The sequence below is a fragment of the Arachis hypogaea genome, chromosome 19 (assembly GCF_003086295.3).
Source record: "Arachis hypogaea cultivar Tifrunner chromosome 19, arahy.Tifrunner.gnm2.J5K5, whole genome shotgun sequence".
Lineage (NCBI taxonomy): Eukaryota > Viridiplantae > Streptophyta > Magnoliopsida > Fabales > Fabaceae > Arachis > Arachis hypogaea.
Genome location: NC_092054.1, coordinates 110,620,820 through 110,692,908, shown reverse-complemented (window position 1 = coordinate 110,692,908; position 72,089 = coordinate 110,620,820). Strand labels below are relative to the sequence as shown.

The following is a 72,089-nucleotide window of genomic DNA, read 5'->3' as shown; positions in this document are numbered from 1 at the left end:
GGGCTACCATTCTTCCATTTCCACGTTTAAGCTTCAGTTTAACCTTAACTGAAGCTTAAACGTGCTTCTACAAATGGCCTCACTGGAAGTGTCTGGCGTTTAAGTTGCAGTTTAAGCTTAAACTACAACTTAAACGCCACTCTTCAAAAGGGGTTTCTGGGCCAAAAATATTGTGATTTAAGTTAGTCTTTGAGCACAAGTATTAACTTAAACTTACTTTGGTATGAAACCCAATTGAATATCATGGTTTATGGGATTGGGCCTGAAGGATTGATGAGTTTGAAATCTCAATTTATTGAGTCATGTGTCATTATTTGATTATCACTAAGTTGGCTCAATAAATGTTACAGGATCTGGATCAACAACCTCATCAAGATTATGGATCATAAACCCAAGGCAAAAGGAAAGCAAGGAGAGGCCTCAAAGCCCAAGAAGCACAACTGAAGCTCAATATAGAAAGTGTATAAATAGGATAGAAGTTAAGTTAGAGAGGATTTTTACTTTCACTTTCAGCTAGTTTCCTTTTCTTTGTAATTGAATTCAGAGCTATGATTCACTAAACCCCCTTTCATTGGGTTAGGGAGCTCTATTGTAATTCAATGAATCAATAATAGTTTATCTTCTTCTTCAATCTTTTCTCTTGAATTTTGTTAGAAAGCTTCTCGATCTAATTCCATTGAGTAGTTGTCTTGGGAAAGAGACTACTCATACTTGGAATCCTTCGGAGCCTTGGGAAAGGAATGGAGGATTCATGCTAGAGAAGCTTTCTCACAGTGGATTGGATTGGGGTTTGGATGGATATTGTGACATGTAATCCTACCAAATTGTGGTTCATGAAATTGTGTGGTATAATCAGTGATCAAGCATCATCTCTTCTTATGAACATTTAAACCAAGGGATTGGGAATTTGTTTGTTTTTAGAGAGCATTGGTGAGCCAAGGAATTGGGATCCAATCATATAAGATTGCCAAGCAAAAGTCAATGAATGCATTGGTTGAGGAAGAGATTTACATGTTTTGATTCGGAGATTTCAATATCTCCTAAACCCAATGAATTCCCCATTTCTGATTTCCACTTTCTCTTTACATTCTGCAATTCAATTCTTGCAATCATCCCCATTCCCTTTTAATTTCAGCAATTTACATTCTGCTCTTTAATTCATGCAATTTAAGATTCAGCCATTTAATTTTCTTGTCATTTACTTTTCCCGCCAATTTTACATTCCGCAATTATCATCTCAATTCTTGATTCCGCTCAACTAGAACACACTTCTAATCCGAATTGCTCACTCAACCAATCCTTGTGGGATTCGACCTCACTCTATTGTGAGTTTTTACTTGACGACGATAACCGGTGCACTTGCCGGAAGGAATTTTGCCGATCGTGCAATTTCCTAAATCGTAGCATAACACATTTATGCGCATCATTGATGACAAGTCATCTTAGCCTAGTTTCACTAGCCTTTTTCTTTTGTTTTCAATTGATTTTATGCACTTTCTTAAGCCATAAGCAAGCCAATTGGGTAGATTTCCATGTTTCCTTTGATTCAATCAACCATGGATGAATTCATGCACTTTCATGAGATTTTATGCTATAATTGTCATATATTATGAAAGAAACACAATCTCATGATTTGGGGCATAGCTTTGATTGTTTTGATTGATTGATGATAGGTGAAAAGAGTTTTGAAGAAGGTTGAAGAAAGAAGGAATGGCTAGTAGCAAGAGAGAACAAAAAGCTTGAGCCAAAGTTTGCCTCAAACTTTAGCTCAAACTTTTGGAAGAATTGAAAACACCCCAGAGGAAAAAAGCTTGAGCCAAAGTTTGCCTCAAACTCTAGCTCAAACTTTTGGGAAAAAAAGCTTGAGCCAACGTTTGCCTCAAACTTTTTGGCAAACGTTGGCATCACAAAACCTACACCCTGGAGGAGAAAAGCTTGCGCCAACGTTTGCTTCAAACTTTTTGGCAAAAGTTGGCGCCACACTCGCACACCCTGGAGGAGAAAAGCTTGCGCCAACGTTTGCCTCAAGCTTTTTGGCAAACGTTGGCGCCACACATATACACAAGGGGACCAACGTTTGAGCAAAAGTTTGACCTCAAACTTTAGCCCAAACGTTGGTAGCAGCAAGTGAAGCCATCTGGTATAAAAAGTTTGAGTAAAAGTTTGCCTCAAACTTTTACTCAAACTTTTATGATTCTTGACCCGGTTCACAATGGGTTTCTCTCCAACTCCAAGAGCAATCAACAGAGACTCTTATCAACCCAATTCCATCAAGAGCAAAGGCCCAATTCAAGGCTTGAAGACCACTTGAAGAAAGTGTATAAATAGCTTAGGATTTAAGTTTTAAAGAGAGCTTTTCCTTAGAGAATTTTCAGAACACTTACAGTGGAGAGCCCCTTGACATTTTTGCGTTGTTGTTTTTAGAATTCAAGAGAATTAGGGAGGAGAATTGATCTCTCTTCTTCCTTGTTCTTGTTTGAGCACTTTTTACTTTTCTTGTTTCGGATCTTGGGTGGAGAATTGAAGAACTTCTGTTTCAATCTCACCTTGAGATCTCGTTTAATTTTCTGCATAATTGAATTTCCATTTCTATTAACTGCTTCGGCTTCTACTCTTCTGCAATTTACATTTCTTTATTTCCTTTGCAATTGTTCTTGCTGGATCTAGGAAGGCAGTGAGATCTAGACTTGGCTATCTAGTCTCTTGAGTCCTGAGATCTATAGCTTTCAATTTCAATTTCCCTTGTTTCGTTGTCACACCAAGCTTATTCTCATTTTCATTTAAGATCCGGTTTAATTGAATCCATCTTTTACATTCCTATTTGTTGAATTTTTCTTTTCCTTGTTTAATTTCTGCAAATCCAATTCCCAATTCCCTTTACAATTCAAGCCATTTACATTTCTTGCACTTTAAGATTCTGTAATTTACATTTCTTGCGTTCTAAGTTTCTGCCATTTAATTTCTTGTTCTTTAAGATTTAGCACTTTATTTTCTGTTCTCTTTAATTTCATGCAATTTACCCATTCCCTTTACTTTCCATGCAATTTAAATTCTGTTAATCACAAATCACTCAACCAAATCTTGATTCGCTTGACTAAATCAATCACTAAACTGAAATTGCTCAATCCTTCAATCCCTGTGGGATCGACCTCACTCACGTGAGTTATTATTACTTGATACGACCCGGTGCACTTGCCGGTGAGTTTTGTGTGTTTGGAATTCGTTTTCCGAAAATACACATCAAGTTTTTGGCGCCGTGGCCGGGGATTGAAATAGATTGACAATGATTAAGTGAAGTGGAGATCTAGATCAAGCACTTTTTCTTTTCTGTTTCTTTAATTTTTGACTGACACACTAACTGTTTGAAATTTTGCTTCAACTAAACTTCATTCTAGCAATAGATTGAAGTGTTACTGGTGGTGTTTCTTTTGTTTTGTTTGTATGTCAGGTACAGGGAGATCCATTCCTGTTTTATCAGAAACTGACCAGAAAACTCTTAGAAGGTTAAGAAGAGCTGAAAGAGGGAAAAATATTGTTGGAGAGGAAGAATCTGAGAAAGAATATCACGAGATGGAAGGAGATCCATCTAATCCAGGAGGAGGGGTTAACAATAACCCACAACAGAGGAGAGTACTGGCCTCCTATACCTTTGCAAATGCTAGACATTGTGGAAGCAGCATTCTCACCCCTAATGTCAATGCAAATAACTTTGAACTGAAACCACAACTCATCACATTGGTCCAAAACAACTACTCGTTTGGGGGAGGACCATTGGAGGATCCAAATCAACATCTATCTACCTTCTTAAGGATTTGTGACACTGTCAAATCCAATAGCGTGAATCCTGAAACTTACAAGCTTCTGCTGTTCCCTTTCTCATTAAGGGACAAGACCGCACAATGGCTTGAAACTTTTCCCCAAGGAAGTATCACTAGTTGGGATGACTTGGTGACTAAATTTCTAGCCAAATTTTATCCACCCCAAAGAGTCATCAGGCTGAAAACTGAGGTGCAGACATTCACACAATTAGATGCCGAATCCTTGTATGAAGCATGGGAGAGGTACAAAGCCTTAATCAGAAAGTGTCCTCCAGAGATGTTCAATGAATGGGACGTGCTGCAAAATTTCTATGAAGACCTGACATTGAAATCTCAAGAGGCATTAGATCATTCTGCTGGAGGTTCACTACAACTGATGAAAACTGCTGAGGAAGCCCAGAATCTTGTGGACATGGTGGCCAACAATCAATATTTCTTTGCTCATCAAAGAAACCGCCAACCATCACAAAGGAGAGGAGTAATGGAGCTAGAAGGAGTAGATTCAATCTTAGCTCAAAACAAAATGATGCAGCAACAAATTCAACAACAGTTTGAACAAATGGCCAAAAGGATTGATAGCCTTCAAGTAGCAGCTGTGAACACAAGCCAACCATCAACTGTATGGGTGCAGAATGAAGAAAGCCAAGAAGAGCAACAACAGGAGCAAGTGCAGTACATGCATAACCAAAACTCTGGACAGAATAAAGTGTATGGTGACACATACAACCCATCTTGGAAGAACCACCCAAACCTCAGATGGGGAGACAATCACAACCAAAACCAACAACCATGGCAGAGGAACTCAAACCAAAACACTTCAAGGAACAACCAAAACCACAACCAGCAGCAAACTAACCAAAACCCTTACAGAAAACCTCAAAATAACTACCCCAACCCCAACCATTACCAATCCAATAACCAACCCACCAACCAAAATGCCCACCATCCACCATCCACATCTCACAACCCACCACGAGCATCACCTGAATCTCAAAGACTCACTAACTTGGAAACTTTGATAGACAAAATGTGGAAACACCAGGAAATGATAACCAAGAACCATGAAGCCTCCATGAAGAGCCTAGAGAGGCAGATTGGGCAAATCTCCAAGCAGATTTCTGTTGAGAGACCTTCAAGCTCACTGCCGAGTGACACAATCCCAAATTCTAAGGAAGAATGCAAGGCGATACAATTAAGGAGTGGGAGAACATTGATGAGCAACAATGACACTACAAAGAAGCAAGTAGAGAGCAGCAAAAGACCAATAGAAGATGAAAAACAAACAAAGGCAGATGAAGCCAAGGATCAAGTTGTGATGCCAAACAAGAGCACTGAGAAACTCAAAGAGAAGAACAACCAACCACACGGTTCAAAAGAAGTGATTCAGGGACAGCAGCAAGTAGGAAAGAGCATCACACCTCCACTGCCATATCCCCAGAGATTCAGCAAAGAGACTAAGGACCAACATTTTCATAAGTTCCTTGAGACTTTCAAAAAGCTGGAAATCAATATTCCCTTGGCTGAAGCACTTGAGCAAATGCCTCTGTATGCCAAGTTTTTAAAGGAGCTTATCAACAAGAAAAGAAGTTGGTTTGAGAAGAAAACCGTGTTACTCACCGAAGAATGCAGTGCTGTGATTTAAAGGGGCATTTCACCAAAACTCAAGGATCCAGGAAGCTTTGTAGTCTCATGCACCATTGGCAGAATAGTTCTCAACAAAGCTCTCTGTGACCTTGGTGCCAGTATCAACTTAATGCCTCTCTCAATGATGAGAAAGCTTGCCATAGAAGAACTTAAACCCACCAGGATGTCGTTGGTCATGGCTGACAGATCAATCAAAACACCCAATGGAATTGTGGAGAATCTGTTGGTGAAGGTTGGGGAGTTTATTTTCCCAGCAGATTTTGTGATTTTGGATACTGAAGAGGAAGGAAACAATTCAATCATTTTGGGAAGGCCATTTCTAGCCACAGCAAGAGCCATCATTGATGTAGAAAAAGGAGAAATGATCTTCAGGGTCTACAATGAACAAATGGTCATAAATGTTTTCAAGTCAATACAACACATTCCTGAGCAAGAGGATTACATGAGAGTGGATATGATAGAGAGTTTGGTGGAAGAAATGCTGGAAGAAAATCCTCAAGAGCAAGAAGGAAATCAAGGGACAACAGAGGAACAAGTAGCTGAGACTTCTATTGAGCAAGATGAAAAACAAGACAAGAAGAAAGAAGTACGAAAATAAGAACTGAAGCCATTACCCACCCATCTCAAATATGCATTCCTTGGCACATCGGAAAGCTTCCCAGTGATCATTAATTCATCCCTGACAAAAAAGGAAGAAGGAGAACTTCTTGATGTACTCAAAGCTCACAAAGATGCTTTGGGATGGACCATTGATGATCTGAAAGGTATCAGCCCTGCAGTGTGTATGCATAAGATCCTCTTGGAGGACAATTCCAAACCAGTGGTTCAACCTCAAAGAAGGCTAAATCCCACAATGAAGGAAGTTGTCCAGAAGAAAGTAATGAAGTTGTGGAATGCAGGGATAATCTTTCCAATATCTGACAGCTCATGGGTGAGCCCGGTTCAAGTTGTACCAAAGAAAGGAGGAATGACGGTCATCACTAATGAGAAGAATGAGTTGATCCCTACTAGAACAGTGACTGGGTGGAGAATGTGCATAGACTATAGAAGATTGAATGATGTCACAAGGAAAGATCATTTTCCTCTTCCATTTATTGATCAGATGCTGGAAAGATTGGCCGGCCATGCCTATTATTGCTTTTTGGACGGGTATTCTGGGTACAATCAAATCGTGGTAGATCCCAAGGACCAAGAGAAGACCGCCTTCACATGTCCATTCGGAGTTTTTGCATACAGGAGGATGCCATTTGGGTTATGCAACGCCCCAGCCACATTTCAGAGGTGTATGCTTTCCATTTTCTCTGATATGGTTGAAAATTTTTTAGAGGTCTTCATGGACGACTTTTCTATTTTTGGTGATAATTTCAACACTTGCTTGAACCATCTAACTCTTGTCTTGAAACGATGCCAAGAAACTAATTTGGTTTTGAATTGGGAGAAGTGCCATTTCATGGTACCCGAGAGAATTGTTCTTGGTCATAAGGTTTCAAGAAAAGGGATAGAGGTTGACAAGGCAAAGGTTGAGATCATAGAAAAACTCCCTCCACCAGCTAATGTGAAATCTGTTAGAAGTTTCTTGGGGCATGCAGGATTTTATAGAAGATTTATCAAGGATTTTTCAAAAATAGCCAAGCCTTTGAGTAATCTATTAATGCTAGATAATCCTTTTGTGTTTGATGGAAACTGCCAGCATGCCTTTGAAACTTTAAAAAACAGACTCACAACAGCACCAATCATCACACCCCCAGATTGGGAACTGCCTTTTGAACTCATGTGTGATGCAAGTGACCTTGCAATTGGTGCTGTACTTGGACAAAAGAAGGGAAACCTGCATCATGTCGTATATTATGCAAGTAAAGTGTTGAATGAGGCCCAAAAAAATTACACCACAACAGAAAAGGAATTGTTAGCTGTAGTCTATGCATTTGATAAGTTTAGATCATACTTGATAGGATCCAAAATTGTGGTTTATACTGACCATGCTGCCCTTAAGTATTTGATGTCAAAGCAGGATGCTAAACCAAGACTTATCAGGTGGATATTACTCCTACAAGAGTTTGATATTGAGGTAAGGGATAAGAAGGGCACTGAGAACCGGGTTGCTGATCATTTGTCAAGGCTACCACAAGAAACAATTCAAAAAGCCTCCCAGCCCGTGAATGAAAGCTTCCCAGATGAGCACCTTTTGCAGATCCAGCAAGCACCTTGGTTTGCTGACATAGCAAACTACAAAGTGGGAAGGAAGATACCTCAAGAGTTCTCTAAGCAACAAGTGAAGAAGTTAATCAATGAGGGAAGGAAATTTTTATGGGATGAACCCTTCCTGTTCAAGAGATGTTCTGATGGAGTAATTAGAAGGTGTGTTCCTGAGAGTGAAATGAGGGATATCTTGTGGCATTGCCATGGTTCAGCTTATGGTGGACACTTTGGCCCAGAGAGAACAACTGCAAAGATACTGCAGAGTGGCTTCTATTGGCCAACTATCTTCAAGGATGCCAGAGAGTATGTTCACCAATGTAATGAATGCCAGAGAGCAGGAGGACTGACAAGAAGGAATGAGATGCCTCAAAACTTCATCTTGGAATTGGAATTATTTGATCTATGGGGAATTGATTTCATGGGACCCTTTCCCCCTTCCTATTCTTTCAGATATATCTTAGTAGCAGTGGAGTACGTCTCAAAGTGGGTGGAAGCCATAGCCACAACCACCTGTGATGCACAGATTGTCCTCCAATTCCTTAAAAAGCACATTTTCACAAGATATGGAGTGCCCAAGGGTCTTGTTAGTGATGGTGGTGGTCACTTTTGCAACAAACAGATGGAGAAACTCCTCCACAAATATGGAGTAATCCATAAAGTAGCCACACCTTACCACCCTCAGACTAATGGCCAGGCTGAACTAGCAAATAGGGAATTAAAGAAGATCCTAGAGAAAACAGTGGGAAGCACAAGAAAAGATTGGGCTAGGAAGCTAGAAGATGCATTATGGGCATATAGGACAGCTTTCAAAACTCCTATTGGCAAGTCACCCTTTCAGCTATTGTATGGCAAATCCTGCCACCTCCCTGTAGAGCTTGAACACAGAGCTTTTTGGGCCACTAAACTCCTCAACCTTGATTCCCAAGCTGCAGGAGAGAAAAGGTTGTTACAACTAAATGAGTTGGATGAATTCAGACTAGAAGCCTATGAGAGTGCTAAGATATACAAGGAAATAGCTAAGAGGTGGCATGATAAGAATATCACAAAGAAGGAGTTCAAGCCAGGACAGCAAGTGCTCCTGTATAACTCAAGGCTTAAGATCTTCCCTGGCAAACTTAAGTCTAAGTGGACTGGCCCATACTTGGTGACAAAGGTTTTTCCTTATGGGAGTATTGAATTGCTAGATGAAGCAACAAAGAGTCAATTCATAGCAAATGGTCACAGAGCAAAGCTGTACTTAGGAGGACAATGGGATAAGGAAAAAAAGGTTCAGAGCCTACAACCTTCTTGAAAAGAATTGAAGGATGTCAAGCTAATGACAATAAAGAAGCGCTTGTTGGGAGGCAACCCAACCTGAGGTAATTTTCTTTTCATAGCTATTTCAATAAAAAGGTTAAATGATTGGTATGTATTGCAAGGAGCTAAGTTTGGTGTTTCACACCAAAACAATTTAAGGGAGAATAAAGGATTCTAAGTTTGGTGTTCCACCAAAATCTTATCTAAAAGCACATTCTCACCTTCTGCACAAAGGGTTACTAGCTACAAGCAATCTGATAAATCATTTAATCATTGTCTGTTTCTAGTTTTTAGTTTTATTACCTATAGCAAAGACTTAGGTTTTCACATATGGTTATTTTAATGCATAAGAAACATGGCAAGGGACTAAGTTTAGTGTTCACACACCAAAGTAAGTTCAAAAGCCTACAAGAAAGTTTTGCACACTAACCAGTCACCTAAGGGCTTGAGAAACATCAACTTCCATTAACACTGCAGGAATTCAATCACTCTCTTGGGAGGACTACACACCATTAGCTGAGAGAAAGAAGAAGAAGCCACCAAGAGGTTGAATTGTCACTTAACTCCATCAGCATTGAATTGCTCTAAATTGGAAGTGTGAATATGCCCATCTTAACAGTAACTGTTAGTTTAGTAGTCTTTGCATCATTTCTGTTTCAATTTAAAATAAGTAAGCTAGTCTAAGTGTGTGCTTGTGTGTTTACTTTCACTTAACAAAAAGCATGCTTTGTCCCCTGCATCTTTAATTCAATAAAAGAAATGTTTGAATGTGAAGTAAGATAGTTCTCTGTTAGATAGAAGTACAATAAAAGTAAGTGGTGGTATATATGTGTGATTGTATGATAGCTTACTTTTAGTGAATAAGAGAACTAGGATGTCTCCTTCTAAGTAGAAAGTGGCCTACTGTCTATGAATCTCAATCAAATAAAAGTCCTTGGTTAAAAAGAAAAACAAACAGAGAAAAGAAAAGGCCAAAAATTGGCAATATAATAAAAGAAAAAAAAGAAGAAAAGCTAGACACCAATAGCTTGAACCTTAGAATATATGCCTGTGGTGTCTTTGTACTAGAATCTGCTTGGATTATTAAGTTCTTTGGAGTGCATCAACACTCGGTGACTTGGGTTAACTAACCCGGGATCATCAGCTGAAAGTCCACTATCAAGAGCAACCTAACTACAAGGCATTTAGTAACCAAAGAGGTGCTGGGCATCAATGTTTTAAGAAGGAATGTGAGCCAAGTGTCTATAGTGAATAATGTGTCAAGTATAAAGAAAGAAAAGAACTTGTTACACATGACACTGAACTAAAGCTTATAGAGAAAAACAATAGTCAAGGACAAAGGAATAATGAGAGGTCATAGCAGTGTGTTGCTTGATGCTTGAAGGAGACTTTCTAGGCCTAAAAGTCAATAAGAAGTGAGTGTTTACTTATCCACATAAAACCCCATGAACTACCAATAATACTCTGCTAGCATGAACATCCTCTTCCATTTCATTCTTTCTTCTCAATAATTCTTTTCTTGCTTGGGGACAAGCAAGCTTTAAGTTTGGTGTTGTGATGACAAGTCATCTTAGCCTAGTTTCACTAGCCTTTTTCTTTTGTTTTCAATTGATTTTATGCACTTTCTTAAGCCATAAGCAAGCCAATTGGGTATATTTCCATGTTTCCTTTGATTCAATCAACCATGGATGAATTCATGCACTTTCATGAGATTTTATGCTATAATTGTCATATATTATGAAAGAAACACAATCTCATGATTTGGGGCATAGCTTTGATTGTTTTGATTGATTTATGATAGGTGAAAAGAGTTTTGAAGAAGGTTGAAGAAAGAAGGAATGGCTAGGAGCAAGAGAGAACAAAAAGCTTGAGCCAAAGTTTGCCTCAAACTTTAGCTCAAACTTTTGGAAGAATTGAAAACACCCCAGAGGAAAAAAGCTTGAGCCAAAATTTGCCTCAAACTTTAGCTCAAACTTTTGGGAAAAAAAGCTTGAGCCAACGTTTGCCTCAAACTTTTTGGCAAACGTTGGCATCACAAAACCTACACCCTGGAGGAGAAAAGCTTGCGCCAACGTTTGCCTCAAACTTTTTGGCAAACGTTGGCGCCACACTCGCACACCCTGGAGGAGAAAAGCTTGCGCCAACGTTTGCCTCAAGCTTTTTGGCAAACGTTGGCGCCACACATATACACAAGGGGACCAACATTTGAGCAAAAGTTTGACCTCAAACTTTAGCCCAAACGTTGGTAGCAGCAAGTGAAGCCATCTGGTATAAAAAGTTTGAGTAAAAGTTTGCCTCAAACTTTTACTCAAACTTTTATGATTCTTGACCCGGTTCACAATGGGTTTCTCTCCAACTCCAAGAGCAATCAACAGAGACTCTTATCAACCCAATTCCATCAAGAGCAAAGGCCCAATTCAAGGCTTGAAGACCATTTGAAGAAAGTGTATAAATAGCTTAGGATTTAAGTTTTAAAGAGAGCTTTTCCTTAGAGAATTTTTAGAACACTTACAGTGGAGAGCACCTTGACATTTTTGCATTGTTGTTTTTAGAATTCAAGAGAATTAGGGAGGAGAATTGATCTCTCTTCTTCCTTGTTCTTGTTTGAGCACTTTTTACTTTTCTTGTTTCGGATCTTGGGTGGAGAATTGAAGAACTTCTGTTTCAATCTCACCTTGAGATCTCGTTTAATTTTCTGCATAATTGAATTTCCATTTCTGTTAACTGCTTCGGCTTCTACTCTTCTGCAATTTACATTTCTTTATTTCCTTTGCAATTGTTCTTGCTGGATCTAGGAAGGCAGTGAGATCTAGACTTGGCTATCTAGTCTCTTGAGTCCTGAGATCTATAGCTTTCAATTTCAATTTCCCTTGTTTCGTTGTCACACCAAGCTTATTCTCATTTTCATTTAAGATCCGGTTTAATTGAATGCATCTTTTACATTCCTGTTTGTTGAATTTTTCTTTTCCTTGTTTAATTTCTGCAAATCCAATTCCCAATTCCCTTTACAATTCAAGCCATTTACATTTCTTGCACTTTAAGATTCTGCAATTTATATTTCTTGCGTTCTAAGTTTCTGCCATTTAATTTCTTGTTCTTTAAGATTCAGCACTTTATTTTCTATTCTCTTTAATTTCATGCAATTTACCCATTCCCTTTACTTTCCATGCAATTTAAATTCTGTTAATCACAAATCACTCAACCAAATCTTGATTCGCTTGACTAAATCAACCACTAAACTGAAATTGCTCAATCCTTCAATCCCTGTGGGATCGACCTCACTCACGTGAGTTATTATTACTTGATACGACCCGGTGCACTTGCCGGTGAGTTTTGTGTGTTTGGAATTCGTTTTCCGAAAATACACATCATTAGTATGAGAGCGTAGGCGAATTTTTCTATCTTTTGATAGTTCGGTTCGACCCCTTGTAGGGCTTTGCTGATGAAGTAGATAGGTTGTTGCCCACCTTCGTCTTCTCTGACTAGCGCTGAGGCTATTGCCCGAGTTCCCACTGCGAGATATAATATGAGTGCTTCTCCTTTTCGTGGTCGAGTAAGAATGGGTGGTTGGCCTAGGAATTTTTTGAAATCCTGGAAGGCTTGCTCACATTCTGTGGTCCATTCAAACCTCTTTCCTTTGCTTAGTGTAGCGTAGAAGGGAAGATATCTTATGGCTGATCTGGCTAGAAATCTGGACAAGGCTGCTAGTCTTCCGTTGAGTTGTTGTACTTTTTTGACACAGGTCGGACTTTCCATGTTGAGTATAGCTCGGCATTTATCCGGGTTCGCCTCGATTCCTCGTTGTGTTAGCATGAAACCCAGGAATTTTCCGGCTTCTACTGCAAAGGTACACTTTGCGGGATTAAGTCGCATGCCATGCTTTCTGATGGTGTTGAACACTCTGGCGAGTTCGGACAGTAATGATTCCTCATTTTGTGTTTTTATCAACATGTCGTCCACATATACCTCCATGAGTTTCCCGATGTGGTCTGTAAAGACTTTATTCATTAGTCTTTGGTAGGTAGCTCCTGCATTTTTGAGTCCGAATGGCATGACGACATAGCAGTAGTTTGCTTTTGGGGTTAGGAATGAGGTCTTTTCTTGATCAGGTGGGTACATCGGGATTTGATTATATCTTGAATAGGCATCCATGAAAGAAAGGTACTTGTAAACGGAGGAGGCATCCACTAGAGTGTCTATGCTTGGGAGTGGATAAGGATCTTTTGGACATGCTTTATTGAGGTCGGTGTAATCGGTGCACATTCGCCATTTCCCATTTGACTTTTTCACCAATACAATGTTGGCCAGCCATAGTGGATATTTGACTTCTCTTATGAATCCTGCCTCCAGTAGAGCTTGTACTTATTCTTCCACCGCTTGAGATCTTTCTAGTCTGAGCTTCTAACGCTTCTGTTGAATTGGCTGAGATCCTGGGTATACTGCCAGTTTGTAGCACATTAGTTTGGTATCTATGTCCGGCATGTCTGCGGCCTTCCATGCAAAGAGATAGACATTATCTCTTAGGAACTGTATCAAAGACTCCTTTATGTCTCCTTTCAAAGTCGCCCCAATACTGGTTGTCTTATCTGGGACATCCCCGATCTGGACTTCCTCGATCTCGCCTTCCGGTTGTGGACGAAGTTCTTCCCGACCTCGAACTCCTCCGAGCTCGATGGTGTTGATTTCTTCTCTTTTGCCTTTAAGGTTCAGACTTTCATTGTAACAGTGTCGCGCAGTTTTCTGGTTTCCTTTTATCGTGGTTATCCCTTCTGGGGTTGGAAACTTCATGCATAGATGTGGAGTTGACATTACTGCGGCAAGCTGATTTAGCGTTATCCGACCTACTAGGGCATTGTAGGCTGTGCTCACGTCGACTATGATGTAGTCTATGTTGAGTGTCCTTGACCGGGTTCCCTTTCCAAAGGTTGTGTGTAGTGAAATATATCCAAGAGGTTGGATTGGAGTATCTCCTAGTCCGAACAAGCTGTTCGGATATGCTCTGAGCTCTTTTTCTTGTAAGCTGAGTTTGTCGAAGGCGAATTTAAACAAAATATCCGCTGAGCTTCCTTAGTCCACCAATGTACGGTGGAGATTAGCGTTGGCCAATATGATAGTAATGACCATGGGATCATCATATCCTGGGATGACGCCTGCCGCGTCTTCTTTGGTAAAAGTAATGGTAGGGAGGTCGGGTGATCCTTCCTCTCCTCCAATATGATATACTTCTTTAAGGTGCCTTTTGCGAGATGATTTGGAGATCCCTCCTCTTGCGAATCCTCCATTTATCATGTGAACGTGCCTCTCCGGGGTGCAGGGTGGTCATTCAGTTCGTCCGACCTCTTCATCCCTTCTTCTTTTTCTGGGTTCATCTGTTTTGTTGGCTAAGTATCGATCTAGTCGTCCTTCTCTTACCAACTTTTCTATGACATTTTTTAGGTTGAAGCACTCGTTTGTAGGATGTCCATAGATTCGGTGGTACTCATAGTATTCTGTCCGATTTCTCCCTCCTTTTTTGCTTTTGATTGGACGAGGTGGTGGAATCTTCTCGGTGTGGCATACTTCTCGGAAAACATCTACAAGAGATACCCGAAAAGGGGTGTAATTGTGATATTTTTTAGGCTTCTCTCTGTGTTGATCTTCTTTTTTCTTGGACTCTTTATCCTTATCCCGAGATGAGTAGGAGAATCCCGATTTTGAGGTCTCTCCTAATCGAGAATTTTTCTCCATGTTGATATATTTCTCTGCCTGTTCTTGCACTTCATTTAAAGATGTTGGGTGTTTCTTTGATATAGAGTGACTAAAGGGCCCTTCTCGTAGGCCATTGATGAGACCCATGATGGCTGTTTCTGTGGGTAGGCTTTGTATGTCCAGGCAAGCTTTGTTGAATCTTTCCATGTAAGAGCAATGACTCTCCCGATCTCCTTATTTGATTCCTAATAGGCTTAGGGCGTGTTTGGCTTTGTCCTTCTGAATGGAAAATCTAGCAAGAAAATTCTTAGCTAAGTCATCAAAACTGGTGATAGATATAGGAGGCAAGCTGTCGAACCACTTAATTGCCGTCTTTGTTAGAGTAGTCAGGAAGGCTTTGCATTGAATAGCGTCTGAGGCATCGGTGAGATACATTCTGCTTCTAAAGTTGCTGAGATGATGGCTTGGATCGGAGGTACCGTTGTATGGGGTCATGTCGGGAGCTTTAAAATCCTTTGGAACCTTAGCTTTCATGATTTTTTTGCTGAAGGGATCTTGATCCTTGTGGGGGCTGTCGCCGTGACCGGGTTGAGCTGTTTTAGTTTTGGGATTAGCTTCAAGCTTTAAGAGCTTATCTTCTAGCTCTCGGCGTCATCTAGCTTCTCTTCGGAGGTCCCTCTCAGCTTCAGGTTGGTGTTCTACCTCCTGTTCGTACTGTTTAAGCCGATCTTGTTATTCTCTGAGGGCTTTCAGAATTTCTGAGTTTGGAAACTGCTTCTCTCTGTTTTGTAGAGGTGTATCTTTGGCTGTGGTATCCATGTTTTTGTTTGGCGTTCTATCTACCAAACCAGAGTTGTGGTCATTGTCATGGTCGATCTCGGATGAGATCTGCTGCGGTGGCCAGAGCAGTCGTGTCCGACTTGTTGGAGCTGGTGGAGCTGTAGATGCTGTTGATCCTTCATCACCCGAGGGTGGTAGTACCTGCAAGAGACTCCGATGCTTAAGTTAGCATGGGATTTAAGCAGGTTTTTAGTAGAATCAGAGTATGAGTTATACATGGGAGCTCCAGTGTACTTATAGTAATATAGAGTGACCTTTCTGGAGATAAGATAGTTATCTTATCTTATCTTATCTTTGAGTGAAGTCATCTTATCTTTTGGAGGACCACCCTTATCTTTCTAGGTTTTGGCTGCCTTTAGATTTGGCTGTGTCCCTTTATTTGGGCCTTCCTGGGCTCTCTGTAGCGATTTGGCCGAACTCTTTGAGAAGAGGTCGGGAAATTCTAGACCTGAGAAGGTCGGTCGAATTGTCTTTAATCAGCCCAGGTAGTACAACTCGACCCAGGGCATAAACACTTATAATATATAATAATATAATATATAAACTAAATTATTAAAATAAAAGTAATAATTACTATAGTATAAAAATAAAATTAAAAAAATACATTTATTATGAAGATAATAGTAAAATTTTATATAATAATTTAATTATGACTAGGTTAACCGATTCAATCAGTAACTCACCGGTTGATCCAATAACCCAATGATCCAGTAACTTGATCGGTTCATACCGATTCATTTCTGATAACTATGATCTACATACACTTCTATTCTCACAATTTTTTCTACTCTTCTTCATTTTTCTTTCAAATTTATGAAATTAAAGTTCTACTGATATTATTTTTTGTTAAAAAAATAGATCCAAACCAATTCAACTCTTTTTTCAATTACTTACAAAATTTTTCTCAAATTCTAAATACTCAACAATCTCAAACTTCAAACTCTCAAATTCCAAATCAAAACTTCACACTACCAAATATATTTCAAAGTCTAAATCCACAAAATATTCCTAATTTCAATTTTTAATCTCCTTATAATAATAATCAATTTCCTATTTTCCAACTACATAATCAAAATTCACAAACACCGCATTATCCATTTTTATCCATATTTAACTCCTCTATCGAAAATGTTACTCCAACATCCTTGCTATTTCCAACTCAATTCTGTGCATCTAGACATGACTCATATGGTATTGGTGACTCTTCTAACCTATCCTTTTAGACTCTGATACAATCTAGTCCGAATTCGAAAAATTTAGATTTTGCTAACCCTCGTGTAGTAGATACTATCGACCTCAATGATGATGCCATTGAAAATCGTTGGCAAGATAGTATTCAACCCTGGCAATGGAAAGAAGATAAGATGTTGATTAGTGCATGATTGAGTGTTTCGATTGACCCTATAGTTGATACCGACCAAAAGGACAAAATATTTTAGAATCGAATTCACAGCTATTATGTAAAATTTAGTTCTGACATGGAAAGAAGGACAATTGTATGTAAGAAATAATAGTATAAGATCAACAAGACAGTTGCACAATTTGATGGTTGCTATGATCAAGCTAGTCGAAACATAAGGAGCGGTTCGAATGCTGATTATATAAAGGAGTTGGTGTATGAACTTTATTCTACAAATTATGGTAAAAAAATTCACTTTTGAGAGGCATTGGAATATGTTTCATTAGGAATAAAAAAAGCAGAAACCAACTACCAACACAAAATGAAGGCTCAAAGAGAACCAAGGTCAGTACAACTGGAGCATACTCATCGTAATCAAATCTAAAAACACTGTTGGCGAAGAAACCAGTGTGGACTCTTCCGTTTTCCCACAAGGATCAAAGAATAGCAAGAGAAAAGATAAGGAAAAAGCACACATGTCTGAAGATCTTAGCGAAAAGAAATCATTAGTTGTTAAGAAACTATCTCTCATAGAATATATTAAGAATGTTAGATAAAAAGAACTAATGGATAGGGAAAAAGAAAGAGAAGAAGTGAGGAAACAAAGAAAAAAAATTATGGCAATCAAAGAAAATGAATTACAAATCAGAAGTATATTAAAGAAATGGAGATAAATGCAAAGAAAAGGGAAATGGAAAGGATGGCTAAGGAAAGGAAAAGAGAAATGGATATGCAAATAATTAATAAGTGGTTTACTTAATGGTTCCTTGTATTCATAGAGTTAAGTAATATGTTTTATTTTTATTGTGTATTACGGTATGTAATGTAGTATGTTTTATTCATTTATAATGTAACTTTTAAAATTAGTCAATATTATTATGTGTTATTTTTTATGAAAGTAACCGTTACAAAATTAACCGTTTTCAAAATTAGACAAGAAAAAAGCTAGGCGTTATGAGATGGACGTTGCAAAACTAGTTCTTGAATATTAGTTACTTGTTGCGGATACACTTATAAATATCAGTTATCAAATATTTACAATCACAAACTACATTTCAAAGCTAGTTTCTCATCTCAAAATACTAAATATTTTATTTTAAGAAATGACTAAAAATTTTAAAGATATATTTAATGAGGCTTTGTATGGTAAAAGAAGAAGGCGAGATAACACACTCATAGATAATTGGATCGATGAGTGTTTGTTCAATGATTCAGAAGACAAAGATATCGAGAGAAGCTCTTTCCAAACTCCTCGTAGATGGATCAACAAAGATCGAGTAGGGGGACATGATCGCCGTTTTAAAGATTACCTTGCAGATGAGCCAGTGTATAATGCTGATATTTTTCGACATAAGTTTTGAATGAGAAGACACGTGTTCTTTCTAATAGTATACGCCCTCTCAAATTTCTATCCGTATTTTTAATAGAAGGTCGATGCAATTGGGAGAAGAGGCTTGTCACCCTTGCAAAAATGCACTACTGTGATACGAATGTTAGCATATGGCGCAGCAGCTAATGCTGTTGATGATTATATGCACATAGGCGAGAGCACCACAATTGAATGCTTGAAAAAATATGTTGAAGGTGTCATTTCGGTGTTCAAGAATGAATACTTGAGAAAATCAAATTCAAATGTTATACGATGCCTGCTACAAATGGAGGAGGCGTGGCTTTCCTAGTATGTTGGGTAGCATTGACAACATGCATTGGCAATGAAAAACTTGTTCAAAGGCATGAAAAGGTATGTACATGAGTGGTTATTGTGGGGTTGCAACCATAATACTTGAGGTTATGGCATCTTCAGACCTTTGGATATGACATGCATTTTTTGAAGTTTCTGGTTCAAATAACGATATCAACGTTTTAAAAAAGATGAAAATGGTCCCAAACCTAGGGCTATATGTAAGTGGTGTAGAGCATCTTATGTGGCTGATTCACATAAAAATGGTACTAGCAATCTTAAAAGTCACTTGTTGAGTCAGTGTAGAAAATTTCCAAAAGATTCACTTGATCCTACACAAAAAATACTTGTTATGCAGCAACTTAAAAAAGAAGAAGAAAATGGGCTGGGTAATTGTTTGACTGTTGTATCATTTGATCCTGATTTATGTAGACAAGCTCTTGCTAGAATGATAATCATAAATGAGTTGCCTTTTAGATTTGTCGAAGGGGAGGGGTTTCGTTATTTCATGAGTGTTTTACAGCCAAAACTCCATATTCCGAGCAGAATTTCAGTTGCCAGGGATTGTTAGAACTTGTTCATGAATGAACAACATAAGTTGAAGAGTGTCTTTATAAACTCAAATCAAAGTGTGTGTTTGATAACTGATTGTTGGACTTCTGTACAAAATCTAAACTATCTTTGCCTCACTACACATTTTATTGATCAAGATTGGAAGTTACAAAAGAGAATTCTTAACTTTTGTCTCATCAAGAATCATAAAGGTGAAACAATTGGTAGGAAAATAGAAAAATGTCTTTTAAATTGGGAAATAAATAGAGTCTTTAGCAACACAGTTGATAATGCTAGTTCAAATGATGTTGCCATTTGTTACTTGAAAGGTAGAATGGAGGATTAGAATTCATATCCTTTAAAAGGTGAACATTTGCGTGTTAGGTGTTGTGCTCATATCTTGAACTTGGTGGTGAATGATGGTTTGAAGGATATGCATTCTTCAATTAGTAGAATTAGGAATGCTGTTAGATATGTCCGTGCTTCTTCTAGTCATATGGATAGGTTTAAAAGTTGTATTAAAGAGGCTAGGATCCAAGACTGCTCTTGTGTGCAATTAGATGTCCCCACTAGGTAGAATTCCACTTACATAATGCTTGATAGTGCTTTAAAATTCCAAAAGGCCTTCAAGAGATTAAGTGAAAGGGATGCTGAGTTTGTAATGATGCAAGGAGTCATTCCAAAGAATGAAGATTGGGATAATGCAAGATGCTTTGTGAGATTTTTGAAGATTTTTTCCGATGTAACCAAAAAGGTCTCAGATTCTACATTTGTGACTTCTTCTTCATATTTTCATCACTTTTGTTCAATTCTTAGTTCTTTGAAGACATGGGCTGATAGTAATGACATATTACTTAAGGGTATGGCTACAAAAATGAAGGTTAAGCATGATAAATATTGGGGTAACTTGAGGAACATGAATATGATGATTTTTGTTGCTGTGGTACTTGACCCTAGATACAAGATTAAGTTTGTTGAGTGGAGTTTTCAAAGGTTGTTTGAAAAGGAGGATGTTGATTTCTTATGTAGTCAGGTGAAGGAGGTATTCAATGACTTGTTTAACAGCTATAGGGTTGCTCTCAATAGTGATCAAGCATACCAATCTGCACAACACAGCCAAGATGTGGATATGGATGATAGTGCCTTTGATGATGTTCGCTTTACGACAGCATTTGAAAATGATGTACAAGCAAGTGAGAGTGTCAACACAAATGAAGTGGATTTATATCTCATGGAGTCCTTGGAGAAACCAGTTGATCCAAGTAGTTTTGATATTTTAACTTGGTGGAAAGTGAGCTCTAACAATTACAAATATCCTTTTCTAAGTCAAATTGCGAGGGATATTCTAGCTATGCTGGTGTCAACGGTTGCTTCTGAATCCGCCTTTAGCACTGGAGGTAGAGTGCTTAATCAATATAGGAGCTCTCTTACCCCAAAAACTGTTGAAGCTTTGATTTGTGCACAAAATTGGTTTCGAGCCAATTTATTGCCAATTGACCTTGAGGAGTCTTTTGAAGAATTTGAAAAACTTGAGAAAAGGTAATGTTCTTTAATATTATGTTTTATTTTATCTTCACATAGTGATTAACTTTACTACTTGATAATATGTTTAAGTTATTAATATTTATTTTATTATATTTTATTGTAGAACTTGAGCCGATTCTTCAACTAATAGATGAAGAAGACTCTGGTGATGAATCTGATTAGTGATCAGTGCTTCACCTCTCAGCTTAGAGTTTTTTATGTTATGTTTTTATTCAGACTTTGATATGTTATTTAATTTTGTGTTGTTGAGACTTGTTTAGTTGTTTTTATGTTGAAGAATTATTATTTTATCAAGACTTGTTGAATATGTTGGATTGCTGGACAATTAGACATGTTGCTTTATAATGTTTTATGGAATTTACATTTTATTATTATGTTGGATTGTGCTTTATTATTATGATGGATTGTTGGACAGGTTATTAACTTTATAAATTAAATTATTATTTTTTATTTAAAAAACCGCAGATCCAAACCGATCCAAACCACTTGTAATCGAATCGGATCGGATCGGATTTTCAAAAAAGTTCATCCAATCCAAACCGCACCGCACATAAATTAAGCGTTCGGATCGGATGCCTTTTTCCCTCAAAACCGAATCAAACCGTACTGCGAACACCCCTACTTTCTTATATTCATTAACATGTTTATAGACAATAAACAGTAACTATACTAAAAAACAGTAATATAAAATAATCTACCTAATATAACAACACTTAAAAACACGTCTAACTAACTAACATGTAAATAGTAAATCTGTTATTCTAACCAACAAACATTCTATACCTAATAATTTTATCTAACATGTAAATAGTAAACCAAATAATTCTAATTAAGATAAAAAAATAGACTATTATTTACTAATCTGGAACTGAGAAAATCATCCACACTAAACTTTACATAGAAAAAAGTAACAGAGAAAATTTAGAAGGGAGAATAGAAGAAGAAAGGGACAAACAAAAATAGTCCCACCAGTTTAAATAATGTGCCAAACTCATTATAGAGTTCGCCAGAAATGCAGCAAACTTGCTCTTATTCCCAAAAAAAAAATTCATATCCTTAAAAATAAAACTGAAAAATTTTTTCTAAAAAAATAATTAATTATTTTATTTTATAGACGAAAAAAATCTTATAATTAAAATGTTAAAATTCACTAAAAATATCAATATACCAATATATTTAAAATCTTTTCTCTCTATTCTACCTTTTGATTTTGGCATCTTTTATCCCCAGTAAAGAACTCCAAAAACTACTATATTATTATGCATACCAATTCAATTTTCTACCTTTTGATTTTGGCATCTTTAATCCCCAGTAAAGAACTCCAAAAACTACTATATTATTATGCATACCAATTCAATTTTCATTTTTCTATTCTCACTACTATAAATAAATTGTAAACATGTCCATCGTCACCAAGCCCCACTGACTCGTAATAGACCAACTTCCGGTGGTAGATAGTAACTAAAAGAAATGCAGAACGTCAGCGATGAGCTCTTCGACGTCATAATCGTAGGCGGCGGCGTCATGGGGAGCGCCACCGCCTACCACGCTTCCAAGAGGGGGCTAAAGACCCTTCTCATAGAGCAGTTCGACTTCCTCCACCACCGTGGCTCCTCCCACGGCGAGTCTCGCACCATTCGCGCCAACTACTCCAAGCCCTATTACTACCCTCTCGTCATGGAGTCCTATACCCTCTGGCAGCAGGCCCAGGCCCAAATCGGCTACAACGTCTACTTCCCAGCCCACCAACTCGACATGGGCCACGCCCATGACCATACACTACTCAAAATCCTCGAAAACTGCAGTAACCACGGCATCCCCCACGAGGTCCTCAACCGCTGCCAGCTGGCAGAGAAATTCTCGGGCCGCATCGACTTCCCCGATGACTCCATCGGGATCTTGAACGAGTTCGGCGGCGTCATAAAGGCGACGAAAGCCGTAGCCATGTTCCAAACCCTAGCACACAAAAACGGCGCGGTTCTGAAAGACAACAAAGAGATCACGGACATAAAGAAGGACGAAAGAGGCGTCGTGGTGGTTTCGGCTTCCAACAACGAAACGTTTCGCGGCAAGAAATGCGTGGTAACGGTGGGAGCGTGGATGAGCAAACTGGTAAAAAAGGTGAGCGGAGTGGAAATACCTATAAAGCCAGTGGAGATTCACGTGTTTTACTGGAGGGTGAAGGAGGGGCACGAAGGGGATTTCGCGATAGGTGGTGATTTTCCCACGTTTTCGAGCCACGGTGGGGTCCACGTGTTCGGAACGCCGTCGTTGGAATACCCGGGTTTGGTGAAGATTGTGGTTGATAGTGGGGACAAGTGTGACCCGGATAAGAGGGAGTGGGGTCCGGGGGTGAGGATGAATGAGCTGAAGGAATGGATCAAGGAAAGTTTTAACGGTTTAGTTGATTGGAGGGAGCCGGTGGTGAAGCAGGCTTGCATGTACTCAATGACACCGGATAATGATTATGTTGTTGATTTCTTGGGGGGGCAGTTTGGGAAAGATGTTGTTGTAGGTGGCGGGTTTTCGGGTCACGGGTTCAAGATGGCTCCGGTTATTGGGAGGATTTTGGCTGAGCTAGCCGTCGATGGGGTCCCATCTGGCGGGACTGATATCAGTCCCTTTGGAATTGGAAGGTTTAACAACTCACAAAAATGATTTTACTCTGCTCTATAATACTTTAAAAAAAAAAGAACGACAAAAGTGATGTAAATTCACTAGTAAGCAGTGGAGTAGCTGATAAGTCAAGGATCTAGATAAGTTACTTTACTAATAATATTTATTTGGTAATGTTAAAAAAATAAAAATAAAAAGTCAAAATTTACTTTATATAACATTCATTAATTGCCATAACGATAATTAATAAATATTAAATATCAAGTAAGGTATAAATATTAAATATTATTTTTTAGTTACCAAATATTTTTGTATTTATTTAAAATTTTTTTAGTTATATATTTTTTTTAATTGTAGTATGTTCTCTAAAATTGTTTTGCTCCATTCTTCAATAATTGTGTTCAGGGGCGGAGCTAGACTAACTATTTAGGAGGCGGTGTTTAATAATTTACTAAAAATATTTTATATTACTATTTTTATTGATAAAATTAAAAAAATAAATATATAATCTCAATCAAAGTAAGACAATAATATATAAAAATTACCACTTACAGTTTTGTATCATTAAAAAGGCTATTCGACGTTTTTTTCTATTTTCAAAATCATCTATAATTGAATTTGTGTCGAAAATAGCTGCTAATTCTTTTTCTATATAGATGACCAAATTGTCTGCAAGAAATTCATCAGCCATCTTACTTCGGAGTCTTCTCTTAACAATTTTTATTGCTGAAAAAGTTCTTTCTGTTGTTGCTGTAGACACTGGTAGAGTCAAAACAAGACGTATTAATCTATCAACTATGTGATAAGTTCTTGATTTTTCCGTTTATTGCAACTTGTTGCACAATTCAAAAAGTGTACCAATGCCTTTCAAATGATTTGGTATATCATGCTGATAATGTTGCAACTGAGACTTCAAAATATTTAGCTCATTCGAAGGAAAGTCAAGGGGATAAAACTTCTCTGCTAACTTGCTAATTTCTTCAATATTAAATGATTTGAAATTGTCCTTAGGATCCAAAGCACAACTCAAAGTCAAAAGCTCTATTGTTTGCTCATTAAATCTACTATTCAACTCTTGTATTTAAGAGTCAATTGTTGCCAAGAATATATCTATTCGATAATGATGCTCAACTATCACACTTGGTTGACGAGATCTACCTCTTCCAAAAACATATTGTGCACTCATATTAGGGACTTCAATTTCATGCTTTTCACAAAAATCTTTAACATTTGCAAGAAAATTGCACCATCCACCATCTCTTAATTGTTGAAGAAGTAACTTTGATGTAGAAACAATATCCATTGCATTAAGAATATCTTGAGATTGTTGTTGCAGTGCTTGGCAAAGAACATTAGTGATTCCCATAATCTCTTTCATCAAGTGCAAAGTGAAAACAAATTCAAATGACAATAATATTTTACTAATACCATAAGTCTCACCTCTTTGTGCATAAGTTGTCTCGTCTTCAATGATATTATTGAGAACAATGTTGGTAGCAGTAAACATTTTTACCAAACTACAAATAGAATTAAAGTGAGAGCTCCATCGAGTATCCCCAGCTCTTTGTAAAGTGCTTATTTGATCCGCACCTTTGCCTGTTTCTAATTCATTTTGAGCAACCAAGTTTGCATTTTCAATTGCTTGAGCTTCTTGTAATTAATCATGTCTTTTTGAAGAAGCACTAACAATAGTGATAATAGAGTTTAATTGAGTAAAAAATTCATGAATTTGAAGTACCTCTCTTGAAGCTGTCACCAATGCTAATTGTAACCTATGAGCAAAACAATATACATAGTATGCTTGTAGAGAATCTTTAAGAAACAAAGCTTGCAAACTATTCCACTCACCCCGCATGTTGCTAGCACCATCATACCCTTGACCCCTAATATTTTCAACTTGGAGATTATAATGAGAAAGGACAGAAATCAATTCTTTCTTTAAAGTTATTGCACAAGTATCAGTGACATGCACAAGATCAAAGAATCTCTCTTTAACAAAACCATCTAGAGTAACAAATCTCAAAACAATGGCCATTTGCACCTTTTTAGATTCATCTCTAGCTTCATCAACAATAAAACAAAATTTGGCATCTCCAATCTCTTCTCTAATTGAATTTCTCACCTTAGTAGCAAGAATATGTAGAATTTCTTTTTGGACATCATTTGAAGTATACTTAGCATTTTTTGGAACATTTTTCAAAACATTCTTTTTCACTCTTTCATTGTAAGATCCCAAAAATTTCAACATTTTTAAAAAGTTACCTCTGTTGCTTGAACTTTGGCTTTCATCATGTCCTCTGTATGCGCAACCTTGAAATGTCAACCATCTAATGCAATCTACAGATGTTTCTAGTCGAATTCGATTCTTTTCAATCTCTTCTAATGTTTGCTTATGAAGAAGTCTGTCGATATGTTGTGATTGTTTCATCAAATCATCACATGATTTCAGCGCCTTATGATGGAATGAGTTGGGACCTTTGCCAATGTGATTCAAAAAAGAACATTCTTTTCCATTATTTACTTTCTTCCAATTCCTAAAACCATTCTCAATAAAATCATTTGAACCCGTATTGATTGAAGGTTCCTTAGCAAAAAGAAAGCACGAAAAATAATATATAGCATCATCTTCTATAGAATATTCTAACCAAGATGGGAACAATTTAAACCATGAAGCTTGAAAGTGATGATGACTTTTATCACCAGAAAATGGATAATTATCAAGAATTGATTGATTTGGCCCAACTTTAATATAAGCCCAATGGATTTCATCTCTTTTATTTGGAGGAAACTTCCAAATCATTGGTCGCATTCCAGGATCTCTTTCCAAATGAAAAACATCCAGTTGATTTGGAAGAAGTCGTGGACGCTTTGAGCTATTCAATGGAGAACTTAAAGTAATGAAATTTAATGACCCCTTAAGTATTGGAGTAGTAATAGTAGAAGCATCTTCATTCTCTTGATCCTTTTTTTTTTTAAAAATGTATCAATGGTTTTGAACTTACTCATAATTCAAATGGCCAAATAAGTTCCTATAATTAAAAATATATTTAGCAAAAAGTGTAAATTACAGTCTAAATCTTTATAAAATATAAAAATTATATTTCAATTCAAAATAAGATATTAAAATTCAGAACAATAATACTAACATCCTAGTATAAATAACATAAAATTATAATTAAATAGTTAACTAATAAAAAAAACTAAATATACAAACTAACATATAATAACATAAACTTAATTAACAAATAATAATAAATTAAGTAAATAACTAAATATATAAAAAAACATAAAAAAATTAGACAAGACTGACAGAAAAATAATAAAAAATATATAAAAAAAATTACAATGCTAGATTAAATACAATTTATTTGTTCTATTTTTGTATGACTATGTCTCTTTATTATTAGTTGATTTAGTTCAATAATTTTTTTGAAATAAAAAAAGAATAAAAATAGAACATTTTTTGAGAAAGAGGAGTGAAGAATCACTTGTTGAACTACTATCTTTTTTTTTTAATCTGCAAAAAAAAAATAAGAGTCAAAGAGGTAAATGATAAGAAAATTAAAGAGATAAAGAAAAAGAAGAATAGAAAAAGTTGTTACCTGAAATTTTGGAAAGTGAAGGCGCCAAGATGGGAAGGGGGAGACTGGTTGTACGAACAAAATGGGAGGATTAAGGAGAGGTTGGAAAATTAAAAAAGGGGATGGAAAATGGGCTATTGGGTTGAATTTTTTGTATGAATTAAAAGGGGGCTGTAAAAGTTATGGAACAAAAAGAAAGGGGGCTAGAAAAGTTATGGAACAAAAAGAGAGGGGGCTGGGAAATAAAAAAATGAGGGACTAGACTATTTTTTTTTAATAAAAATTAAAATTTGGGGGGAGGGGGCATTGCCCCCTTTAGTTGTATATACCTCCGCCCCTGATTGTGTTGAATATTAAGAAAAGAGAAGAGAAATCTCATGAGAGTATAAAAAGACATGAAAAAAACATATAATATAAAAATTTGTTATTTGAATTCTCCTATTTTTTTTTATATGACCTAATTAGTTTAATGGGTATTAAGAATATTTGAACTCAGTCATTAGTAGGTGAGTTATAGTTTGTATGGCTGTAACTGGTCAATTGAGGCTAATGATAAACCTGTTATTTTTAATACAGGTTAGTACAAAGGTGTCTTCTTTTTTTGATATTGCCAAAAAAACTTGTGATTTACTATAAATTAAATAAAGATATCTAACAAAATAATAATTATATAAATATCGCATGATTAATATCGCAAAAAAGGGAGGACCTAAAAAGAGTCTCTACACATACATAGAAAAAAAAGAATTCTAATTCAGAGAGATTTGGAGTAATCAATAATAATTTATTGTATGACAAGTTATTTTAAAAATAAATAATTATATTAAATAATAATTAATTAAATAGGCATATAATTAGGGAGAATAGAAGATTTAAATAGGAGTGGGGCTTAGAGAGGGGTTAATTAGAGAGAGACTTGATCGTTTTATGGCTAGAATGCCTTGCAAAAAGACTTATGTAGATGGGGTGGTAAGAAGATTATCAGAGAATGGTTTGGATCACGCTCCTCTCGTACTTGATTCAGATCCTCCAAAACGGTCTACCAAAATAAGATTTAAATTTCAAAAAACGGTAGTGTGAGATGAAAGATATAAGGGCACTGATAGCAAAAGTTTGGAGTATGGAAGTTAATGACTTACCTATATACTTTTTTGGAACAGAAATTGAAGTGTTGTAGGCACTGTCTAGTGCAGTGGCAACAGCATAACAAATCCAACTCTAAGAAGGTAATTGAAGAACTAAATCTTAGGTTGAAACACTTGAGAATACCGAATTATTTTATTGGGCCAGAGATGTTAGAGGTAGAGAAAAAAATTAGAAGAGGAGTTATCAAAAGAAGAAAATTTTTAGAAGAAAAAATCAATATGCAAGTGGATGAAAGAAGATGATAGCAACACAAAGTTCTTCATCCGAAGTTCCAAGCTAGAAACCGAAAAAATAAAATTTGGGAATTAGTTTAGAATGATGATGAGATGGCTTTAGATCCACAAAATATTACTCTGGTGGCTAAAAATTATTTTAAGTAAATATTTTCATCTGACTCATTAGAATCTGGTGACATATTCAGCAATTTTAGTCATCCGGTTTTAGCTTTCATGAACTGGAGGCTAATAAGACTAATCTCTATGGAGAAAATCAAGAGATCCACTTTCAGCATTTGTCCTAAAAGTGCTCCAGGTGAGGATGGCTTCACAGCACGATTTTTCTAGTTTTATAGGGACATTGTGTGTGGTGATGTTTTCAAGGTAGTTCGTAGCTTCTTTGGTGGATGTAAAATGCTCAAGGCATTTAACCATACACAGATTTGCTTGATATCTAAAATTCCGAATGCTAGAGACATGTCACAGGTCAGACTTATTAGCTTGTCCTCAACCTTTTATAAGATTATTTCCAAAATTCTGGTACATAGACTTCAGTAGTTTACGAATAATTTAATAAGTTTAAATCAGAGTACGTTTTTAAAGGGTAGATTAATTTCTGACAATATTCTAAGAGCTCATGAATGTATGTACTACCTCAAAACTAAGAGATGCAGATTGAAATGTGAAATGACTATTAAATTGGATTTGAATAAAGCATATGATATAGTTAAGTGGAGTTTTTTATGGTTTATCATGAAGAGAATGAATTTTGGACCAGATGGACTTCTTAGATCAGAGAACTAGTCACTACTGTTTCTTATTTTGTTCTTATAAAAGGTGAACCTTATAGTTTTTTTAAGCCAACAAGGGATATCCAATAAGGAGATCCCTTGTTACCTTATCTATATCTATTACGTGCGGAAGGATTATTCTATCTGTTATACAAGGCATAGCAAAATAGACCTATTTAAGGGATTTAGATTCATAGAAGGTTTCCAACAGTCAATCATATTCTCTTTGCTGAAGAACTCTATCTTATTTGGGAAGGCAAATGAAGATCATGCAAAAATATCCTATCTCTACTCCATGAATATGAAATGCTTAGTGGGTAGAAAGTTATTCTCTACAAATCAGCAGTTTTTTCAGTCAAAACACCCTACTCATTAGAAGACAACATGTAACACCCTAACTTTTAGCACGTCATGATCGTATGAAAAGTAAGGCGTTACTAACTCGTTTTCCTTATTAACTATTTAATATTGAGCCTTTAGTTCGATGTCGCATTTCAATTTTTAAGAATATGCCTGAAAATTTTGTTTTTATTAACTAAAATCATATATCAAAGATCACCAAATAATAGTAATCACATAGTAATTACTAACAGTAAATGCCATACAAATAAATTCAACATAAAACTCGATTACATTACCTATCCCTCTGGGTAAAATAAAATTTTAATCAATAAAGGCGTGAGAACTCTATGAAAACAACGTAACTTTTAAACAATTCCAACTATTCGTCCACAGCTTCATACTGAGTCTTTGAACCTGTGTCACTGAAAGAGTGGAAGATTTTGGGGTGAGAACAAACCACACATTCTTAGTAGGGAATAAGAATGCCGTAAAAGTAACAAAATAAAATGCAAATAATTAACTTTACTCAATAAAACTATTTTTATTAAATCCCTGAAAATACTTTTAGTTTTACTTTAGATAATTACTTTTCTTTAAATTTCTAAACTCAAAACAGTTTTATCACAAAATTAGTCATATTAACCATCTCTCAGTGACATAATCATTTCTTAATCCGTAAACTAATAGCACAAGTAAGAGATTCAAACCAACATAAAAACAAGTCAAACATCACAATCACAGAGAAGTAATACAAGCAAACACAACCAAATGCAAATGTGCAAACAACATGATGCATGTTTATCTCTAACGCAGGTAATGAGCTCATTTGTCGGTTTCGACCCGCACCCAACGCAATCCAACTCGCAAGTCAGATAAGGCATTCCAGCGGCATAACCTCTGCAAGGTCCCAAACCTTTATAGGCGCTGATTCTCCAGCTGAAGTATGCCGAACATGACCTCTGCAAGTATTTGCAGGCGCTGATTCTCCAGCTGAAGCATGTGTCCCTTTCTCCTGGAAGCCATACCATATACACAGGCATCCCCGCACAATCATTCACACATAAAGCTCACAGCTTAACATTTTCACATCAGCACTTTAACCATTTACATTCAGTCACCCTCTCGTGACCTTTTAACCATTTCATAAATCACACATGCCATGTTCTCTTTTCCCCTTCTTTCTTCTTCTTAACAAACCAAACTCAAATCATAACTTAAAACAAAATCTCTCCTCAAAAGATTGAATTTTAAACATTATACTTTTCTTAATAAATCGAATTGAAAACAAGACACTTTCCGTAATAAATCAATATCAAATAATATTCTTAAATCATATTTGCTTTTAAATAACGCTTTAAACAAAGTCCTGGAGTTTTATAACAAATTCGACAGCACTTCCACTAAAATTTGGACTTAGACACCCTTATAGGTTCCCTCTTCCTCAACAATTCACCAACCCTTTCCTCAACAATTTCAAATCAGCGAAATTCTTAATAATCAATATATTTTATAGCCATATAATTTTAATAATTCTAAAATTATTTGTAAACCCTTAAAATTATTGTTTCAGTTAAGAAATTAATTTAAAAAAAAATAGTTTAAAAATCCAAGCTCAATATATTTTTCGTTCATTAAACCTCAATCTCCACAATTCACTAATCTTTTTCTCAACAACTATCAAAACAGCAAGGAACTCATCCTCAATAATAAGAAAATAGTCACAATTAAACCATCATCATAATAGTTCCAGACCGAGCATAAGACTAAATCAATTCAACACTCAACACAATATTATCCAGTCAGATTAACATATCCAGTAACCAATAATTTCTCAAACAAGCTTGCAACGATATCCACCCTCATCAAATAAATCTCAATTCCACAACTAAATCAACAGTTCAGCATAACCAGGAATTCGAGTAATTAGTCACTTTCAAACAATTAAATCATTATTCACAAATCATAGCCTCAAATCAAAATCAGTCTCAATACCACACCAATCATATTTTTACAACCTCAATCCAAGCTTAATTCCACCAACTAATCTCTCATAACAACAAAATCAGTCACATTCACAACAATAATCCAAACTTAATAACATTACGATTATTAATATTTGCAATTATCTACTATACTTTTTGGGCATTTTTAAATTAAAATCAATAACTTTATAATAATATCCCCTACTCAATTAGTCGTACTCAGAAATTAAATATGACAAACCCTCTTTTGCCCTAAATTCGCAGCACCGACGGCATCCCAACACAACCGAGACAGCGGTAGCAACATCTCCAATCACTTTTGCAGCCATAGCAAATTTCCACGGCAATGATAATGATCACAGCAAAATAAGGGATTCAAATTTGATAAAAATTGAAGACGTAAACAGTTCTGAAAATTCAGGACAAGGCAGAAACTAAAATGGAATTAAAACCGAAACAAGCAGATAAATAAGATGAGAGCAAAATAGAACGCACAAGTGGAGCAGGATTGCGGTGAAACTGAACCGACAGTGGTGAAAAGCAAATCCGACAAGGTATAGCTCTAACAACGATGCACAGCTCGATGGCGGACTCCACCCGTGGCAACGGCGGCAGGGGCTTCCCCTGGTGACGGCTTGGACGGCAGCAGCGATGGTGACCAGTTTCAACGGAGCTCCCACTGTCGCGTTTCTCTTCCCTCTCTCTTCGAAGCTCAATGGTGACGCGTAGTGGGGTGCGACGGTGAACCCAGCTCGATGGTGACTGGACAGCGGCGGAGCGCGATGGCTCCTCTTCCTCCTCGCGGCGTTTCTGGCTCGCAACGCGCACTCTCCCTCGCTGGAAATGGTTCTGCTCGATGGCGGTAGCAGCGGCAACGTCTCCTTCTCTCCTTGCATGGTGGCTCGACGTCATGACGGCGGTGGTGGTGCGTGATGGTGGCGGCAAAGCCCCCTCCCCTTCCTTGTTCTCCGATCTCCTTTGCTCTCTCACAAATCTCTCTTTCTCCTTTTTCCCATTTCTTTTCTCTTCTTTCCTTTTTAGTTTGGTTGAACTGTGTTGGGTGTATATGGGGAGAAATGTTGGCGGTGGAGGGAGTGAGTGGCAGAAAGAGTGAAAGCGTGGCTCACTGACAGATGGGGTATACGTGTGGTCTGTGGATGAATTGGGTAATAGGATTAGGTTGGTAAAATTAGGGTTTAAAATTGGAAATTTTAGGTAGTTTATCAATTTTAATAAAATTAGGGTAATAGAGTAATTAGAAAGTAATTTTAATCTAATACTAATATTTATAAAAATACTATTTAATTATCAACTTACAAGTTTATTTTTTAAATAAATACTCTAATTCAATAATTAGAGATAATCAAGTTAATTTCTTTTAAAATCATAAGATAAAGTTATTAATTTAATTATTCAAATTACAGCATATAAAATTCTTATTATCATTCAATTACTAAAACTTTAAATCATAAATAAAAAATTACTTAATTTATATATAAAATCTCTTAAAAATATAATCTTAATTAGATATAATAAATTATAAATAAATGTCTTATTTAATTTTTAAAATCTGGGGTTTTACACGACAGCTAGCAGAGTTACTTAACATAGAGTACGTGGGAGTCCAAGATAAATATCTAGGTCTTCCATCCATTATTCAGAGATTTAAAAGGCTACATTCGGTGCAATAGAGGATAAAGTTTAGAAAAGAGTTCAGGTTTGGAAGTGGAATCTGTTATCAGCAGGTGGCAGACATGTTTTAATCAGAGTTGTCGAAGAAGCTATTCCCATATATACGCTTTCATGTTTCAAGCTTTCAGATTCTCTAGTGGAAAAAATACACATGATTCTAAGACAGTTTTTGTGGGGTCAGAAGGGAATGCAAAAAAAGATGGCTTGGGTTAGTTGGGATTATATGACCGGACCCAAAAAGAAAGGTGGATTGGGATTCAAGGATCTCAGAGCCCAAAACCTAGCCTTGCTGGGTAAAAAGTTTTGGTGAATTACTACTAAGCCTAATTCGCTACTTGCGCCTATACTCAAAGGAAAATACTATAGATACACTAACCCCTTTTTGGCAAATAAAGAAAACCAACCTTCTTAGGGTTGGAAAAGTCTATTGGAAAGAAGAAAAGTGGTAAAAAAAGGGTTTGAGATGGAGTACAGGATCTGACACAAATGTTCGTATTTGCGAGGACCTATGGTTACCCCTACCCTACTCTTTTAGACTCAGTAACAACAACAATCCAGTATCAGATATCAATTGGGTTCATAATTTACTTACAGTAGATGAAAGGTGGAATAAAGAGCTAGTTGAAGCAGTTTTTTCTCCTAAGCTCAATTTGTGAATTCTCTCCCTGCCACTGAACGACAATAGTGAGGACAAATTTGAATGAGCTTGGAACAAGAGGAAGCAGTACGATGTGGCCTCGAGGTACTGAGTGTCTTATGATTTTTTTTTCATGCGCTAGTTGAGCACCTTCTAATGGTGATGACAAATTTAATGCTCTGGAAATTAATTTGGGGGTTTAAATTACCATTCCAAGTAAATATTTTTCTGTAGAGAGCAGCCCATGAAAAATTACCTGTACTCAATTTTATCAACCAGAGATTCTCAGATACTTCAGCAATATGCCCAAAAAACAGAAATGACAATGAAACTATCCTTCATGCTTTGGTGCAACGCAGTACCTGCTCCTGAGAATTGGTCTTTCTCTCCTTTTGTGAATGCTATAGTTCAAAATAGAACCATGAAGTTTGAAGTCTGGTGGCAAACGGTAAGTAGAGGCATTGAAAGAGGGCAATCTTCTATGGCCCTCCTTACATCTGTAACACCCTACCACACAGAGTCTTATGCTTAACTCATAAAACAGAGGTGGCGAGGTATTACGACCTCTAAAATAAAATTTAGTACATATAGTATTGCAATAATGTTCATAACTAGGAGCCTTTGAAGAAAAGTGGGTAAATCAAAACCGTTTTAAGTCAAAAGTGCAACACTCCGATCGATAACGTAAGTGAACAGACAAGGAGTGAGTTAAAGCGAAGAAATATACAAAGAGTGCCAAAATACATATATCAAGACTAGGGACTTGGCTTGCGAAGATAACCGGTCCGAGCATATAGTATACATACATATATAGTAAGAAAATTCCCAAAAGACAACCCAAAAGACAATATACAAATCCTGTTTCTCCAAAATAACCTCTAAGAGGAGGTGATACAAAATACATATACAGTGGAGAACATAGCATCTAAATAGGCATATAATAACAAAAATAAAATCCCAAGATACAAGGATCTCCGCCAAAAAAAGGTCTCCAGCATGCCTCAGCGAGGAGGCTCACGTCTTGCATCTGAAAACCACAAAAATCCGCATGGGTGAGAACCGGAGGTTCTCAGCATGGTAACCGTGCCTAAATATCTAACATATAATGTCCTGGGAAAGCCGAAGGCAATCCTAGAACTTCCAAATTATAATCAAAGCGTGTAAACAGAACTAAACCATGACAAAAGTAAATAGACGACTAAATTAAGGATCTTCGGTCTAACTATATATATATATATCCCCTTTCCAAATCCTGCTAACCTCCCAATCGCCAACAGTGAAATAAATGCAAGCACAAGTATATCAGACAAGGAAATGTACAAGTAGGAAGCAGATAGAACAATTAAGCAGGTAGCAAGTAATGATGCAGTCAATTAGGTAATTCAGACAAATCACATATAATGCATATGATGCATGCCTGTCCTAGGTGGGTAGAATGTAAAACCCGGTTAATTAATGGCTAATTAATCCATAAAATAAAATATGTTCTCAAAAGTGAGAAATGAGGTTTTTATGGTTTAATGTGGTAGAGAAATTCGAAACGAGAATTTCGACACTAATTTTAAAGAAATCGGCCCAAGATTGGGCCGAACGGGCCAAACCGGGCCAATCGGACCCAAGTTGGGCCCAAGGCCCAGCCAAACCTCATTAATGATGAGAGTTCAGTACTCTCTTTCCCTCCAAACACAAATACACACGCTGAACACACACAAGGGAGAAGGGGGAAGACATAATCCCTTGCTCCTATTTCATCTCCACCTTCCTTTGATCATATCGTTTGATCCAAAGCTCCGATCGACGCACCGTTTGCGACCACGCGATCATGGCGTCGAGCTCTACAAAACTCACCCAAGGAATCTTGAGGTAAGTCACAGAATTCTCTTCGAATTATCAGCCCTTATTTTCGAAAATTTATGGGTAAAGTGTTGAGATTTTTGAGTTTGGATGTTGTAGGCTCAAATTAATTTGAAGGGAAGGCTTTCTCTAGCTCTCTTGGTCTTTGGGTAAGGTGAGAATCTAAATCCTAAGCTAGATACTTGAGATTTTGTGATTTAGTGATTGAGTTTTTATGTTTTTATATGATATTATGGCTTAGGCTTTGTATATATGTGTTTTGGAGCTTGATTGGTGGTTTTGGAAAGTTTTGGTGTGGAATCCCAAGCTTTTAAATCTATTGGTGAGGCTTTGGAAACCTTGGAAGTTGATTTGAGAGTGTTCTGGGTGGAACAAGAATCGGCCAAGGTATGGTTTCGGTTTTCTGTATCTAAAATGTAATGTGGTGTGAAAACGTAGGCTAGAGACCCTAGGATAGGAGATGAATCATTAATGATGTGGATGGTTTGATATGAATTTTATTGTTGTATGTGAATTTAGTAAATTATGGAATGATGATAAATGTTGGTACCATTTGTGAAAATTGGGTGTGATATGGTTCGATATGTAGAGTTGGTGATAGCATTGAGGCTCTTGTTGAGGAGCATGAGTTGAAATGTGAATTTGTTATGTGTGGAAGTATATATATATATGTGTGTGTGTGTGTGTGTGTGTGTGTGTGTGTGTGTGGTGATTGGTGGATTGGATATTGTTGGAGATTGAGGTGTGAATTGTTGATTTTGATGTGGGAATTGTCACCTCGAAATTTGGTTAAATATGGTGGATTTGGTGGGTTGATGATTGAATGAGTGGATGTAAGTATTTGGTATTGAAACATTGAGTTTGGCTAGTTTTTGAATGAGTTGGTAAGTATATGTTTTAAAATTGGGAGTTTATGAGTTTTGGTAAAAATGAAAATTTGATGAACTTCCACGGATCATATCTTGAGTTATTGTTTTTGAAACTTAATGATTTTTATATCAAATAAAAGGCAATTTCATAAGCTTTAAAATGGTTTAAATTTAGTTGAAATCTAAATTTTGTGGAAGGAGATATGATTATGGGAAGTTGGGGCCAAAAATCTGAATTCTGCAACTTCTGCAGAATTTGCGATTTCTGGTTTGTATGCGGACGCACAGCCCTGTGTGCACGCACACTCGATGAGAATTTGGTCCTGTGCGCACGCACAGACTGGTGCGTACACACACGCGGAGACAGGGCTGCTGGTGGTAGCGCCAGCACACCCTGTGCGTACGCGAAACCAACGAAGGATTGGGAGCTGTGCGTACGCACAAGCTTGTGCACACGCACACGTTGGGGATGACATACTGGTGGCAGCGCTAGGACACGTTGTGTGCGCGTCCCCACCCTAAGGATTTTGCTTCCTGTGCGTACGCACACGTCTAAAAATATTTCTGGGCGTGCGCACGCACACCCCTGTGCGTCCGCATGCGACCCAGTTCTTTTCTAAAACTTTGTTTTCAAGCTCTTCACATTCCCAACAAGCTCGTAACCTTTCGAATGTTATTTCACACTTATAACCCCCAATTTCATCCCTTAAGTCTTAATTTGTTGTTAAATGCCTAGTGCTTGAGAGAAGGCTAGGAAACGGGTAACTTGTGGGGGAAGAAAAGGGATGTAATGATGAGTATGATGTATAATGATGATGTGAGTGGTTGGGAAGGATGGTAGAGTGCTGAATATGTTTTGAGCCGAAAGGGCTGAGTATGGAATTATGATTGGTAGGCCGGAATGGCTGAGATGTATACTAATGCATGCCTGTCCTAGTGGCTGATGAGTCTCATTTGTCGGTTATAAAGCCAGCCCGACAAGTCCTGGTAGCTAACCATTGGACTTTCCCTCTGTCGCGCATCCCCAACTCGAGTTATCCACAAACATAATCATAATTTATATCCAACACCTTCACTGGTGTATATTCACGGGGACGATCTCATCCGGAACTTTCACAGTGTCTGGCCACACTTGCGACATAGGATCAGCAGAGTATTGAGTCTCTACCTGGAGCACATGGTGGCTAGCCACTGCTTTCACCCAAGGAAACCCGTATCTCAGACAGGTGAAGTGCAACAGTCATAATAGTCATCAATTCAGCATATATGCAATAATCACATCCATACATTAGTATACATCTCAGCCATTCCGGCCTACCAATAATAATTTCAAACTCAGCCCTTTCGGCTTAAAACATATTCAGCACTCTACCATCCTTCCCAACCGCTCACATCATCATTATACATCATACTTGGTGCACGGAATTGTGATCACATTAATGTAGTACTCTTTGTTATTGTATGGAATCATTATTATGGCTCTTTACTATGTGTGGACACAACTCCGTTCAACTAACCAGCAAGTGTACTGGGTCGTCCAAGTAATAAACCTTACGTGAGTAAGGGTCGATCCCACAGAGATTGTTGGCTTGAAGCAAGCTATGGTCACCTTGTAAATCTCAGTCAGGCAGATATAAAGTGATAATGGTGTTTTCGAATATTATATAATAAAATAGGGATAGAGATACTTATGTAAATCATTGATAGGAATTTCAGATAAGTGAATGGAGGTGCTTTCGTTCCTCAGGACCTCTGCTTTCCTGCTATCTTCATCCAATCAGTCTTACTCCTTTCCATGGCTGGCTTTATGCAAGGGCATCACCGTTGTCAGTGGCTACATCCCCTCCTCTCAGTGAATAATATGCTCACGCACCCTGTCACGGCACGGCTATTCATCTGTCGGTTCCCCATCATGCTGGAATAGGATTCACCCTCCTTTTGCGTCTGTCACTAACGCCCAGCACTCGCGAGTTTGAAGCTCGTCACAGTCATTCAATCATTGAATCCTACTCAGAATACCACAGACAAGGTTTAGACCTTCCGGATTCTCTTGAATGCCGCCATCATTCTAGCTTACGCCACGAAGATTCTGGTTAGGAGATCTAAGAGATACTCATTCTAGCTTAATTCATGTAGAACAGAAGTGTTTGTCAGGCACGCGTTCATAAGGGAGAAGGATGATGAGCGTCACACATAATCATCACCTTCATCACGTTCTTGAGTGCGAATGGATATCTTAGAAGAGAAATAAGATGAATTGAATAGAAAACAGTAGTACTTTCATTAATCTTTGAGGAACAGCAGAGCTCCACACCTTAATCTATGGAGTGTAGAAACTCTACCGTATGAAAATACATAAGTGAAGGTCCAGGCATGGCCGAGATGGCCAGCCCCCTTAAAGCGCGATCAAAGGATCATAAGGTAATCCAAAGATCCAAAGATGGTCAAAAAGACTAGTAAAAGGTCCTATTTATAATAAACTAGTCACTAGGGTTTACATGAGTAAGTAATTGATGCATAAATCCACTTCCTGGGCCCACTTGGTGTATGTTTGGGTTGAGCCTGAGTGTTGCACGTGCAGAGGCCATTTGTGGAGTTGAACGCCAGCTTCTGTGCCAGTTTGGGCGTTCAACTCTGGTTTTGGATCCTTTTCTGGCGCTGGACGCCAGATTTGGGCAGAAGGCTGGCGTTGAACGCCAGTTTACGTCATTAATTCTTGGCCAAAGTATAGACTATTATATATTGCTGGAAAGCCCTAGATGTCTACTTTCCAACGCAATTGGAAGCACGCCATTTAGAGTTCTGTAGCTCCAGAAAATTCACTTTGAGTGCAGGGAGGTCAGAATCCAACAGCATCAGCAGTCCTTCTTCAACCTCTGAATCTGATTTCTGCTCAAGTCCCTCAATTTCAGCCAGAAAATACCTGAAATCACAGAAAAACACACAAACTCATAGTAAAGTCCAGAAATGTAAATTTAACATAAAAACTAATGAAAACATCCCTAAAAGTAACTAGATCCTACTAAAAACATACTAAAAACAGTGTCAAAAAGCGTATAAATTATCCGCTCATCCCAACACCAAACTTAAATTGTTGCTTGTCCCCAAGCAACTGAAAATCAAATAGGATAAAAAGAAGAGAATATACTATAAATTCTAAACTATCAATGAAACAGAGCTTCAATCATATGAGCGGGACTTATAGCTTTTTGCCTCTTGAATAGTTTTGGCATCTCACTTTATCCATTGAGGTTCAGAATGATTGGCATCTATAGGAACTCAGAGTTCAGATAGTGTTATTGATTCTCCTAGTTTAGTATGATTATTCTTGAACACAGCTATTTTATGAGTCTTGGCCGTGGCCCTAAGCACTTTGTTTTCCAGTATTACTACCGGATACATAAATGCCACAGACACATAATTGGGTGAACCTTTTCAGATTGTGACTCAGCTTTGCTAAAGTCCCCAATTAGAGGTGTCCAGGGTTCTTAAGCACACTCTCTTTTTGCTTTGGACCTTGACTTTAACCGCTCAGTCTCAAGTTTTCACTTGACACCTACACGCCACAAGCACATGGTTAGGGACAGCTTGGTTTAGCCGCTTAGACCAGGATTTTATTCCTTTAGGCCCTCCTATCCACTGATGCTCAAAGCCTTGGGATCCTTTTTATTTGCCCTTGCCTTTTGGTTTTAAGGGTTATTGGCTTTTTCTGCTTGCTTTTTCTTTTTTTTTTCTATTTTTTTTTTCGCCCAATTTTTCCCTTTTTTTTTTCTGCAAGCTTTGCTCTTTGCTGCTTTTTCTTGCTTCAAGAATCATTTTTATGATTTTTCAGATTATCAAATAACATGTCTCCTAGTCATCATTCTTTCAAGAACCAACATATTTAACATTCTTAAACAACAACTTCAAAAGACATATGCACTGTTCAAGCATACATTCAGAAAACAAGAAGCATTGTCACCACATTAATATAATTAAGCTAAGTTCAAGGATAAATTCGAAACTCATGTACTTCTTGTTCTTTTGAATTAAAACATTTTTCATTTAAGAAAGGTGATGGATTCATAGGACATTCATATCTTTAAGACAAAGTTACTAACTACTAATGATCATGTAATGAAGGCACAAACATAGATAAGCACATAATACAGAAAACGAAAAACAGAGAGAGTAAGAACAAGGAATGAGTCCACCTTAGTGATGTCCTTGAGCTCTTCTATGTCTCTTCCTTGTCTTTGTTGCTCCTCCTTCATTGCTTTTAGATCTTCTCTGATTTCATGAAGGATGAAGGAGTGCTCTTGATGTTCCACCCTTAGTTGCTTCCAATAATTGTGTGGAAGAAAATGTATCCCCTGAGGTATCTCAGGGATCTCTTGATTTGTAGTCAAATGTTCTACCACTGAGCTATAGACCCTTTATGGAAGCTTTTGTCTTCCCTTTCCTCTTTCTAGAGGTTTCTCTGGCCTTAGGTGCCATCAATGGTTATGGAAAAAACAAAAAAGCTATGCTTTTACCACACCAAACTTAGAATGTTGCTCGCCCTCGAGCAAAAGAAGAAAGAGTAGAAGAAGAAGAGGATATGGAGGAGATGGATGGCTGTGTGTATTCGGCCATATGGGTGGGATTGGGTGGGGAAGAGATGTTGAATTTTTGAAGGTAAGTGGGTGTATGGATGTGAGTGGTAAAGAGTTAATAGGGAAGAGTGTTTATTGGGAATAGAGGATGATTGAGAAGAGAGAAGAGAGTGAGTAGAGGTAGGTGGGGATCCTGTGGGGTCCACAGATCCTGAGGTGATCCTGTGAGGTCCACAGATCTTGAGGTGTCAAGGCATTTACATCCCTGCACCAATTTAGGCATGCAAAATGCCCTTGCACACAACTCTGGGCATTCAGCGCCAGGTTGGTGCCCATTTTGGGCGTTCAACGCCCATTTGCTGCCATTTCTGGCGTTGAACGCCAGAACCATGCTTGTTCTGGGCGTTCAGCGCCAGGATGCTCCCATTCTGGGCGTTCAGCGCCAGAACTATGCTCCTCCAGGGTGTGATTTTTCTTCTGCTGTTTTTGATTCCGTTTTTGAATTTTTTGTTTATTTTGTGACTCCACATGATCATGAACCTAAGAAAACATGACAAACAATAAAAATAAGAATTAGATAAACATTGGGTTGCCTCCCAACAAGCACTTCTTTAATGTCAATAGCTTGACAGTGGGCTCTCATGGAGCCTCACAGATGTGCAGAGCTTTATTGAGATTCTCCAACACCAAACTTAGAGTTTGGATATGGGAGTTCAACACCAAACTTAGAGTTTGGTTGTGGCCTCCCAACACCAAACTTAGAGTTTGACTGTGGGGGCTCTGGTTGACTCTGCTTGGAGAGAAGCTTTTTCTGCTTCCTCTCCATGGTTGTAGAGGGAGATCCTTGAGTTTTGAATACAAGGGAGTTCTCATTCCATTGAAGGACTATTTCACCTCTGTCAACATCAATCACAGCTCTTGCTGTGGCCAGGAAAGGTCTTCCTAGGATGATGGATTCATCCTCTTCCTTTCCAGTATCCAGGACTATGAAATCAGCAGGGATGTAAAGGCCCTCAACCTTTACTAAAACGTCCTCTACTTGTCCATATGCCTGTTTTCTTGAGCTGTCTGCCATCTCTAATGAGATTTTAGCAGCTTGCACCCCATAGATTCCCAGTTTCTCTATTACAGAGAGGGGCATGAGGTTTATCCCTGAACCAAGGTCACACAGAGCCTTAAAGATCATGGTGCCTATGGTACAAGGGATTATAAACTTTCCAGGATCCTGTCTCTTCTGAGGCAATGTCAGTTGATCCAGATCACTTAGTTCATTGATGAACAAGGGAGGTTCAACTTCCCAAGTATCAATGCCAAACAATTTGGCATTCAGCTTCATGATTGCACCAAGAAACTTGGCAGTTTGCTCCTCAGTAACATCCTCATTCTCTTCAGAAGAGGAATACTCATCAGAGCTCATGAAGGGCATAAGGAGGTTCAATAGAATCTCTATGGTCTCTAGATGAGCCTCAGAGTCCTTTGGTTCCCCAGAGGGAAGCTCCTTATTGATCACTGGATGTCCCTGGAGATCTTCCTCCTTGGGATTCACGTCCTCTCCTCTCCTCACAGGTTCGGCCATGGCGCTTATGTCAATGGCCTTGCACTCTCCTTTTGGATTCTCTTCTGTATTGCTTGGGAGAGTACTAGGAGGGATTTCAGTGATCCTTTTACTCAGCTGGCCCACTTGTGCTTCCAGATTTCTAATGGAAGACCTTGTTTCATTCATGAAACTTACAGTGGCCTTAGATAGATCAGAGACTAGATTTGCTAAATTAGAAGCATTTTGTTCAGAGTTCTCTGTCTGTTGCTGAGTTGATGATGGAAAAGGCTTGCTATTGCTAAACCTGTTTCTTCCACCATTATTAAAGCCTTGTTGAGGCTTTTGATCCTTCCATGAGAAATTTGGATGATTTCTCCATGTTGAGTTGTAGGTGTTTCCATAAGGTTCACCTAAGTAATTTACCTCTGCTCTTGCAGGGTTCTCAGGATCATAAGCTTCTTCTTCAGAAGATGCTTCTTGAGTACTGTTGGATGCAGCTTGCATTCCATGCAGACTCTGAGAGATCATATTGACTTGCTGAGTCAATATTTTGTTCTGAGCCAATATGGCATTTAGAGTATCAACCTCAAGAACTCCCTTCTTCATAGGCGTCCCATTACTCACAGGATTCCTTTCAGAAGTGTACATGAACTGGTTATTAGCAACCATGTCAATGAGTTCTTGAGCTTCTGCAGGCGTTTTCTTTAGGTGAATGGATCCACCTGCAGAGGTGTCCAATGACATCTTTGATAGCTCAGATAAACCATCATAGAATATATCCAGGATGGTCCATTCTGAAAGCATGTCAGAAGGACACTTTTTGGTCAACTGTTTGTATCTTTCCCAAGCTTCATAGAGGGATTCACCTTCTTTCTGCCTGAAGGTTTGAACATCAGCTCTAAGCTTGCTCAGCTTTTGAGGAGGAAAGTACTTGGCTAAGAAAGCCGTGACCAGCTTATCCCAAGAGTTCAGGCTGTCTTTGGGTTGAGAATCCAACCATAATCTAGCTCTGTCTCTTACAGCAAAAGGGAAAAGCATGAGCCTGTAGACTTCAGGATCTACTCCATTAGTCTTAACAGTATCACATATCTGCAGGAATTCAGTTAAGAACTGAAAAGGATCTTCGGATGGAAGTCCATGAAACTTGCAGTTCTGCTGCATCAGAGAAACTAATTGAGGTTTCAGCTCAAAGTTGTTTGCTCCAATGGCAGGAATGGAGATGCTTCTTCCATGTAAATTGGAATTAGGTGCAGTAAAGTCACCAAGCATCTTCCTTACATTATTATTATTTTCGGCTGCCATCTCCTTTTCCTGTTCGAAAATTTCTGAAAGGTTATCTCTGGATTGTTGTATTTTAGCTTCTCTTAATTTTCTCTTCAGAGTCCTTTCAGGTTCTGGATCTGCTTCCACAAGAATGTTCTTATCCTTGCTCCTGCTCATATGATAAAGAAGAGGGCACAGAAAAATAATAATAATAGAGATTCTCTTTACCACAGTATAGAGGTTCCCTTATGTGAGTAGAAGAAAAGAGGGGGAGACTAAGAATGTGATGTAAAGGAAGAAACACAACTGTACGGATGGAAGAGATGTGGGATGAGATGTTAGGATATGAATGAATAAATAGAATAGGATGGGGGAGGGATAATTTTCAAAAATTATTTTGAAAAAGAGTTAGTGATTTTTGAAAAATGTTTTTTTGAAAATTGTTAGAAATTTTCGAAAAATTTTTAAAATTTAAAAATAAAAATAATTAGTTAATAAAAAAGAAATTTTTGAAAAAGAGGGAAGATATTTTCGAAAATTAGAGAGAGAGAGTTAGTTAGGTAGTTTTGAAAAAGTTAAGAAACAAACAAAAAGTTAGTTAGTTAGTTGAAACAAATTTTGAAAACCAATTTTGAAAAGATAAGAAGTTAGGAAGTTAGAAAAGATATTTTGAAAAGATATTTTTGAAAAAGATAAGATAAGAAGATATTTTTGAAAAGATATGATAAAATTAGTTTTGAAAAAGATTTGATTTTTAAAATCACAATTAATGACTTGATTCATAAGAAATCACAAGATATGATTCTAGAACTTAAAGTTTGAATCTTTCTTAACAAGCAAGTAACAAACTTCAAATTTTTAAATCAAAACATTAATTGATTATGTTATTTTCGAAAATTTGGTATAAAATTAAGAAAAAGATTTTTGAAAATTTTTTTTTTGGAATTTTTGAAAATAACTAAGAATTTTGAAAAAGATTTGATTTTTGAAAAAGATTTTGAAAAAGATAAGATTTTCAAATTGAAAATTTGATTTGACTCATGAGAAACAATTTGATTTTAAAAGTTTTTGAAAAAGTCAATCCAAATTTTCGAATTTGATGAGAGAAAAAGGGAAAGATATTTTTTTGATTTTTGAATTTTTATGATAAACATGAAAATTATGCAATGCATGAAATTTTTAGATCAAAACAATGAATGCATGCAAGGATGCTATGAATGTCAAGATGAACACCAAGAACACTTTGAATGTCATGATGAACATCAAGAACATATTTTTGAAAAATTTTTAATGCAAAGAAAACATGCAAGACACCAAACTTAGAATTCTTTAATGCTTACGCACTAAGAATTCAAGAATGCATATGATAAACATGAAGAGACACAAAACAAAAATTCATCAAGATCAAACAAGAAGACTTACCAAGAACAACTTGAAGATCATGAAGAACACTATGAATGCATGATATTTTCGAAAAATGCTAGATGCATATGCAAGTGACACCAAACTTATAATGTGACTCAAGACTCAAACAAGAAACAGAAAATATTTTTGATTTTTATGATTTTCTAATTGTTTTTGGATTTTTTTTCGAAAAATTAATTGAAAAAAGAAAAATAAGGATTCCAAAATTTTTAATATGAATTCCAGGAATCTTGCCATGTTAGTCTAAAGCTTCAGTCCAGGAATTAGACATGGCTCACTAGCCAGCCAAGCTTTCAATGAAAGCTCCAGTCCAAAACACTAGACATGGCCAATGGCCAGCCAAGCTTTAGTCTTTAACACGAGAGTATATTGCTCTTTGATAACAAATTGCAAGCCTCAGTCCAAAAGAATTTAGACATGGCTTTACAGCCAGCCAGGCTTCTCATGCTTCATGAAACACTAGAATTCATTCTTAAAAATTTTGAATAAATTTTTGAAAACATTTTTATTTTTTTCGAAAACAAATGAGAAAATTTTAGAAATATTTTTGAAAAATTTTTGAAAAGAAAATAAAAAGAAAATTACCTAATCTGAGCAACAAGATGAACCGTCAGTTGTCCAAACTTAAACAATCCCCGGCAACGGCGCCAAAAACTTGGTGCTGTTGCCGGATCAAAAGGGAATCTGGCACTGATGTTACCGGACCAAAAGCTTGCCGAAAACTCAAACAATCCCCGGCAACGGCGCCAAAAACTTGGTGCACGAAATTGTGATCACATTAATGTAGTACTCTTTGTTATTGTATGGAATCATTATTATGGCTCTTTACTATGTGTGGACACAACTCCGTTCAACTAACCAGCAAGTGTACTGGGTCGTCCAAGTAATAAACCTTACGTGAGTAAGGGTCGATTTCACAGAGATTGTTGGCTTGAAGCAAGCTATGGTCACCTTGTAAATCTCAGTCAGGCAGATATAAAGTGATAATGGTGTTTTCGAATATTATATAATAAAATAGAGATAGAGATACTTATGTAAATCATTGATAGGAATTTCAGATAAGCGAATGGAGGTGCTTTCGTTCCTCAGGACCTCTGCTTTCCTGCTATCTTCATCCAATCAGTCTTACTCCTTTCCATGGCTGGCTTTATGCAAGGGCATCACCGTTGTCAGTGGCTACATCCCCTCCTCTCAGTGAATAATATGCTCACGCACCCTGTCACGGCACGGCTATTCATCTGTCGGTTCCCGATCATGCTGGAATAGGATTCACCCTCCTTTTGCGTCTGTCACTAACGCCCAGCACTCGCGAGTTTGAAGCTCGTCACAGTCATTCAATCATTGAATCCTACTCAGAATACCACAGACAAGGTTGACCTTCCGGATTCTCTTGAATGCCGCCATCATTCTAGCTTACGCCACGAAGATTCTGGTTAGGAGATCTAAGAGATACTCATTCTAGCTTAATTCATGTAGAACAGAAGTGTTTGTCAGGCACGCGTTCATAAGGGAGAAGGATGATGAGCGTCACACATAATCATCACCTTCATCACGTTCTTGAGTGCGAATGGATATCTTAGAAGAGAAATAAGATGAATTGAATAGAAAACAGTAGTACTTTCATTAATCTTTGAGGAACAGCAGAGCTCCACACCTTAATCTATGGAGTGTAGAAACTCTACCGTATGAAAATACATAAGTGAAGGTCCAGGCATGGCCGAGATGGCCAGCCCCCTTAAAGCGCGATCAAAGGATCATAAGGTAATCCAAAGATCCAAAGATGGTCAAAAAGACTAGTAAAAGGTCCTATTTATAATAAACTAGTCACTAGGGTTTACATGAGTAAGTAATTGATGCATAAATCCACTTCCTGGGCCCACTTGGTGTATGTTTGGGCTGAGCCTGAGTGTTGCACGTGCAGAGGCCATTTGTGGAGTTGAACGCCAGCTTCTGTGCCAGTTTGGGCGTTCAACTCTGGTTTTAGATCCTTTTCTGGCGCTGGACGCCAGATTTGGGCAGAAGGCTGGCGTTGAACGCCAGTTTACGTCGTCAATTATTGGCCAAAGTATGGACTATTATATATTGCTGGAAAGCCCTAGATGTCTACTTTCCAACGCAATTGGAAGCGCGCCATTTCAAGTTCTGTAGCTCCAGAAAATCCACTTTGAGTGCAGGGAGGTCAGAATCCAACAGCATCAGCAGTCCTTCTTCAACCTCTGAATCTGATTTCTGCTCAAGTCCCTCAATTTCAGCCAGAAAATACCTGAAATCACAGAAAAACACACAAAATCATAGTAAAGTCCAGAAATGTGAATTTAACATAAAAACTAATGAAAACATCCCTAAAAGTAACTAGATCCTACTAAAAACATACTAAAAACAGTGTCAAAAAGCGTATAAATTATCCGCTCATCAATACTCATCATTACATACCATTTCTTCCCCCACAAGTTACCCCTTTCCTAGCATTCTCTTAATCACTAGGAATTTAACAACAAATTAAGACTTAAGGGATGAAATTGGGGTTATAAGTGTGAAATAACATTCCGGAAGGTTACGAGCTTGTTGGGAATGTGAAGAGCTTGAAAACAAAGTTTTAGAAAAGAACTGGGTCGCGTGCGGACACACAGGGGTGTGCGTGCGCACGCCTAGAAATATTTTTAGACATGTGTGTACGCACAGAAAGCAAAATCCTTAGGGTAGGGGCGCGCGCACAACGTGTGCTAGCGCTGCCACCAGTGTGTCATCTCCAACGTGTGCGTGCGCACAAGCACAGGCTTGTGCGTACGCATAGCTCGCAATCCTTCGTTGGTTTCACGTGCGCACAGGGCGTGCTGGCGCTGCCACCAGCAGCCCTGTCTCCGCGTGTGCGTACGCACCAGTCTGTGCGTGCGCACAAGACCAAATTCTCGCCGAGTGTGCATGCGCACAAGGCTGTGCGTCCGCACACAAACCAGAAATCACAAATTCTGCAGAAGTTGCAGAATTCAAATTTTTGGCCCGAACTTCCCACAATCATATCTCCTTCCACAAAATTCAGATTTCAACCAAATTTAAATCATTATAAAGCTTATGAAATTTCCTTTTATTTGATATAAAAATCATTAAGTTTTGAAAACAATAACTCAAGATATGATCCGTGGATGTTCATCAAATTTTCATTTTTACCAAAACTCATAAACTCCCAATTTCAAAACATATACTTACCAACTCATTCAAAAACCAGCCAAACTCAATGTTTCAATACCAAATACTTACATCCACTCATTCAATCATCAACCCACCAAATCCACCATATTTAACCAAATTTCGAGGTGACAATTCCCACATCAAAATCAACAATTCACACCTTAATCTCCAACAATATCCAATCCATCAATCACCATTTATATATATATATATATATATATTCCACACATAACAAATTCACATTTCAACTCATGCTCCTCAACAAGAGCCTCAATACTATCACCAACTCTACATATCGAACCATATCACACCCAATTTTCACAAATAGTACCAAAATTTATCATCATTCCGCAATTTACTAAATTCACATACAACAATAAAATTCATATCAAACCATCCACATCATTAATGATTCATCTCCTATCCTAGGGTCTCTAGCCTACGTTTTCACACCACATTACATTTTAGATACAGGAAACCGAAATCATACCTTGGCCGATTCCCGTTCCACCCGGAACACTCTCAAATCAACTTCCAAGGTTTCCAAAGGCTCACCAACAGATTTCTAAGCTTGGGATTCCACACCAAAACTTTCCAAAACCACCAATCAAGCTCCAAAACACATATATACAAAGCCTAAGCCACAATATCATATAAAAACATAATAACTCAATCACTAAATCACAAAATCTCAAGTCTCTAACTTAGGGTTGAGATTTTCACCTTACCCAAAGACCAAGAGAGCTAGAGAAAGCCTTCTCTTCAAATTAATTTGAGCCTACAACATCTAAACTCAAAAATCTCAACACTTTACCCACAATTTTTAGAAAATGAGGGCTGAGAATTCGAAGAGGATTCTGTGACTTTCCTCAAGATTGCTTGGGTGAGTTTTGTAGAGCTTGACGCCATGGTCGCGTTTCCACAAACGGTGCATCGATCGGAGCTTCGGATCAAACGATATGATCAAAGGAATGTGGAGATGAAATAGGAGCAAGGGTTTATGTCTTCCCCCTTCTCCCTTGTGTGTGTTCAGCATGTGTGTTTGTGTTTGTGTTTGGAGGGAAAGAGAGTGCTGAACTCTTTAATATTTTATTATTTTATATATACTATTTACATCATAATTATCAGAATCAAACTGGATCAGTTGGTTCGACCGAAAAAATAGTGAATCGGTGATTTAGCCAATTCGGCTTAACATAAAGACTACACCGGTAATTAGACTGGTCAACGGTGGTCAAACCTATTGAAAACTGATCAGTTCACGTCGAATTGCGAGTAAAAATCCGCGCTGATTCATGGTATGCCAACGTTCATATGGGGCGCCAAAAGAGCGCTGGGTAAATCTCTCCTCACGTGCTCGTAGTTTGTTACTCGTTATTTATCTCAAGCAATATAATGACTTTTCCAAAAGGTTTGCCCGATGTGAGCCTCAAGCCCCCTTTGTTTTTTTATTGAAGAATTGGTTTTTCTGCGCATACACAAAAAAAATTATCACATATTCAAGTACCTTTGTTATTTTATTTATTTTTCTTCTTGTTCTTATTCTAATCATTGATAAGTTCATAATTATGCTTTGTTTGGATATAGGAAAGAAAATGGAAGGAAAGAAAATAAGAGAAAAAAATATGAAAGGAGAGAAAATAAGAAGAAAAGTGAAGTTATTTGTGTGTTGTTTGGATGAAGAGAAAATAAATGAAAAGAAAATAGAGAAAAAAATTTTCTTTTGTTTGGACGGAAAGAAAAGTAAGAAGAAAGAAAATCATAATGGTAAAAAATTATTTTAATACCATTATAATAAAATAAAGTATAAAAATATATGTATATTTTATTGTATTTTATAATTATTTAAAATATTATAATCTTATATATTTGATTTAAATTATTTATCTAATACATATATAATGTTTAAATATGAATCTCTATTAAAATTATTAAAAATAAATTTATATTAATAATAATATAACTATGGATAACATTGTAAATATACAAAAGATAATTGTTCTCTCCTTGTTTGCTTGTAATGGATGGAAAATTTTTTTGGTGGGACTCACACAAAAATTTTTCTTTCTTTCCATTTTTTTGACATCCAAACAAAGAAAAATAAAATTTTTCATTCATTTTCCTTTTATTCTTTTTCCTTTCTCTAATTTTTCCTTAAACCAAACATACTGCTAAGGAGGAAGGGATAGAGTAAGAGAAGGTTAAAACAAATAGAAAATGAGCCCCATTCATCACCTATCAACTTGCTTTGTTGTAGTATTTTCTCTTTCCTTTAACCTTTCTCTTTACTTGTCCTTTATGATTATATTTTCAATTATACATAAATATTAATATAAATATAATTTTTTCTTAAAAATTTACAAATTAAGAAAACAAAAAATTGTTTACTCATCACAAGATATCTTTTTAATAAATACTTGTTGTTCCGAGGGTTACCTGAAACTGTAGGTCGATCTCGGATGAGATCTGCTGCGGTGGCCGGAGCAGTCGTGTCCGACTTGTTGGAGCTGGTGGAGCTGGAGATGCTGCTGATCCTTCGTCACTGGAGGGTGGTGGTACTTACAAGAGACTCCGATGCTTAAGTTAGCATGGGATTTAAGCAGGATTTTAGTAGAATCAGAGTATGAGTTATACCTGGGTGCTCTAGTGTACTTATAGTAGTGTAGAGTGACCTTTCTAGAGATAAGATAGTTATTTTATCTTATCTTATCTTTGAGTGAAGTCATCTTATCTTTTGGGGGACCGCCCTTATCTTTCTAGGCTTTGACTGCCTTTAAATTTGGCTGTGTCCCTTTATTTGGGCCTGCCTAGGCTCTCTGTAGCGATTTGGCCGAACTCTTTGAGAAGAGATCGGGAAATTCCAGACCTGAGGAGGTCAGTCGAATTGTCTTTAATCAGCCCGGGTCGTACAGCTCGACCCAAGGCATGAACAATGCCCCTGCTTGAGCGCGGTCTTTCTTTTGGAGTCGTGTCCTTTTTTTAGACTTCGATCTCTTTTGTTGGGGAAGCCGACCTCGAGCATCTTAATCTCATTGTAGAGTGGCTTGAATGCGGAGCATTTTTTTCACACCCCTTTTTAATTGCAACGTGCGTTTTGCCTTTCCTTGGGAACGTGCGAGAGTAAAACCCATTAACTCCCTTGCCGTTTCCTTTGTTTCCCTCTTTTGTATCTCATTTTTGAATTTTTCAAAGCTTCCTTCAATTTTCTCTTCTCTTGCTCGCTGTAACTTCTCCTTTTTTCCGTTTTTGCATTTTCGCACTTCCCTTTTCTTTTACTCAAGAGGTGATTGGCCAGTGTCGCTTGCTTCAATCTCTGATCGTCTCCTTCTTGTCTGCAAGTTGGTTTTCTTCTTCTTTCTCTTTTACCTTCCATGCCGTTTTTCTGGTTTGCATTGTTCTAATTTTGAAAAGTTTTGTTCTTTTGCTTGAATTCATTTTGGAAAGTTTGCATCTTTCTCTATTTTTGTTGTGTCTGATTATCGCTGTAATGTGTGCTCTGAGGGTTTCTTTGATTTGTATGAATCGCCATTTTTGTTCGGCTGTAAGTTTGTAGTTTGACGTAGTGAACTCCAAAGGATTTCAAAAAGGTTGGATCTTTCTTGATGATTTCTGCATGGTTTGTTTAATGTTTGATGGTATGCTACTTCGTATGGCATGGATGATTTCCTTTAGATGCGACGAAAATCCCTTTGCTGATAAACTGTGAAAAGACCGTGACTTTGACTCCTTTTTTGTAAACTGTGACTTTCTCTGTGGGGTGTCGCTGTTAAAGGGGGGTTGTTTTCTTGTTTGAGAGGTGTCGGGATATAGACTGTTGATTTTCCTCCTTTCTTGGGTTCTTACTTTGTTATTGCCTCCAAAGGATGCCCCTGGACTTTCGTGTAAGTTCTGGGGTTTCCTTTTACTGCTGTTTCTGAGTCTTTTAACTTTTGCATGCTATTTGATTAGTAACCTATTTTTCCGAGTTATCTCCATATTTGTCCGAGATGTTTTCTGTCTTGTCTGAGCTGTTTGATTAGTAACCTATTTTTCCCTTTTCTCACTGTAGGACTAGTTGACCCATGTCTTCTCGCAAAAATATTATCGAGACGTCCTCCAAAGTCCCCGGGAGCATGTCTGACTGGCTGGACTCCCTCATCTTGATGTGCGTTTCTGTGGTTAATTCTGAGTATTGCGTACAGCTTAGGAGACATCACAGGGTTTGTAGTAATAGAGATTAGGAAAAGGATTATGATTTGATAGCGCCTGACCCTGATGAGAGAGTTTGTTTTCCTTCTTTGACTCAGGGGGAACACCCCTTCTTTCATGCTTATGACTACTTTTTTAGCCAAATGAACATCACCATTCCTTTTACTTCCTTTGAGACCGACTTGTTGTGGTCCTGTAACGTTGCTCCTTCTTAAGTTCACCCAAACTCGTGGGGCTTTATAAAGATCTTCCAATTATTGTGCCAAGAACTGGATGTCCGACCTTCTCAAACTCTCTTTCTTTACCTTTTTGTTTTGACGAAGCCTGGGGCAGCTAAAAAGAAGGCTTCCTGGATTTCTTTCCGAGCTTTCCAGGGAAAGAAAGTTTTTTCTATGTATGATGAATCTTTTAGAGATTTCAAAAACTATTACTTCAAGGTCCTAGCTGTTGAAGGAGCTCGGCCTTTCTTCTTGGAACAGAATAATGAGTCTGCCTTCCCCTTATGCTGGCAACAGAATGTGGTAGTGTCTAGATATACTTAGAAAATGTTGGATGAGGTTGAGCAGGCTTTTGTACATGTACTGGAGGAGAATTGGGGGGAGCCTCCCCATCTCGATACAAAAATGTTCTTGGGAAATCCTTCCCTCCTTCGAATTGAATTGGGTAGCTGCCAATTTCTTTTTAGCTTTGTCTTTGTTATTTTGTTTGTTTTGTCAATCCATCTCTTTCTAACTTGCAACTTTGGTTTTGCTGCCTTATTTTTTCAGAGATGGTAAAGACTACTGACTCCATGAAGGCTTTTAAGAGGGCGAGAAAGGCAACTGCTGCCCAGAATAACTCGACCAAAGGTCCTGGGGAGGGATCTTCTAATGTTAAGCTGAGGAGGTCGACCTTGGACACTTCTGGGCCGAGGAAGATTATCCCAACTCCCCAGGTTCCTTTGGCTCCTTCTGATCCTACCCAAGCAACCTCTGGCGCTGCTTCTCCCTCTGCTACTAGTCCTCCTCCAAAGAAGCAAAAGACTGTTGAACCTTATAATCTGGATGCCCCTGACTTCGATGCTGTGGGGTTTGTTGATAACCAGATTGCCCCTTATGGCCGACTTCCTATGGATGACATGTCTATCCTGCACCATCTGGATTTCATTACTAGAAGTAGTGTTCGGATGGCGCACATGGGTGCGGCTTTGTTTCACTCAATCCAAGATTCTCCTGTCCATGCGACGAAGGAGTTTATGCTGGAAGCCAAGTCAGAGTATGACAGGATTAAGGGGTTGAAGGATGAGCTGGACGCCAGAGTTATTAAACTGGAGCTGGATGTAGAAAAAGAAAAATCCAGGGCTGTTGTTGCGGAGGCTGCTGCGAATTTGGCCGAGGAGATGGCCAAGAAGTCGAAGGAGAGTTATACCCGTACCTATGGTGAGCTGTTGGAGGCTAGGGAGAGGCTGGAGTCTGCTCATGCTGACTATGCCGAGCTCCAGGGTCATCTTGTGGGCAGTGTGACTGATGCGTATGAGAACCTAAAAGCTCAGGTCCGAGTTCTTGCTCCCGAGCTTGACCTGAGTCTTTTTAGTTTGGATAATGTTGTTGAGGATGGAAAAATCATCCCTGCCCCGGATAAGGATGAAGGAGAAGATCATCCCCCTATGCCGCCAGTTAAAGCCTCTGTAGCTGCGACTTCTTCAAATCGTTCTGTCGAAGTCGACCATTCCCAACCCGATTCGGATCGCGAGATACTCAATCGTGAGGATGGGACTGTGGACGCGACTCCTTTGAAGACTATTCCCCCTTCTACAACTCAGGGTGATGCTGCTGAGGAGAACTGAACCCTTGATGACTTTTCTTTGATGTATTTTTTGTATAGCCCGATCTATGGGCTTTCTTAAACTCTGTTTTATTGTAATTGAGCCCTGGTGTGGCCTTGACATTTTAGTTGCTTTTCTTAGTAACTTTCTTTAGGAAAAACAAATGCTTTTAAACTCCTAAGGTCGACCTTCGGGTGGCCTTCTGAGTTTTTATTGTAGTAACTTTTTCCTGCAACCTTTGATGCATCCAGGAATCTTTAGAGTGTTGGATTTTTCTATCCGACCTCTTTGATTGCCTTTGTGCTTGTTTGTTTCCTGTTTTAGTCGGAGTGACCTTTGGCTAGCTTTGTTCGATGACTTGCTAATGTTCTTTATGGAACCTTTTTAGTCTGAACAATTTTGATGGCTTTTTGCGTGGTCGTGGCTTTTTAGGTCGAGCTGTGTCGCACGCCTTTCATTGGTCCGACTTCTCGTGTCGATCCGATCTGTAGTTATTAGTCGACTTCACTTGTCTATTCTTCTCAAGTTATTTTTAGTAATCCATTTTACTTAGGGCTGGCCAGGCCTCCTTCTATGGATTACTTTTTATAACTTTGTCGCTTTGATTGGTCCGGTCCGACTTCTTCTTGGTCAGGCCTTTCTAAGTTATTTCTAGTAATCCATTTTTTCTCAGACCTCGTCAGGCCTCTTTCTATGGCTTACTTTTTATAACTTTTGTAGCTTTCATGTCGATTGGTCCAACTTCTTCATCTCGATGCCTTCTAAGTTATTTTTAGCAATCCATTTTTACTCAGACCTCGTCAGGCCTCTTTCTATGGATTACTTTTTATAACTTTTGTCGCTTTTATGTCGATTGGTCCGACTTCTTCATGTCGGTCCATTCTAAGTTATTTTTAGCAATCCATTTTTACTCAAACCTCGTCAGACCTCTTTCTATGGACTACTTTTTATAACTTTTGTCGCTTTTATGTCGATTGGTCCGACTTCTTCATGTCGGTCCATTCTAAGTTATTTTTAGCAATCCATTTTTACTCAGACCTCGTCAGGCCTCTTCCTATGGATTACTTTTTATAACTTTTTGTAGCTTTCACATTAATCTATTTTTATCGCTTTTTTATCTTGCCGATTTTGTCGAAGTCGGACGGTGAGTTTGGTTCTCACTAGGTCGACCTTGTCGAAGTCGGGCGGTGAATTTTGTTTTCACCTTGCCGACCTTTGTAGAATTTTGGACGATGAATTCGATTTCATCATGGTCAGGTGGTGAATTTGATTTTCACCTTACCGACCTGTAGCTTTGTAATCAGGCAATGGATTTTTGCATTCAGATTAATGCGTCTTTGTAAAGAAACTTTGTAGAAAATCTGAAAAGTTTTGTTCCAATAGGAAGTAGACATATAGGCAAATAAAATATATACATGTGAGTGTTTACCCCCTCTAAGTCAGGTGATTTTACAGATCTTGGCTTGGTGCCTCATTAAAAAATCTTTTCAGGAAAAAGAGTGCACCTTGACCTAAGATCTTTATTACCTCTAACTATAATACCTTCTTAGGTTGCAGGCATGCCACGACCTTGGTAGCTCTCACCCCTCGAGTTCGGACAGCTTGTAGTAGCCTTTTCTTAGTACCTCTGTGACTCGGTAGGGTCCTTTCCAGTTAGCTGCTAACTTCCCCTCTCCTGGTCGACTTGTTCCGATATCATTTCGGATTAGGATGAGGTCGTTGTTGGCAAAACTTCGCTGTAATACGTTCTGATTGTATCTTGATGCCATTCGATGTTTTAACGCTTCTTCCCAGATCCGATCTCTTTCTCGAATTTCTGGAAGAAGGTCGAGCTCTTCCCTTTGAAGTTAGGAGTTGGCCTCTTCACTGTAGTGGATTGTTCTGGGGGAACCTTTTTTGACCTCCATTGGGATCATTGCCTCCATTTCGTAAGCCAGTCGGAAAGGTGATTCCCTTATGGTGGAGTGTGGAGTTGTTCGATATGCCCATAGGACTTGTGAGAGCTCTTCAGTCCAGGCTCCTTTTGTGTCCTGTAGTCTCCGTTTTAACCCAACCAATATGACTTTGTTAGCTGCTTCTGCTTGTCCATTAGCTTGTGGGTGTTCTACGGATGAAAATTGATGCTTTACCTTCAAGTCTGCCACCAACTTCCTGAAGCCTGTGTCCGTGAATTGAGTTCTATTGTCTGTGGTGATGGAGTAAGGAATCCCAAACCTTGTAACAATGTTCCTGTATAAGAATTTCCGACTTCTTTGAGCAGTGGCATTAGCTAGGGACTCTGTCTCAATCCATTTTGTGAAGTAATCTACTCCTACAATAAGGAACTTGACTTGTCCCGATCCTTGGAGAAAGGGTCCAAGGAGGTCGAGTCCCCATTTTGCGAATGGCCAAGGTGATGTTACGCTGATGAGCTCCTCTGGTGGGGCGATGTGGAAGTTAGCATGCTTCTGACATGGTGGACATGTCTTTACGAACTCTGTTGCTTTCTTTTGCAAAGTCGGCCAAAAGAATCCGGCTCGGAGTACCTTTTTGGATAGAGCTCGTGCTCCAAGATGGTTGCCACATATGCCATTATGTATTTCTTCCAAGACTTCCTTTGTGTTGGAGGTCGGCACACATTTTAGTAAGGGTGTGGAGATCCCCCTCTTGTATAGGATGTTATTTATGATGGTATAGTACTGTGCTTCTCATCTCAACTTCTTTACCTCATTCTTATCTGTAGGGAGTGCCTCTAATTTGAGGTAGTTGATGATGGGGGTCATCCATCCTTGATCTTGACCTGATACGGCCAAGACCTTTTCTTCCTCCGAGATCAATGGGTTTTGCAGTATTTCTTGGATGAGGCTTCTATTATTGCCCCCTGGTTTGGTGCTGGCTAATTTTGAGAGTGCATCAGCTCGAGCATTCTATTCCCGAGGTATATGGCGGACCTCATATTCCCCGAGTTGTTCGAGCTGTTCCTTAGTTTTGTCCAGGTACTTTTTCATGGTAGGGTCCTTAGCTTAGTAAGTCTGTGCTATTTGCGAGGTGACTACTTGCGAATCGCTGAAGATGATAAGCTTTTGAACTCTCACTTCCTTAGCCAGTCTCAAACCAGCTAGTGATGCCTCATATTCGGCCTGGTTGTTTGAAGCAGGGAACTCAAATTTTAAGGAGAGTTCGATTTGGGTTCCCTGGTCGCTTTCTATTATCACACCTGTACCACTCCCGGTTTTGTTTGAAGAGCCGTCTACATAGAGATTCCATTTTGTAGGAGTTCCCGGGGTGTCAGTGTACTCAGCAATAAAATCGGCCAAATATTGGGACTTGATGGCCGTCCGAGCTTCATATTGAAGATCGAACTCAGATAGCTCGACTGCCCACTGTAGAATTCTTCCAGCTAAGTCTGTCTTCTGTAGAATGCCTTTTATGGGTTGGTTAGTCCAAACTTTGATGGTGTGAGCTTGAAAATATGGGCGGAGCCGTCGAGAAGTTAGTATGAGAGCGTAGGCGAATTTTTCTATCTTTTGATAGTTCGGTTCGACCCCTTGTAGGGCTTTGCTGATGAAGTAGATGGGTTGTTGCCCACCTTCGTCTTCTCTGACTAGCGCTGAGGCTATTGTCCGAGTTCCCACTGCGAGGTATAATATGAGTGCTTCTCCTTTTCGTGGTCGAGTAAGAATGGGTGGTTGGCCTAGGAATTTTTTGAAATCCTAGAAGGCTTGCTCACATTCTGTGGTCCATTCAAACCTCTTTCCTTTTCTTAGTGTAGCGTAGAAGGGAAGATATCTTATGGCTGATCCGGTTAGAAATCTGGACAAGGCTGCTAGTCTTCCGTTGAGTTGTTGTACTTTTTTGACACAGGTTGGACTTTCCATGTTGAGTATAGCTCGGCATTTATCTGGGTTCACCTCGATTCCTTGTTGTGTTAGCATGAAACCCAGGAATTTTCTGGCTTCTACTGCAAAGGTACACTTTGCGGGATTAAGTCGCATGCCATGCTTTCTGATGGTGTCGAACACTCTGGCGAGTTCGGACAGTAATGATTCCTCATTTTGTGTTTTTATCAACATGTCGTCCACATATACCTCCATGAGTTTCCCGATGTGGTCTGTAAAGACTTTATTCATTAGTCTTTGGTAGGTAGCTCCTGCATTTTTGAGTCCGAATGGCATGACGACATAGCAGTAGTTTGCTTTTGGGGTTAGGAATGAGGTCTTTTCTTGATCAGGTGGGTACATCGGGATTTGATTATATCCTAAATAGGCATCCATGAAAGAAAGGTACTTGTATCCGGAGGAGGCATCCACTAGAGTGTCTATGCTTGGGAGTGGATAAGGATCTTTTGGACATGCTTTATTGAGGTCGGTGTAATCGGTGCACATTTGCCATTTCCCATTTGACTTTTTCACCAATACAACGTTGGCCAGCCATAGTGGATATTTGACTTCTCTTATGAATCCTGCCTCCAGTAGAGCTTGTACTTATTTTTCCACCGCTTGAGATCTTTCTAGTCCGAGCTTCTAACGCTTCTGTTGAATTGGCTGAGATCCTGGGTATATTGCCAGTTTGTAGCACATTAGTTTGGTATCTATGCCCGGCATGTCTGCGGCCTTCCATGCAAAGAGGTAGACATTATCTCTTAGGAACTGTATCAAAGACTCCTTTATGTCTCCTTTCAAAGTCGCCCCAATACTGGTTGTCTTATCTGGGACATCCCCGATCTGGACTTCCTCGATCTCACCTTCCGGTTGTGGACGAAGTTCTTCCCGACCTCGAACTCCCCCGAGCTCGATGGTGTTGATTTCTTCTCTTTTGCCTTTAAGGTTCAGACTTTCATTGTAACAGTGTCGCGCAGTTTTCTGGTCTCCTTTTATCGTGGTTATCCCTTCTGGGGTTGAAAACTTCATGCATAGATGTGGAGTTGACACTACTGCGGCAAGCTGATTTAGCGTTGTCCGACCTACTAGGGCATTGTAGGCTGAGCTCACGTCGACTATGATGTAGTCTGTGTTGAGTGTCCTTGACCGAATTCCCTTTCCAAAGGTTGTGTGTAGTGAAATATATCCAAGAGGTTGGATTGGAGTATCTCCTAGTCCGAACAAGCTGTTCGGATATGCTCTGAGCTCTTTTTCTTGTCAGTTGAGTTTGTCGAAGGCAGATTTAAACAAAATATCCGCTGAGCTTCCTTGGTCCACCAATGTACGGTGGAGATTAGCGTTGGCCAATATGATAGTAATGACCATGGGATCATCAAGTCCTGGGATGACGCCTGCCGCGTCTTCTTTGGTAAAAGTAATGGTAGGGAGGTCGGGTGATCCTTCCTCTCCTCCAATATGATATACTTCTTTATGGTGCCTTTTGCGAGATGATTTGTGTAACACCCTAACTACCAAAGCTCGCACTTCCGGCTGCGCGACTCTGATAGCTTTGGACATTACGACGACACTTATCTTATTTAATACTAAAATATGAGCCTGTTTGAAACTTTAAACTGCAATACCGCTCCCAAAAACTTTCATCCGATAACATACGTCCATAAATACCATACAACTTACAAAACTCATAAAGAGTACATCCATATATATACAAAAATATATATAAATAATATTACAAACATAATCCAATACAATTCCTATCCCTCTTACAGAATATCTCAAGATAAAGGCGAGGGTACAAATAATAGTCTAAAGCAATACAGAGCATTTCAACCACAACTAAAAGAACTCTTCATAACTTCTGCGCCCATATCCTGAAAGGGGAAAAATGTAGGGGGGTGAGAACATCATCCTCGAAAGGGTTCTCAGTAGAGGGTTTTTGGGAATTACTGTAATAGGATACATGAAGATAAACCGTACCAGTGATTAATAACCTTCTTATGCCTCTTTTTAAAAACACGGTTTTCAATAAAAGTAAAGTCAAAAATCTTTACTGAAAGAGGAACCATTCAATTCTCAAAACTCAAAAGCCTTTCAAAACGGTTTATCTATGCGGAACCAAAATAGCCTTTCATAATTTTATTCCAAACCAGAAACACAAAACCGAAATCAACCATCAGTTCATCTCTTTCCAACCACGGCCCTAGGCCCAAACAATCCAACCAACAACCAGTCACCACAAATCCAACAGAGTCCCAGATGCAAACACAGATAGGAAGTTCAAGCACAAACAAACAGTTATTACAAGTAGAACAGTTAGCAATTAATCACATAGGCAAACCAAGTATAATATGCACACCCAACCAATGTCACACAAATGCATATGATGCATGCCTGTCCCTAGTGGCTGATGATATCATCTGTCGGTTATAAAGCCAACCCGACAAGTCCTGGTAGCTAACCATTGGACTGTCCCTCTGTCGTGCATCCCCAACTCGAGTTATACTCATCATAAACTTGATCATAATCATGATCCATATCCATCACCCTCACTGGTGAATATTTATCCATCACCATCACTGGTGAATATTTATGGGGGCGAGCTCATCCGGGCCTTTCACAGTGCCCGGCCACACTTACGACATAGGGTCAACAGAGTATCAAGTCTCGACCTGGAGCACGTGGTGGCTAGCCACTGCTACTACCCAGGGAAACTCGTATCTCAGATAGTGGAAGTGCAACATTCACATTTATCAATGATTCAGCATAAACATGCATTCAATCTCATCCATGGATCAACATCCATCTCAGCCATCCGGCTCACGGTTCAGTCCAGAACTAGCCAATATTCATATCATACACAGCCATTCCGGCTCACGGTTCAATCCAAAACCAACCAATATGTATAATCATACACAGCCATTCCGGCTCACAACAAAACAGCACTTCCACCATTCAACATCATTAAATTCATAAAGTCGGCATTTAAGCCATAAATCATTTCCTCAATTCATTTCACTTTGAAATCGAGTTTCAACTCTTTTCAGCCTTGGCTTTAAAGATCTCATTTCTCAAATCATTTTAGGCTCATAAGCCACTTTTACTCAAGGTAAATTCCCCTTTGAAAACAATGTCACTCTCGGCATCCTCTTTCCAAACTTCCATAACCATGGCAAGTTAAAGATTCTTTTTGGAGACACTCAAAATCATCCATTCAACAATGGGATTTTATAACAAAGTTTCTCGGCAGAGTCCCAAGTCTTTAGGGGAGAATAACATATCTCATTTCGCCAAAATCATTTAAAATCATTAAAACATTGGCTTTCTGATTTGAGTAAGAAAATAGGATCTAAGCCAAACCGAGTCACGTAACCTTTACTTCTTTCAAAACCATTTCCTTTACTTAAACAAAACCGGCTTCAATTCCATAATTAAATCTGAAGCGTTTCAAACTGATAAGAGAATCATTTTTGTTGTGTTAAACTAGAGTTCAAAAGATACTTTGAATCTTATTTAAAACGTCAAAATAATAAGGCTCATCAATCGAAATCCAATTCCTTTTAAAATCACGAAAACTCTCCCAAGGGACAATCTTTGTGTTTAATAGAGAAAAACATAAACCCGCTTTACCTTTTAAAACAGCCTCAAAGTAAAATTCTCTTTCAAATGACTTGTACCCAAAGACATACTGTTCTTCTTGGAAAATAAGGATAAATCATGATTCTCTTTTCAATAATTCTTTCAAAGCATAACTTCATTGCTTTCTTAATTGCTCTAAGTAAAGGTAATAAAGAAGCCATAATTTCACAATCCTCAAAATAGATAGGAAAGGCATTAAACTCAAAATTCCCCAATTAACATTTCAAATAAGGACTCGGATTCTATAGAAATTTCGGCAGCACCTCCCCTAAAACTTGGACTTTTGCCACCCGGTTCGGGTCCCAACTAAACCGTTTCTCATTCCTTTTCAACAGCTCAAAACCAGAAATCAATTCAAAAGCAAGCTAAATCCAACAGTCGCCTCAGTGGCATATCTCAAGGAAGCCATTTCAAAAATCAACTCAATATCAACCGATTTAACTCATTTCCAAAGCTTTAAAGAATCGGTTCAGCAATAAATCATTTATCAAAACCAAATCAATTAAAGCAACACAGGCTGAATTTCAAGAGTATTCTATCTTCCACATCATCAAAATAATTGACTCAATTCAAACCAATCCTCAACGGATTAAACTCATTTCAAATCTTTAAGGAATCAACTTCAAACATTACATTTCACAAGCCACACAACAATTCGGCCAAACCAACATCCATAGTCATTCGAGTCAATCAAATAATACATAAGGCAGATACAATCACCAAATACACAATATCTCACATCAGTACCCATATGTAATAATTCCAATAATAAACTATAGTTTTTGGAAAGCGCCCCTACCTCAAAACGCAATTCCATAGCCCAAAAGTCTCATAGAGTCATCTCCGCCTCAACCCAAAACCAACTGCAGCCAGCAACTTGGCTCCACTTGCGTTCTCAACAATCTCAGCAACTCGAACCGAAGAAGGAACGGCTGAACCGAAACAGCGACGGTCTCCAAACCGGTTCGGCGGCAGCCCGATAGCCACCTAAAGCGGCAGCGGTGACCTGAACAACATGCAGCAACAATGAGGTTTCCGGAAACTCAACGGAAGGAGAATCAACTTAAAACCCTTACCGACAAATTTTTCGGCGACGGCAGTGGCATTCCCGGCTGCCAGGCACGGCGGCGCGACTGATTTCTCCCCCGGGAACGGCTGTGACAGGACCAGCGTCTCCTTCTTCCGTTCACAATCCCAGCGGCAACCACAGTGGTGGTTCTGGTCAGCTCTGGTGGCAGTGGGCTCCGGCAACTTGCATAATCCCGAGGCAGAAGCAGACAGCAACTCCGGTGGTCTTCTCCGGTGACGACACCAGCTACCACGAGGACGGCGGCGGTGAAACCCTAATAGCGCCGGCGCTGCACAGCAGGGACGAGGATGGAGCTTCTTCTCGGTCAGTGGTTCGCAGCTCACGGTAATGCGCGAAACACCTCCTTTGGCGGTGACTGCTCCACTCTCCACTGCGGCGGCGTCGAGGATCCAAGATGGCGACGCGATCTCAACCCCACGGACAGGACGGTGGTGATGGCAGTTCTATTCACTCACCTCCATCGCGTCTCACTCTCGACATCTCTCCTTCACCCCTCTTCGACCGGCACCAAGGTGGACTTACACGTAACGGCGGCGACGAGCGTGCAGGGCGCGGCGACTCCGGCAGTCACGGCGACGGCGCGGTGGCAGAGAAGCCCAGCGCGCGGCGCAGTCTCTTTCCTCCCCTCCTCTCCTTCTTCTCCTCCACGAATCCGTTTCTCCCTTCCCTCTCTTTCTTTCTTTCATTTTTGCAGATGTTGCTGCTGGCTGAAATGGGGAAGGTTACGGCTGTGTGTGTGCTTAGGTTAGAGGGGCAGCAGCTGCTGCTGCTGAGTGTGAGTGAAGGAAACCGGGTCGGTTAGCGGGTTACTGGGTTAGGGTTTCATTTTCAAAAATTAGGGTTAGGGACATTTTAGTAATTTCACTTAAAAATAGGGATAATATAGTAATTAGAAATAAATTCTAATCCAATAATAATAATATATAAAATACTATTTGTTCATCAACTCTACAATTATTTTCAATAAAATGCCCAAATCAAATAATAAGAAATAATATACTTAATTTCTTCATTTTCCAAAATAACAGTATTAATATTTAAAATATTACTTATCCAACCCAAATCATATAAAATACTTATTATTTTATAATTATCAACTTTATAATTCAAATATAGAAAATAATCCAATAATTATAAAATTGGATAATAATCATAGCTTATCTCAAATCCAATAAATCAAAACTTGCCTTAATTATCTTTAATAAAATAATCTCTGAAATTAAGGCTATAAATAATTGTAGGATTTGAGACTTGATCATAATAAGACTTTTCAAAGATTCTGGGCCTTACATTCTACCCACCTTATAAAAATTTTCGCCCTCGAAAATTGATACAAAATGGAAGAAATTCCATAACAGTTCACCCTTGAACACATTTAAAGAAGAAGCAAAAATATCTCAAAATATAACCATATATACGATTTTCAAATACTTTGATTATCATAAGCATAAGGATGCAAAGGTAGGAGTGTAACTGCCAGGCAAACGTTACAAGATAGGCTCAATGCAAAAGATAACATGGGTCAATCATGTGATAGTAGGGCAAGGCATCAAAGGCTAGAAAACATGATGGAGTTAAAACGATGTGCTCAATATCCGCACACTAATCTTATATCAACCTCAAGGTTTCAACTTTCCAATTCCATCAAGCACCTTACAAACCCCAAATTTGATCACAAGCCTGACAATCACAAACCCGTTCGCAAGGAACAAAATGCCCACAACTCATACGTTGCACACCTACCGCTTCAACTTCCGTATACACATCACATCTTAAGGAACTAACGTATCGCGTTACTACGTCTACAAGTCGCACGTGATACCAAAACAATTCTCGAGTCTACTCAGAAGAATATGAGATCTTAGAAAGGAGAGACGGATGTCAAAGACAATAGTCATAGATTTGAAAGAATATATCCAATCCCAGATAAACATGGATGTTCAAGCAATAAAGTTTGCTAGACATAATTCAATTGACAACTTCAAAGATAACCCTTAGATCAAAGAAGTTCAATAGGATCAACAAGAAGATAACCAGCGCATCAGCTTGAAACAAACTCAAACTGAGTCGATGAAGTATGAGGTTTACAAAAGAGAATATCTCAAACCCAAGGCAAAGCTCACAAAACTCAAGGGCATGATTAAAAATACTTCTGAATACATTGTTCTTAAAAGAATCGAAAACTTGCAGGAAAATTACCTCGCAGTCTAAAAGAAAAGTTAAGCAACAAATGTCCTTCAAGAGAGTAACAAAAGCATAAATGTGGCTTTACTTCAATACAATTCCATGTTGAAGTAGATTTTGTAGAGTTCCAAAAACAAATGCACACAACTTTGGCTAAGAGCTAAAATATTTCCTCAAATATTTTAGAAAGATAATTAAATGCACAACTTAACCAAAAGCAGTTCATAAAAACTCGGAAATAATCAGATGCTTGTTCAAAATTCTCAAAATTTCATATTCAAACAAGCATGTATAACATTTATAGCAAGTACGAAAGAGGAAGTTAAACTCTTTTTAGAAAAGAAACTCCGAGATAAAAATTTGCTTACAATCTGGTAAGGAAATAAGTGGTGCGTTACAAACAAACCGGTTTCCACTAAACAAGGAAACTTTCCAAAACCTCATTTAAAATAGCGCATGCCGATTTTTAAATTAACTTCATCAATATTGAACAATGGTTTCAATCTAAATCAAGAAACAGAAAATAAATTCCGTTTAAAACTTCTTACAAGAGAATTCAAAACTTCTTTAAAAAGTCCAAAACAATACTCCAAAAGTGTTCTTGAAATCCCCATCTCAGAAGAACATTCAAGAAGTTTAAGATGTACTAAAAAGGAGTCAAGCCTTGCAAGAAAGGATCTTAAATTAGAGTAGTTCAAACAAGATCCACTAAGCATGAAATATCAAACAAGTTTTAAATGGATCCAAAAGAATACAAAAGTCATAGAAAAGACAACTCAATCATTTGTAATTTTTAAATGATAAATCTTTAACTAAAAACTCTTGTAGAGATAATGGGAGAATAAACAATGTACTATCCTGAAACGAATCAAACTGACCCACATAAGGATGAGATTCACAAGAGGGGACAAACCAAGATCAATGGTAATGTTCACAAGATGTAAAAGATTAGTTAAAAAACAGAATCACGTATGACATTCATAGAGGTGAAAAGCTTAAGAAGGAACCAGTCCGTTCATAAGAAGAAAGCTATGAATCCAACATTTTCAAAAGAACAACAATGGCATAAACTATGTAGTATGCTAAACCAAACTCAATTCAAAATAAGTTAAGTAAAGCTTATCAAACGAAACTCAACTGGAATGAAAGCGAAAAATTCTTTCTTTCCAGTATTTCAGAAAATATCCAAATACACAATCAAATAAAGATGTCCATTGGAACTATAGTAAAATTACTAGAAGGTCAAAATTTACTTTTAAAATAAGTACAATTGCGTAAACCAGTAAAAGTACAGGCAAAGTATTAGAAAGAAATAGTTGTTAAACTGTATAAATAATTTCAAAGTCTCATATATAGAAAAGCATATATCTAATCAACAGCAATTTATAAAATCTCAAAATTGGCTGTGATCACTGTCAAGTAAGAGAAAAACTGAATCAACAATTTCTCAAAGAATGGACTCAGAATCCGGAGTTAAAAGTCACAGCACATTAAGACAGGTTCAAGGCTATATCAAAGAATACTTGAATCAAGAAGAACTCAAACAGAGGAAGATAGATGCAACAAAGATCTTAAACCAGCATATGCACTTAAGGTCAAACAAGAATACATATGGATAGAGGAATAGAGTGAAGACATCAAATTACTCTTCAAAAGGTCTAGCAAATAAGAACTTCAAGTTAGGATATGAAAGAACATGTCAACTCGAACAGAATTCAAGACACACAACTGAATAGCCTCGAGAAGTAGTTTCCAACTTTTCCAAAACCCGCGATTCGCTTTACTCAAAACTAGGATTTCATCTATGATAACCCATCAGTGCTTTCATATACATATTTCACTAGTATTAAGCCGGCCAAACTTAATATCAGGAATTATGCAATGCAAGACTAACAGCGTTAATCAATAGATCATCATGTGCATAAAGCTCTAATTCTCGTCATTCGACAAGACCTAATACATGACAAACGCTCAGAGTATGCAACTGAAGCATAGTCAGTCCATTCCTCAGGCTCTACAGGAAGAACTACTCTGATACCATAATGTAACACCCTAACTACCAAAGCTCGCACTTCCGGCTGCGCGACTCTGATAGCTTTGGACATTACGACGACACTTATCTTATTTAATACTAAAATATGAGCCTGTTTGAAACTTTAAACCGCAATACCGCTCCCAAAAACTTTCATCCGATAACATACGTCCATAAATACCATACAACTTACAAAACTCATAAAGAGTACATCCATATATATACAAAAATATATATAAATAATATTACAAACATAATCCAATACAATTCCTATCCCTCTTACAGAATATCTCAAGATAAAGGCGAGGGTACAAATAATAGTCTAAAGCAATACAGAGCATTTCAACCACAACTAAAAGAACTCTTCATAACTTCTGCGCCCATATCCTGAAAGGGGAAAAATGTAGGGGAGTGAGAACATCATCCTCGAAAGGGTTCTCAGTAGAGGGTTTTTGGGAATTACTGTAATAGGATACATGAAGATAAACCGTACCAGTGATTAATAACCTTCTTATGCCTCTTTTCAAAAACACGGTTTTCAATAAAAGTAAAGTCAAAAATCTTTACTGAAAGAGGAACCATTCAATTCTCAAAACTCAAAAGCCTTTCAAAACGGTTTATCTATGCGGAACCAAAATAGCCTTTCATAATTTTATTCCAAACCAGAAACACAAAACCGAAATCAACCATCAGTTCATCTCTTTCCAACCACGGCCCTAGGCCCAAACAATCCAACTAACAACCAGTCACCACAAATCCAACAGAGTCCCAGATGCAAACACAGATAGGAAGTTCAAGCACAAACAAACAGTTATTACAAGTAGAACAGTTAGCAATTAATCACATAGGCAAACCAAGTATAATATGCACACCCAACCAATGTCACACAAATGCATATGATGCATGCCTGTCCCTAGTGGCTGATGATATCATCTGTCGGTTATAAAGCCAACCCGACAAGTCCTGGTAGCTAACCATTGGACTGTCCCTCTGTCGTGCATCCCCAACTCGAGTTATACTCATCATAAACTTGATCATAATCATGATCTATATCCATCACCCTCACTGGTGAATATTTATCCATCACCATCACTGGTGAATATTTATGGGGGCGAGCTCATCCGGGCCTTTCACAGTGCCCGGCCACACTTACGACATAGGGTCAACAGAGTATCAAGTCTCGACCTGGAGCACGTGGTGGCTAGCCACTGCTACTACCCAGGGAAACTCGTATCTCAGATAGTGGAAGTGCAACATTCACATTTATCAATGATTCAGCATAAACATGCATTCAATCTCATCCATGGATCAACATCCATCTCAGCCATCCGGCTCACGGTTCAGTCCAGAACTAGCCAATATTCATATCATACACAGCCATTCCGGCTCACGGTTCAATCCAAAACCAACCAATATGTATAATCATACACAGCCATTCCGGCTCACAACAAAACAGCACTTCCACCATTCAACATCATTAAATTCATAAAGTCGGCATTTAAGCCATAAATCATTTCCTCAATTCATTTCACTTTGAAATCGAGTTTCAACTCTTTTCAGCCTTGGCTTTAAAGATCTCATTTCTCAAATCATTTTAGGCTCATAAGCCACTTTTACTCAAGGTAAATTCCCCTTTGAAAACAATGTCACTCTCGGCATCCTCTTTCCAAACTTCCATAACCATGGCAAGTTAAAGATTCTTTTTGGAGACACTCAAAATCATCCATTCAACAATGGGATTTTATAACAAAGTTTCTCGGCAGAGTCCCAAGTCTTTAGGGAGAATAACATATCTCATTTCGCCAAAATCATTTAAAATCATTAAAACATTGGCTTTCTGATTTGAGTAAGAAAATAGGATCTAAGCCAAACCGAGTCACGTAACCTTTACTTCTTTCAAAACCATTTCCTTTACTTAAACAAAACCGGCTTCAATTCCATAATTAAATCTGAAGCGTTTCAACTGATAAGAGAATCATTTTTGTTGTGTTAAACTAGAGTTCAAAAGATACTTTGAATCTTATTTAAAACGTCAAAATAATGAGGCTCATCAATCGAAATCCAATTCCTTTTAAAATCACGAAAACTCTCCCAAGGGACAATCTTTGTGTTTAATAGAGAAAAACATAAACCCGCTTTACCTTTTAAAACAGCCTCAAAGTAAAATTCTCTTTCAAATGACTTGTACCCAAAGACATACTGTTCTTCTTGGAAAATAAGGATAAATCATGATTCTCTTTTCAATAATTCTTTCAAAGCATAACTTCATTGCTTTCTTAATTGCTCTAAGTAAAGGTAATAAAGAAGCCATAATTTCACAATCCTCAAAATAGATAGGAAAGGCATTAAACTCAAAATTCCCCAATTAACATTTCAAATAAGGACTCGGATTCTATAGAAATTTCGGCAGCACCTCCCCTAAAACTTGGACTTTTGCCACCCGGTTCGGGTCCCAACTAAACCGTTTCTCATTCCTTTTCAACAGCTCAAAACCAGAAATCAATTCAAAAGCAAGCTAAATCCAACAGTCGCCTCAGTGGCATATCTCAAGGAAGCCATTTCAAAAATCAACTCAATATCAACCGATTTAACTCATTTCCAAAGCTTTAAAGAATCGGTTCAGCAATAAATCATTTATCAAAACCAAATCAATTAAAGCAACACAGGCTGAATTTCAAGAGTATTCTATCTTCCACATCATCAAAATAATTGACTCAATTCAAACCAATCCTCAACGGATTAAACTCATTTCAAATCTTTAAGGAATCAACTTCAAACATTACATTTCACAAGCCACACAACAATTCGGCCAAACCAACATCCATAGTCATTCGAGTCAATCAAATAATACATAAGGCAGATACAATCACCAAATACACAATATCTCACATCAGTACCCATATGTAATAATTCCAATAATAAACTATAGTTTTTGGAAAGCGCCCCTACCTCAAAACGCAATTCCATAGCCCAAAAGTCTCATAGAGTCATCTCCGCCTCAACCCAAAACCAACTGCAGCCAGCAACTTGGCTCCACTTGCGTTCTCAACAATCTCAGCAACTCGAACCGAAGAAGGAACGGCTGAACCGAAACAGCGACGGTCTCCAAACCGGTTCGGCGGCAGCCCGATAGCCACCTAAAGCGGCAGCGGTGACCTGAACAACATGCAGCAACAATGAGGTTTCCGGAAACTCAACGGAAGGAGAATCAACTTAAAACCCTTACCGACAAATTTTTCGGCGACGGCAGTGGCATTCCCGGCTGCCAGGCACGCGGCGCGACTGATTTCTCCCCGGGAACGGCTGTGACAGGACCAGCGTCTCCTTCTTCCGTTCACATCCCAGCGGCAACCACAGTGGTGGTTCTGGTCAGCTCTGGTGGCAGTGGGCTCCGGCAACTTGCATAATCCGAGGCAGAAGCAGACAGCAACTCCGGTGGTCTTCTCCGGTGACGACACCAGCTACCACGAGGACGGCGGCGGTGAAACCCTAATAGCGCCGGCGCTGCACAGCAGGGACGAGGATGGAGCTTCTTCTCGGTCAGTGGTTCGCAGCTCACGGTAATGCGCGAAACACCTCCTTTGGCGGTGACTGCTCCACTCTCCACTGCGGCGGCGTCGAGGATCCAAGATGGCGACGCGATCTCAACCCCACGGACAGGACGGTGGTGATGGCAGTTCTATTCACTCACCTCCATCGCGTCTCACTCTCGACATCTCTCCTTCACCCCTCTTCGACCGGCACCAAGGTGGACTTACACGTAACGGCGGCGACGAGCGTGCAGGGCGCGGCGACTCCGGCAGTCACGGCGACGGCGCGGTGGCAGAGAAGCCCAGCGCGCGGCGCAGTCTCTTTCCTCCCCTCCTCTCCTTCTTCTCCTCCACGAATCCGTTTCTCCCTTCCCTCTCTTTCTTTCTTTCATTTTTGCAGATGTTGCTGCTGGCTGAAATGGGGAAGGTTACGGCTGTGTGTGTGCTTAGGTTAGAGGGGCAGCAGCTGCTGCTGCTGAGTGTGAGTGAAGGAAACCGGGTCGGTTAGCGGGTTACTGGGTTAGGGTTTCATTTTCAAAAATTAGGGTTAGGGACATTTTAGTAATTTCACTTAAAATAGGGATAATATAGTAATTAGAAATAAATTCTAATCCAATAATAATAATATAAAATACTATTTGTTCATCAACTCTACAATTATTTTCAATAAAATGCCCAAATCAAATAATAAGAAATAATATACTTAATTTCTTCATTTTCCAAAATAACAGTATTAATATTTAAAATATTACTTATCCAACCCAAATCATATAAAATACTTATTATTTTATAATTATCAACTTTATAATTCAAATATAGAAAATAATCCAATAATTATAAAATTGGATAATAATCATAGCTTATCTCAAATCCAATAAATCAAAACTTGCCTTAATTATCTTTAATAAAATAATCTCTGAAATTAAGGCTATAAATAATTGTAGGATTTGAGACTTGATCATAATAAGACTTTTCAAAGATTCTGGGCCTTACAATTTGGAGATCCCTCCTCTTGCGAATCCTCCATTTATCATGTGAACGTGCCTCTCCGGGGTGCGGGGTGGTCATTCAGTTCATCCGACCTCTTCATCCTTTCTTCTTTTTCTGGGTTCATCCGTTTTGTTGGCTAAGTATCGATCTAGTCGTCCTTCTCTTACCAACTTTTCTATGACATTTTTTAGGTCGAAGCACTCGTTTGTAGGATGTCCATAGATTCGGTGGTACTCATAGTATTCTGTCCGATTTCCCCCTCCTTTTTTACTTTTGATTGGACGAGGTGGTGGAATCTTCTCGGTGTGGCATACTTCTCGGAAAACATCTACAAGAGATACCCAAAAAGGGGTGTAATTGTGATATTTTTTAGGCTTCTCTCCGTGTTGATCTTCTTTTT

The 72,089-nt window shown here is 38.4% G+C and overlaps 4 protein-coding genes, 1 long non-coding RNA gene and 1 other non-coding gene across 6 annotated transcripts in view; 3 read left to right on the top strand and 3 right to left on the bottom strand.

The window, feature by feature from the left end:
• Positions 1 to 21,769: 21,769 nt before the first annotated feature.
• On the top strand, positions 21,770 to 23,637 carry LOC112779355 (probable sarcosine oxidase). Its single transcript, XM_025823596.3, has one exon. The coding sequence runs from the start codon at positions 22,133 to 22,135 to the stop codon at positions 23,318 to 23,320; it is 1,188 nt and encodes a 395-aa protein (XP_025679381.1). The 5' UTR covers positions 21,770 to 22,132; the 3' UTR covers positions 23,321 to 23,637.
• A 722-nt stretch (positions 23,638 to 24,359) lies between these two features.
• Positions 24,360 to 24,785, bottom strand: LOC140182313 (uncharacterized). The gene has a single exon (XM_072228477.1). It carries the CDS (start codon positions 24,783 to 24,785, stop codon positions 24,360 to 24,362), a length of 426 nt encoding a protein of 141 aa, XP_072084578.1.
• Positions 24,786 to 24,935: 150 nt separating this feature from the next.
• On the bottom strand, positions 24,936 to 26,078 carry LOC112778609 (uncharacterized). Its single transcript, XM_025822911.1, has one exon. It carries the CDS (start codon positions 26,076 to 26,078, stop codon positions 24,936 to 24,938), a length of 1,143 nt encoding a protein of 380 aa, XP_025678696.1.
• A 17,218-nt stretch (positions 26,079 to 43,296) lies between these two features.
• LOC112781274 (small nucleolar RNA R71) lies at positions 43,297 to 43,404 on the top strand. The gene has a single exon (XR_003192059.1). It is a non-coding gene; the product is annotated as a small nucleolar RNA R71 (small nucleolar RNA).
• A 19,066-nt stretch (positions 43,405 to 62,470) lies between these two features.
• LOC112777167 (uncharacterized) lies at positions 62,471 to 63,472 on the bottom strand. The gene is made up of 2 exons (XR_003190328.3): positions 62,940 to 63,472; positions 62,471 to 62,869 (listed from the first exon to the last, which is right to left on the bottom strand). It is a non-coding gene; the product is annotated as an uncharacterized lncRNA (long non-coding RNA).
• Positions 63,473 to 70,692: 7,220 nt separating this feature from the next.
• Positions 70,693 to 72,089, top strand: part of LOC112778607 (protein FAR1-RELATED SEQUENCE 5-like) — an 8,159-nt gene continuing 6,762 nt past the window's right edge. The window contains exons 1-2 of the mRNA XM_025822910.1: positions 70,693 to 71,016; positions 71,100 to 71,180. Coding sequence (XP_025678695.1) covers positions 70,693 to 71,016; positions 71,100 to 71,180 — 405 coding nt within the window. The remainder of the gene's footprint in view (positions 71,017 to 71,099; positions 71,181 to 72,089) is intronic.

Excerpts from the sequence above, each read along its gene's own strand:
- LOC112778609 (XM_025822911.1), bottom strand. The coding sequence starts at position 26,078 with ATGATTTGGAAGTTTCCTCCAAATAAAAGAGATGAAATCCATTGGGCT.
- LOC112779355 (XM_025823596.3), top strand. The coding sequence starts at position 22,133 with ATGCAGAACGTCAGCGATGAGCTCTTCGACGTCATAATCGTAGGCGGC.
- LOC140182313 (XM_072228477.1), bottom strand. The coding sequence starts at position 24,785 with ATGTTTACTGCTACCAACATTGTTCTCAATAATATCATTGAAGACGAG.